General features: G+C 40.6%; 2 pseudogenes; both read right to left on the minus strand.

The window, feature by feature from the left end:
* Positions 1-30,519: 30,519 nt before the first annotated feature.
* LOC126960051 (transcription factor Dp-1-like) lies at positions 30,520-32,554 on the minus strand (annotated as a pseudogene).
* Positions 32,555-38,521: 5,967 nt separating this feature from the next.
* Positions 38,522-38,653, minus strand: LOC126960349 (uncharacterized; annotated as a pseudogene).
* Between the last annotated feature and the right edge of the window lie 33,436 nt (positions 38,654-72,089).

Consider the following 72,089-nt stretch of genomic DNA (forward strand, 5'->3'; position numbering starts at 1 on the left):
CTGGGAACTATATGGAACCAGTGAGACCATCCTAAGTTCTTTTATCCTTTATCCTTTACCTACATGCAGCCAAGCTAGAAGCTGTATATATGTTCTCACTGACTTTTCAAACAATCTCTGAGCAAAGGCTGCATTTTTAGAGATTTCTCATTATGGTTAATATTGACATGTATTTTTTTGTTTTTTTTTTAGTAGAGAGCTTATTGTTTGTTCCTTGAGCAAAAATAAGAGGACTCACAGCAGGTTCAATGGTTCTGGATGTCAGACCTCAACCCTAGTCTTGCAGGGACCATTCCCATCTTCCACGAATTAACCTATTCCACCCCTCCATGGCACAGATGTATGATGTCAGATCCTCTGAAATTTTAGCTCAAGAAAATTGGATGGGACCTAATCAGCTGAACAAACAAGGCTGCAAATTGATCCTGACATGGGAAGTCATCAGGAATCTGCAACAAAATTTCCAAGCTGTCAAAACAGTTCAATATGCATTCACTTAGAGCATGGGGGATTAAAAATTCCAATTCTCCACCAGACACCAGTGATGAGTGGAGAAAATGAATGGGCCGTTATAAACCTAATCTTCTGACGCTAATTGTCACTGGAGCAGCACAGGACCCAAACATCATTCTCTCCTGCAGCAGACTTGGGAGTGCAATTGGATTTTGATCTGGCTCTTTGTCGCCAGTCGGGGCATTTCAGGACAGGACCCCTCTGGAAGATGAGTCACTGTGCCTTCTAAACAGAGCAAGGACCCAGTCCTGGGGCACGGTCATGTCTTTCTGGCCTCCCTTGGCACCGCACAGCAATGCTGGGTCCCTTCAAGTCAGGCAGTGGCACCAGGGGCTACTGGGGTCTCTCAGTCAGATCCAGCTGAAGGGCTGAGAGGAAGGCACACATCCCAGGACTCTGTTAGTTTCCTGGGGCTACCATAACAAAGTGCTCCAATCTGGGTGGTCTAAACCACAGATATTTATTGCCTCACCATTCGAAAGGCTAGAAATCTGAAACCAAGGTGTTGACAGATTGGTTTCCTCTGAGACTGAGATCAAGGCTCTGTTCCACCCCTCACTCCTAACTTCTAGTAGCTTACCAGCAATCTTCAGCATTCCTTGGCTTATGGTTGCATCAGCATGATCTCAGCCTCCATCTTCCCATGGCGCTCTCCCTGTGTGTGGGTGTCTCCCTATATGCATCTAACCCTGTGTCTAAATTTCTCCTTTTTATAAAAGGACACGGCCATATTGGATTTGGGCCCACTCTAATGACCTCATCTTAACTTGATCATCTTCAAAGACACTACTTCCAAGAAGGTGACCTTCACAGGTAGGGGAGTTGAGGGTCGCAGTATCTTTTGGGAGGGGGACACAGTTCAGTCTGTAACACCTGGGATGGCTGGTGTTCCCTCGAAGAACAATTATATCCCTAAACAAGGGTCTGCCAATGGGCAAGAGTCATTCATTGGCCTAATGCTTCCCTGCCATAGACCTGGCTTTCTCCTGGGCCCCCAGGGACTTGTTGTGGGGTAGTAGACAGCGGACTTGGGAAGGCAGTGCCCTTTTCTCTCCTAAGACCCTCACCCTGGATCCTGTGGGGGAAGTTCTAAGGCCATGGATGCTGTCTTGCTCTGTCAGGGCTCAGGCACCAGGGTGAGGCAGAGCATGTGCTGATCTCTGTCCATCTTCTTCATCTGTACCTGTAACAGGTGGTGCCTCACCCAGAGGCATTGAAGTCTAGACTTTGTCACTGATCGGCCATGTGACCTTAGACATGCTCCTTGACCTCTTCCAGCCTCACTTTTCTCATCTACAAATGGGGGCTAGGATGCTCACTTCTTTTCACATGTTGTGGTGAGAATGCAGGAGGTGAGCCTGTGTCTGGTACAGTATTGGTACATAATAAGTGGCGGCCTTTGTCACTGAGGCCTCGCTTAGTCAGAGCCTGACTTGGAGAAACCAGTCCCCCCTCTGAGAAGTCACACAGCAGGTGGCATTCTGAGACCAGCATTGCCAGGGACCACTTCTTCTGGCCAATGACATTCACACCTGGCTTCAAACCTTCTGGAGGAGCTCTCCTTGCATATCCCTGTGTGCATTTGCCTTTCAGAGGCAACTGTGGATGTGGCAGCCCTAGAGTTGGGACCAGATAAGCAGGGAGGGAGAGGAAATGCATATTAATGCAGATATTTGAACCCTCATAAAGAACCCAGTTCGTAAGAATCTACCAGAAAAACAAACGGCTGTTTGACCAACTTCCCAGGATCCCTTGTAGGGGGAAGCCAGCTGCCCTGTTGTGAAGACACTCAAGCAATCCTATAGAGAGGTTCACCTGGTAAAGAAAAAAGATCTCTAGCAATTGGCAACAAACTTCAGTAACTTGCCAGGTATGTGAGTGAGCTACTTGGGAAGTAGATCCTTTAGCCTGAGTTAAGACTTCACTTGAATGTAGCCTCAGATGACATCTTGACTGCAACCTTATGAGACCCTGAGCCAGAACCACCTAGCTAATCCATTTCTAGAATCTATTCCCTCACACAAAAGCCGTACAAGTTATTGTTTTAAGCCACTGAGTTTTAGGGTAGTTTTTTTATGCTGCAAGAGATTACTAATATACTCTCCACCCGCAAAGAAAAGCTGATTAAGGAAAAAAGAGAGAAGGCACAAGACCAGAATCAGGAATTAAAAGGGAGCCATCACAGAAGATCCCACAAACATTAACAAAATTATAAAAGGTTAGTTGAAGAATTTATGGCAATAGATTTAAAAATTAGAAATGGACAAATTTCTAGAAAAACACAACTCACCAAACCTGACCCAAAGAAAATGAAAGACTTGCAGAAAGAAAATTCCAAGCCCAGGTGTAAAGAATTCCAAATTATTTTATAAGGCCGGGAAAAATATAAGAAACCAAGAAGGACATTGCAAGAGAGACCAAATATCAGCCAATATCTTTATGAATATAAATGCAAAAATCTTAAATGAAAATAGGGTAGTTCAAATCCAGTGACGTATAAAAATAATACTTTTTATTTCAGCAATGCATGGTTAATTTGACATTCAAAAATCAATTATTATAATTGACGAATTTAATAGATTAAAGATAATATTTCAGTATATGCAGAAAAGGCATTTGATGAAATTTATTATGTTTATGTTTTAAAATAGTTAGAAAACTAAGAATAGAAGAGAACTTTCTTAATCTGATAAAAGGAATCTACAAAAAGCCTACAGGAGGCTTAATGGATCTCTCCCCTGAGACTGGGAATGCATTAGAGTTGCCTGCTACCATCATTGTTATTCGACACTGCCCTGGAGCTTCTAAATCACTTCTAAATAGTCACTAAAGCAAGAAGATAAAGGAATTAGAATGGAAGGAAAAAAATCACATAAGAAAATCCAAAAGAACACCAGACATCCTACTAGAATTAATCAGTGCACTCAGCACATAAGCTCCCCGCTATCTGCACCCTGGACCTAGATTCCCAGAGCTGCTTCTCTCTGGAACCCTGACAGTCACCAGGGTGGGGAGGAAGAGTTGATGACCCGTGCCTTGGCTGTGCAATCTTTTGCCCAGATGTGACCCACATCACCTGCAGCCACGTGTCATGGGCCAAACCATGTCACACAGCTACTCCTGCGTTCAACAGAATGGGGATATTCCAACCTCCTGTAGGAAGAGGCACCTCCCTACAGAGAGGGAAACAGATTACTTGACAAACAATAATCTAACCTATTCCAAGAGTAAGGAGACAAACATCCAGTGAACTAAGAAAGAGCAGAACATCATGGCAGGAGACGGGAAACTGGGATTGTGGGAGAAAAGTGGCCAATGAAAACTCCCCAGTGTGGAGTCACCAGAAGAAAAGGCATCTTCATTTTTTCTTCCTGCAAACACTCTAGTGACTTATCCTCATTTTTAACTTGTTTACTTTGCTGTAACATGAACCCCTTCTGTTTCCCAACATCTGATAAAGTCCACCACATACAAAAATGGCCTTATGTGTATTTTTGTAACCCCAGCTACTCAGGAGGCTGAGGGAGGAGAATCGCTTGAACCTGGGAGTCGGAGGTTGCAGTGAGCCAAGATCATGCCATTGCACTCCAGCCTGGGTGACAGAGTGAGACTGCATCTCAAAAAAAAAAAAAAAAAAAATCAAATGAGATATTATCATCTCACACTTGTTAGGATGACTCTTATCAGAGACAAGAGATAACATGTGTTGGGAAAGGTGTGGAGAAAAGGAAACAATTGTCCACTGCTGGTGCCAATGTAAATTGGTACAGCCATTATGGAAAGCAGTATGGAGGTTCCTCAAAAAATTAAAAATAGAACAATCATATGATTCAGCAATCTCTCTATCTTGGTATATACCCAAAGGAAAGGAAATTAGAAATACCACATGGAGATCTCTGCACTTCTATATCCATTGCAGGATGATTCACAATAGCCAAGATAGGCAAATAATCTGTGTCCATCGAGGGATAAATGAACAAAGAAACTGTGGAACACATAATGGAATATTGTGGAGCCTTAAAAAAGGTGATTCTGCCATTTGTGACAACATGGATGAAGGTGAAAGATGTTATGCTAAGTGAAATAAGCCAGATACAGAAAGAAAAAATACTGCATATCTCACTTATATGTGGAATCTAAAAAAGTCAAATACATGGAAACAAAGAACAGAAAGGTGGTTACCAGGGGTGAGGAGAAGTAAGGAATTGGGGAGATGTTGGTCAAAAGGTACAAAGCTACAGTTATGTACTATGAATAAGTAGAGATCTAGTGTACAGTGTGGTGACTAGAGCTAATAACATGGTACTGTATACTGGAAAATTTCCAAAAGAGTAGATTTCAGGTATTCTTAACCACACACATACACAAAGTAACTAGGTAAAAGCATAAATATGTTAATTTTATTGACTACAGTAATTATTTCATTACGTACATTTAAACATCATGTTATGTAGCTTAAATATATATAACAAATAAAATAAAAAATTTTTAAAAATTGAATCTTTAAAAAACCTTAACCCTTGAGCATTGCAGCGGATGCAATATAGGAGTTTTTTGACTAATAAAGAGAAATAGAGTTAGTAAGTGTTACTCAAAGCTTTTAATAATCTCAGTTTTCTAAGATATAAATATAAGGGTTATGATGATGATAAATCCAAACACTTATCAAAAAAGCAGGGATTTAGATAAAGATTTAGCCCACAGTCAACCCTTCTGTTTGTGTCACCCCTAAAACAAGAGATTGTATTAGCTCCATTATGTCAATCTTCACTGCAGCAGCAATAATTGTATGCCAGTATAAATTGAAATGAACACATTTAAAATTTGTTTTAAAATATAAGGCCAATCCAAATGAGAATGCACAGATCTACAGAAATTCCTTACAATCTAGAGCCTATATTTACATTAGCTGTAAGAAATCAGGCCAACCAATCTCAAAATCAAACTCAAGGAAATCAAATTTTGCATGAGACCAGTAAGATGGCCATCCAATGACTGTGATAGTTCAACATGTGTTGTGTGCCAGTGATGTACTTGACATTGCATTGTGCACCCCTCTATGTGCATGACACATCCATGGAATAAGTAAGCACCAGGGTGTCATGTAATAGCATTCTGTCCATGTGTTTGTTTGGTTTTCCTCAAAAGCAGATCTTAAATTGAGGGTTTGAGTACAGACAGTTAATTCAGGAGGTGATTCCAGGAAATGCCACTAAGAGAGCAAGGAACTGAAACAAGGGGAAGAAAAGGCAGCCAATAAAGAGTGTGTTCTCAAGCAAAACACTACTGTGGGTAATTGGAGCGTAATGCTAACGAAGAACCATAGAAGTCAGTGTAGACTACTCCTGTTAGAGTTATGCCACCAAAGGAGAAAGAGAGCTGAGATATTTATACCCCAACTGACTTCAGTCATTAGGTAAGTGCTCCTGGAGGCAAATGCTAATTCCCCAGGACTTTTGGCTTGCCATGGGCCCTGCCACCCTCAGGCAGAGCAATGCAGATGCTGCCAGTGGGAAGCCAGCTGTGGTGAACCACAGTGGCAAAAGCTGAGGAGACACGGGTGGGGCTCTACGAGCCTCTGCTCCCATCTTATTCCCTATCTTCCCAACAGGGCACATGCTTGATCCTTTATGCTCTAGTGTATCTTGCGGACTTTAGCATAGATTTTGATGAGGGGTAAGAAATCCTCTCTATGGGGGTCTTTGGCTCCCCTTGTTTCTCCCTTCTGTCCTCTGTTCTGCATTATCTAGCATTTGCCCACCAAGATAATCTGAAGAAGATGCAACAAAACAATCAGGACAAAGGCCCACAATGATCAAAGTGTTCTCCATCTTGAGCCATAAGGAATAAGAGGCTTGCATTCATTAACCCTGTGGTAGAATGCAACTGCGAGCCAGCCAGCTGCTCTATTCCACCCGTGTGGTCTCCACTCTTATTCTGAGACACTTGCTACCTCCAGGAGAACAGCCCACTAGCAAAGCCCGCTAGCAAATCTGCTCTCTAGCAAAGCCTCACCAGGGACCTGAAGATGTAAGTAGAGCCTTGGCTGAACCAAGCCCTTCTCAGAATAGCAAGCATCTAAGCAGATCTGCATGGCACCATTTCCCAACAGGGAAACGCTGAAGCTTTGCTCACCAGGCCATTCCCTAATTACCTCAGTGCAGCATAGAAGCCAGAAAGCCCCAATCATTAACTTTTATGAAAGACATTTTCCAAGAGGCTGCCCATGTCCCGCCCTGCTCCTCAGAGCTGGAAAGTGATATACTCAGAGCTCACAAAGAGTTTGAGAAGGTAAGGGTGGCCACCATCAATGAAAGACACTGATCCTCAGCTGGGGGTGATTTTGCTCCCAGGGAGAGAGTTGCTATGTCTGGGGAAGTTTTCAATCATCACAACTGGTATGAGGATGTTCCATTGGCACCTAGTGGGAAGATGCCATGGATGCTGCTAATACACAGGACAGCTCCCCCAAACAGAGAATTATCTGACCCCAAATGCCAGTAGTGCTGAGGTTGAGCGATCCTGGTCTAAGGAGATATTTCTGCTGGCAATAGAGTAAGCTAGACCCTCAGACAGCTTCCCTTGGAATTCTGACTTCGCTTTTTCAACCCTGACTCTGTTCTTCACGGACTACCAGTTTTTCTAGTTAAGCTCTAGACAATACCTCTTTCCACTCTCCAACCCTGTTACAGTCTCAGAATTCTCTCCTCCACTCCCCAGTTCCTTTGACTGCTCTTTTCTCAGAATTTACCTCTCAACATCCCTTCCCCAAATCCAAGTTACATTTCAAAATCCCTCTTCCAACTTCTGCCTACCTTTCTTCCTTTTGCACCCAGAATTTTCCCACTCTTTGAGATTTCCAAGCCTCTGCTGTGAGCTCATCAACCCCAGAACAGGTCTTTTCTTGTTGTCAAATCCCAGAGCAAAGTGGCGTCTCAGAAACCTTCCCAGCCTTGAACCAACAGCTCTGGAGCTGATCATCCCCATAGAGCTGATGTTCCAGCGAGCTGCCTTGAGCTGTACTCCAAGTACGACCAATGGAGTTCCAGGCTGCAGTCTCTCTGTCCCCAGCTCTGACAGCTGCAGCCCCTGTTTCTGATGCCCATGTCATCCTGTAGTGGTGAGACTGAGGCTTTCTGTGTCCTGGTTTGGCAGACAGACTGACTGCAAGAACAGTTGGACTCCCAGCCAGGTTGTCTTTGGACCTGGGGTTTGGGTGCACAACTTGTCCCAGTTGACACTGAAAGTTTTGGTACTGAATGTTCAGGGATGGTAAGCTTGGAACTGTCCAAGTTTTAAATGGAAAGTGCTGCATCACAGAAATGCCCCCGGGATGGGGGCCCACCCTACCTGAAATGATCTAAGTGGGAGTACCTCGCTGAATGGAGCAGAGCTGAGCTGCTGATTTCACTGGCCTTATTTCAGTTCAACGTGGTTTTCCCTGAGGCGGCATAATTGTTTCTTGGGTTTAGGTTTAAAGTTTGTCTCAGGAACTCAGACTTGAGGGTTTCACGCATGTAGATCAGTTTCATAGACATCCTTGAAGCATTGCAATGTATGTCTTATTCCTTGTCAGGACAGAAGAGACTAGGCCATGCCCCCTGCCCTGGGAGAGCTCTAGGTCTAGTTAATGTGTGAAAAGGCAGACAAAACACGGTGTAGCAAGTGCTACGACTGTGGCCAGGGGTGGGGAGGCACATGGTAGAGGCAGTCAGAGAAGGCTTCCTGAAGGAGACAGTGCCTGAGAATGGAGGCTTAAAAAACTGAGAAGATTTGCCAGATAGAAAGGTAGATTTCGAGGAAATTTTTCCAAGTCAATGAAATAGCAAGAATATAGATACATTGAAAAGCCTTGGCAATACTTAAAAACGTAGATGGAGTGGAGAGAAATGTAATTCCCTTTGATTGTTAAATGAAAGTATATCTTTATGCTTATAATGTAGGCTTATAATTTTTCAAAATGCATCTATATCTATCTCCCCATTTTTTAATTTTCAGAACTTGCATGTAAGGGAGAGACCAGGATTCCAATTTACTTTTTGGGGAAGCTGGCCCCAACAAGTTAAGCAATTTATGCCAATCACATGATCAGTTAAGGTCTCTAGACTTTGAATTTGAGGCAAGCTGTTGAATACAGCGAGGATTGGGATCGTCCGGGCTTTGGAACTAGACAGACTGTAGTAGGATCCTAGATTTTTTTTACATACCAATTCCATGTCTTTAAGCAAATTCCTGAATCACGGTTTTATCTTGTGTGAAACGGGGAAAATAATGCCTCCCTGCAAGGGCTGTTGTGAGGATGAAATGAGACAGCTAATTTAAAGGATGTGGAAAGAGCTAGCACTCCGTGGGCCATCCAGAAACGGTCTTCATTTAGAATACCAAAGAGTAAGTTCTATCCAAGAGTAAGTTTTATCCAAGAGTAAGTTTGCTGTTGCACTGAAGGAGTTCCTACCAGGTAGATCTTCCATTTGTGGCGTTGCTTTCCTGTACTTCCAACAACTTGATTTTCAGTGTGTTCAAATTAATTAAACAACCTTTCTTCAAGGATGAGAAAGCTGATGTGCTTTTGAGGGGATGCTAATTACACTCGATATCTCCTTTAATAATATGAAATTAAACAGACTTGGAAGTTTTTTGTTTGTTTGTTTGTTTGTTTTTTTGAGATAGTCTCGCTGTGACCCAGGCTGGAGTGCAGCAGGGCGATCTCAGCTCACTGCAACCTCCGCCCCGCAAGGTTCAAGCGGCTCTCCTGCCTCAGCCTCCCGAGTAGCTGGGATTACAGGAGCGCTGTAATTTTTGTACTTTCAGTAGAAATAGGATTTCACCATATTGGCCAGGCTGATCTTGAACTCCTTGCTTCATGATCAAAGTGCTGGGATTAGAGGCGTGAGCCACCACATCCAGCCGGAGTAAGGTTTTTGAACGCACAAGAAGTCCACGGGACGGCAAGCTGACCTAGGTTGGAGCCGTACCCTTGTTTACTTACATTCTTTTCCTGGCATTGTTTTTATGTATATTTAAACCAAGGAACAGCTAAGCCACTTTAAACGACGAAGAATTCCAGCTCTCTATCTTTTATTACAAGTAGCCGAGGAGAGTGGATCTATGCAGCTTGATTGTACCTGCTTTCCTCCAGCTCACTCATAGGGTTCACCTTCTTCCACATCTTGCTGGCGTGGGCCTTGCCCACCAGTGTGGCATCAATTTCAGTTTTGTTTGTTTTGTAGCATTCTCTCCTTCTTCATTACCTACATAGAGGGAACAGCTACAGTTTACTTGGATATGGTGGACCATAGGCAGCAGACACCTCCTCCTCACTGGATGTGAGAGGGGAACATTCTGATCATGGGCCCCATGTCTGCCCCCAGTGGTTCCCTCTGCTGAGTCATGGAATCAGCAGTATAGATGGAAAAGCACACAGGCTGCTCAGATGGTGCTGGGTTCAAATCTCAACTCTGCCTCTTAGACTGTTACAATGACTGTGTTTCTGACTTTTGCTGAGTCTCCTTTGTCTCATCTCTAAGATGCAGGTGAGAATACTTGCTTGTAGGATTGCTATGAGGATTGAACCCAGCAGAGTATGAAAAGCACCTCAAATACAGCCTACATACAGTAAGTGTTCGATAAATGATATTTTCCCTACTACGTCATCACTGTCTCAAAATTCAGCCAAATTGGTTTGCATCTTGCAGATTCTATTATAAGAGCCTAGAAGCAGGGCCTAAAACCCAAAGTGATTCTATCCAGTATTATTCGTTAAGGCATTATTCTAGATAAGACCTCCAAGGATTCACCATATTAGTAAATTTACTCATCAGAGTCTACCTGCTGTGTGCCAGGCACCAAAGTCGTGTCTACAGCAGGACATACATAGTCTCTGCTTTCCTGGAACTTATAAAGAATGAATAGGTGTCCACTTTTCAAGTCGCATAGATAGTTCCTGGGTGGCTGGGAGTGGGTGGGGCCTGAGACTGTTACCACTGAAGAAGACAGACATTGTTTCCCCGAGGTGATGCCACCCAAAACTCAGAAGAGCAGGCCCAAGGGATCATGAGCAAGAGGAAGCTCCACCAGGGAGATGTGTGTGATTCCATTCAGGACAGTAGTAATCCCAGGGTGGGGACAACAAGCCATGACAAGGAGATTCTTGTAAGTGGCTTCTTTCTGGGAGGACCAGAAGGAAGAAGGACCGCTTTCTGGTCCTCCTGGAAAAGCACCATTTACAAGTATTTCCTAAAGATAAAAAAGCAATAAAGGGGCAGTCCCCATTTGAGGAAGTGTAACCCCTTTGATCCAGCTCCATCATTGCTATGAGAATGCTCACAGGAAAGACCATAAAATATCTTAAATAAAAAGGCATGTGGTGCAGGGAAAGAGCTTTTCTGTTAGGCCTTTCACCAGGAACCCAAAAGCTCCTAAGATAAAACAGCCTAGTAAATAGCTCAGTTCAGGCAATCCTGGGTTCAGCAATCTGATCTGGGAGGGGCTTTGGCACCCCATGGTTTTGTGCAATTCTTAGAGAAAGAGAAGCAAGGTCACTCTGGTCTATGATTGAGAAGAGAAAAATCATTGAGGTTCAAGTCAAGTTAGGATAGAAATGCAGCAGGAGACTGAAGGGTCCTATATGTTGTGGCGGGTACAACAGGACCAGAATGGAACCCGAGAAGGAGCAACCAGGCACAACACAACACAGTGGTTCACAGGGGTCCAAACAGACAGATGATGTCCTGAACCAAGGCCAGATGGAATAATTGGTCACTGCTCCTAGTACCCACAGCACTGACAGCAATTCCTAACCAATGCACATGATTGCCACTACTATATCTTGCTTACATATGCCAAAGGAAATATTTAATAAGTTGTGTACACATTAAAAATTTTTTTTGATTCTTTTTTTTTTCTTTAATCCACTTGTTTTTTCAAGTCCTAAAGGTCTTTTGAACTAGAAATTTTAGGTCAAACCGGCTATACCCAACTAATCATTCTAGGGCAGTGGTTCTCAACTGGTAGTTATTTTGCCTCCTCTGGCTCCCCAGTCCAGAGGACATTTGAAAATATCTGGAAACATTTTAAATTGTTGTGATTGGGGTGGGCAGCGTTACTGGCATCTGGTGGGTAGAGGCCAGGGATGATGCTAATCATTCTACAATGCCAGGACAGGCTCTTACAATAAGGGATTATTCAGCCCCAAATGTCAATATTGCCAAAGAGGAGAAGCCCTGCCCTAGGGCATGCCTATCCTTAACATTTGCAAGGTCCAGAACAAGCACACTAATGGAGGTCCTGGGCTCATGCTCACCCTCCTCGACCCCTGTCCTGGGCTTCTTTCCACACTGAGATAAGCCTTGCACACACATGTGTGCACGCCCCTGTCTGCACATGTAACCTGTTCATGCCCTCCAAAACTTAGGGGTACACAGATCAGGAGGACAGAACCAGGGAAGAACTGCATGGTCCCCAGATGCAGACTCTGAGGCTCTGAATATTTAGACCATGATCTAGGAAGGGGACTCAGTTTCATTGCCCTTTGGAAAGAGGTACAGACAGATGAGAGCCAGAGTGGGGTCCTCTAAAGCCTGGGGCCCAAACCAAGGGGCTTTTGTTCAGAATCCTAAACCCTGGAGCAACATCTAAGTAGGTATGAACCATGGGTCTATGTCATGTCATATTGCTAGAGTAGGGTGGTGTGGGACAGCTGAGAATAAGTCACCTGGAGTTAGGACTGAGCATGACCATCAGAAGACCTGGGGTTTGTATTTGACCCCTGCCCCCTCTGTCAGCTGTGTGGACCCCAGAATGTAGGAGAAACCCAAGCTTCAGAGAGGGGGCACATAAGAGAGCAGGGGCCTAGTGGACAGGAAATCCCAGGATGAGAAGAGCAGATGGGAAGAAGAATTGTTAGTCACAGTTGACATGAAAACAGCCTAGGAAAATTCCAACAGTTTGCCAATCGTCCTTGCTTTGATTCCTATTACTTTGAAATAGAAACATTTCAAATCCTCTCTCTAATTTGACTGCACTGTTATGCTTTGGGAAATGACCCTGTTAAAATAATGTGCCCAGATGCAGAAACTGGAGAATTCATGACTCACCTCTCCCTGTCATGTGACATTCCATATAGGCATGTCCTGGCACTCTATCACCTGGATGTTTTTCAAATCATTCCCTCTTTTCCACCCGCCCCATCACTGTCTTAGTCCATGTGCTCATCTCTCACATGAACCATGGCAACAGTGTCCTAATTGGTCCCGATACCTATCTCCTCGATTCCATCCTCCACACAAGCTGCCAAAAAACCCTTCTCATAACACATCTCCAGACATGTTGCTCCAGATTTCCAAACCCTTCAGTGACTCCATCGTGCCCACAGATCACTGCCCGAACTCCTGACCCTTACTATGTCCTTACGCTATGGTTTCTGCTCCAATCCCAAGGCTTGAGTTTTCATGCCAGACCAGAGAAAGGGAGAGTTTTCCAGGTTTATCTCCAAGAACACAAAGTCCTGTTATGTCTGCAATTTCTCCAACCGTGACTCTGAAACCCAAAGCCTTTGAGGCCCTGTACATTCCGTACATTTCTAGCACAATGATGATTCTAGGGGAATGGCTAGCATAGGCATTATTAGCACATCCCAGGGGGCTTGGGAAACATCATCAAGGACAAAGACTAGGAGACACAGAGATGCACTGCTCAGCTCCCCCTTCCAAGAAGGATCCACTCACCTGCAGGGAGAGTGGTCAGCACACAGCCTGCATGATCAGCACCTTCAGGGTCTGCCTCTGCTGCAGAGTTCCCCCCGACCCAAGACATGCTTTCCTGTGAAGCTTTCACCTGGTAACTAAGTGAGTGGGGGTACAAAGGCCTGGCCTTTCTGGTCCGAAAGGATGCAACTGTAATAGCCACTACTTGCTCCAGAGCACCCCATAAGATTGGCAACATTTTTTTGAAGCTGCATTACAATTTTATCTCTCCTTCTGCCCCCATTTGACTGGAACACCAAGCAGAGGATTAGATTGCATAGGAAGACCCACTGAACACAGCATTTACCAAATCCAGAAGGATTATGCCCCACTTTACCAAGTCCATTTGCAGGCCGGAGGTGATAGCAGAAGAGGCTGCTACAGAACTTGGCTTGCTGACTGTAATGGGGATGATTAGATCTTGAAACAATAGAGGAAGTGGGGCAAGACTGCCCAAAGCCAAGGAATTGCAATTATTGTTATGACCAGCAGGGACAGAGTGGCAGCTAAGGGACTGTGAGCCATAATAGACTGTGGAGTTCTGCATCACAGGGATGAAGCCCACTTGATCACGGTGGATAAGCTTTTTGACACGCTGCTGGATTTGGTTTGCCAGTATTTTATTGAGGATTTCTGCATCGATGTTCATCAGGGATATTGGTCTAAAATTCTCTTTTTTGTTGTTGTTGTGTCTCTGCCAGGCTTTGGTATCAGGATGATGTTGGCCTCAAGGGCAAAGGATATGAACAGACACTTCTCAAAAGAAGACATCTATGCAGCCAACAGACACATGAAAAAATGCTCATCATCACTGGCCATCAGAGAAATGCAAATCAAAACCACAATGAGATATCATCTCACACCAGTTAGAATGACAATCATTAAAAAGTCAGGAAACAACAGGTGCTGGAGAGGATGTGGACAAATAAGAACACTTTTACACTGTTGGTGGGACTGTAAACTAGTTCAACCATTGTGGAAGACAGTGTGGCAATTCCTCAAGGATATAGAACTAGAAATACCATTTTGACCCAGCCATCCCATTACTGGGTATATACCCAAAGGATTATAAATCATGCTGCTATAAAGACACATGCACATGTATGTTTATTGCGGCACTATTCACAATAGCAAAGACTTGGAACCAACCCAAATGTCCATCAATGTCAGACTGGATTAAGAAAATGTGGCACATATACACCATGGAATACTATGCAGCTAAAAAAGGATGAGTTCATGTCCTTTGTAGGGACATGGTTGCAGCTGGAAACCATCATTCTCAGTGAACTATCTCAAGAACAGAAAACCAAACACTGCATGTTCTCACTCATAGATGGGAATTGAACAATGAGAATACTTGGACACAGGAAGGGGAACATCACACACCGGGGCCTGTCATGGGGTGGCGGGAGGGGGGAGGGATAGCATTAGGAGATACACCTAATATAAATGAGTTAATAGGTGCAGCACACCAACATGGCAGATGTATACATATGTAACAAACCTGCATGTTGTGCACATGTACCCTAGAACTTAAAGTATAATAATTTTAAAAAATAGACTGTGGAGTTCTAAGGGATCTAATAGATGGGCAGTTGATAAGGGCACTGCCCAGCTTATAGCAGATGAGGAAATTGAGACTAGGTGATCAGTAGGCTGACAGAAGTTACCCCAATAAAATGTCATAGACCTTTGCTTAGCTTCTGGACTTGAGTCAAATTTCAGACTGAAAATTCATTGACTGAACAGGTAGCTAGGTCCCCAAAAGGAAGGACCTTACAACATTCTGGCAAGTGTACACACCCAAGAATCATCTAGTCCTTTCACAAAAGGATTTATAGACATTTACTCTGGTAGCTGTATAAAGGAAGGGGAAGGACGAGAGAGTTCAAGGATTGTTAGTCACAGTTGACATTGATACCCAGAGACCCAAAACATTATCAAGGCCCTGCTGTTAGAATGGGGAGAAAGGGGGTTATGAAATAAGAGGTTCCCTGCCCCAGGTCCAGCTTACAGCAGGTCCACAGGATCCATGGACCCACACTGTGATCATTTCCCCAGTGCCCAAGTGTATGATTGGGATCGACATGCTTGGCAGTACATGTAACAGCCCCATTGGGTCCGTGGCTTGTGGAGTGACAGCCAAATGGAAAGGTCATTTGTGGAAAGGCCAAATGGAATCCTCTGCAATTACCTCACTCCAGCTTAGATAGTAAATCGAAAATAGTAATGCATCCCTGGAAAGATAGCAAAGATAACTGCTGCCCTTAGGGTTGTGAAGGAGGCAGAGGTGGCCCCTTTCATGTCTCCATGTAACTCAAGGGGATAGCCCCTGCAGAAAGCACTTGGCTCCTAGAGCAGACTAGAGACTACTGCAGGCTCCTCCCAGTTATAACCCTGACTGTAGCTGTCATTTCTTTGTTAGAACATATGAAGGCAGCTTCACGTATATGGTATGTGGTCATTTATTTGGCAAATGTGTTCTTTCTATCCCTCTTAAAAAAGAGGATCATAAATAGTTTGCATTCACATGGAATAGACAACAATATCCATTTACAATTTTGTCCCAGAAATATGTTAACTCTCCCAACCTGTCATGACATAACTGGAAGAGACCTGGACCATCTGGACATCCTATATAATATCACCCTGGTTCTCATTACGGCAGTGGTGTTATATTGATTGGGACAGATAAGAAGAGGAGGCCAACCACATACACACTCCAGAGGACTAGAGATGAACAATACAAGGACTCAGGGGCTGCCATGCTCTTACTATTTTTAAGGCCCAGTAGACAGAGGTATGCTGGGACATTTCCTCCAAAGTGAATGAATTATTGTAACTTGCACCTCCCATTGTGGAAACAGAAGCATGACACCTGATGAGTTTCTTTAGGTTCTGTTCTGCAAGTAAGTCAGGGGAGTAGGCCCATGACTATGAGACACCCTGGTTGTATGTACCTTGTGACCACAAAGCTGCCAGCTGATAGAGAGCTGGAATGGCCTGCTGAGCCCCGCTGAGTGCAATACTATGCAAGGATAGTGTACCGTCCTCCAGGGTGTAACATATGTACAAATCAAATGTTGTTATATAGAGCTGTGTCCCCAGAAGGAAGAATACAGGGGTCCAGGAACCAAGGTGTAAAATCAGGGGTGGCCCCACTTACCACTGACTCTTAATGACACACTAGTGGACTCTGTACATCCCACCCCTACAACTCTGGACTCTGAAGGGTTAGAGGTCCTGGTCCCCAGAGGGTGCACGCTTTCTCAGGGATACACCGTAGGAGTCCCATTGAATTATATGATGTGGTTCCTACCTGGGCACTTTCACTTCTTTGTGTTGAGAGACCAGTAGGCAAGAAGAAAAGTCACCTTGTTGGTGGGTTAGATGACCCTGATCATCAGGAGGAGGTGGCTGGTATTAAAAATGAGGGCATGAGGAGTGAGTGTGGAATCCAGGTGATCCACTGGGTCCCTCTTGATCATTATGTTTGTACACACACAAGTGCAACAACTGCAGCTGGAGAGCATGTGACTAGGGATGCAGATTCTTTGCGGATGAGGGTCCAGTTCCACCACCAGGAAAGCCACCAAGACCAGTAGCGAGCGTAAGTGAAGGAGAGGGCATTCTAGATTGTACAGTGGAGAAGGGAAGCTGCGTATCACTTGTGGCCTGGAGCCCAAATGCAGAAGCTGGGGCTGTATCTTATCTTGCTAACCTGCCTCTTCTAGGTTTCTGAGCAAGAGAGGCCACCAGAATCCTGGACAAGCCGCTTCCTGAGTGAGTATGGAGCAGGGGTCCTGAGAAGCACAAGGAGTAGGCTGGTGGACATGGGGGTGCACTGCCCAGACCCCCTTCAGAAAAGGGCTGCCTGCCAATCATCGGGAGAATGGCGGGCAGACAGCCTCCTGTCCCCAGCATCTTCAGGGTTTTCCCCACCTGTGGAAAGTGTCTTGTCTTTCCCAGAACAGTCCACATCTGGGGACCAGGTGTGGTGACAGTCAACAGGCCTGGTCATTTCTGCCCAGTGGGGCACAACTCTGATGGACCCCCCTTCACCCACAGCTCCCCACTGGGTTGGCCAGGCATTGCTGAGCCTGCAGTGGGATTCAGTTTCTCCCCCTTCCCATCCAGGCTTCATCTCCTTCCTTCCATAGGTGTTCTCCCTAATATGAGTTTGTACTTCAAATTCTGTTTCAGAGTTTGCCCCTACAGAACCCAACTCATAACCAGATTTATACTGAAAATCGAGTGGGAGGTTTAGCCTTAGGCCCTGCCTTAGTCTGCTTGGGCTGCTATAACAAATATACCGTGGACTGGATGGCTTAAACAGCACATGCTGATGTCTCACAGTTGCGGGGTGGGAAGTCTAAGACTAAGGCACCAACAGATTAGGTGTCTGATGAGAGTGCGCCTTCCTGGTCCATGGATGGTGCCTTCTAGCCGTGTCCTCACATGGCGAAAGGGGTGAGCTCTCTGAGGCCTCTTTTATAGGGGCACTAATCCCACTCGTGAGGGTTCCCCCTCATAATGTAATCACTTACGGAAGACCCCGCCTTCCAATACCATCACCTTGTAGGTTAGGATTTCAACAAATGAATTTTGCGGGGACACCAAGAGTCAGTGCATAACAGGCACTGTGTGGCTGTACTGATAAGGGAAGCAGGCCTGAGGAAAGCCAATAAGAGACTTTTCCCCCATCCTCCCACACCAAAACCAATCCATGCTGAGACCGAGAAATGTCAAAAGAGGAAATTAAAGTTTGGGAGTAGGGGGTATTCACATTGGAGTATTAAGGAGGAGGCCACTCCCTCAGGAGGGCATGGTGTCACTTCTTTTGCTTCCCATCAAAGTTCTGGAAATAATGTGTGGTAGTGGGGAATGGCTAAGGACGAGGTGCCTGTGAACTTTCTGGAGCTGGGCAGAGGAGCGATCACAAACGTAAGATTGCCTCTGCCTCCTACATCACCCTGGAGCTGGCTTTTCCATTGACCCTATGTGGGCTCTGCACAGGCCACAGGAAAAAGCAGCAGCAGCCCCAACCACTGCTCACTTTGGCCACCACCCACTTTTTGAAGCAAATATTTGTGAAAAAAAATTGTTGTCTATTCTGGCCTTGAAGGGTGACTCAATCAATTCAATGGATCAAGAAATCAACTAATTTCACTCTTTTTAGTTAGTTTTTTAAAACCCATTTAATAGCTATTTCTTGACTCTGATGGAGAAGCAGTCTAAGAGCTTCCTGTGTCTCTAGTGAAAATTGCCATAACTTTCTGAAAACAATTTATGAAAAATTGACTATATCAGCTATACATAAGCTTTCATATGATTCTACATTTACCCAACCTTTCACAAACATTCTTTCTTTATCTTCACAACTCTCTTACAGAAGGGGAGAAAATTATCCTTTAAAGATCTAGAAGCTCACAGGGCTTACGTGACTTTTTTAAGATCACGAAGCCAAAAATAACAGAGCACAGCTAATTTCACCATGGCCAGAGATGAGAAATGGAGAATGCCATAATCCCAGCTACCAGTCAGGCTCCCTAAGGATCTTCTTGTAAAGTTTCATTTTTATCTTGCCCACAAATGAAGAATTATCCCCCACAGCATAGTAATCTGAAAAGAGACACTGAAATAATAGAATATTTTAGTTGTAGGCACGCTGACATTTGGTGTTAATTAGCTAACGCTATAAATAAATGAGATGTTATCAAGGTGTCAGAATGTGAGAAGGATCATTCTTACACGTGTACTCTTTAGCGTTAAAAAAATTATTGGCACCTCAGTCCATCACTACCTTTTAGCAGCTAAAATGAAGGTTGCCTGTGGCCCTGCATAACCTGGCAGCTGAGACAGCCAGGATCCAGCTTGACATGCAGCTCACGGGAACAGAGAGGAGAGGGAGAGGCTATTTGCTGAGCAGCTACTGTATGCCAGGTGCTGGGCACCTTACAGTGTGCATTATACACATTTTTTACAATCTTGACAATGATCCTGCCACCAAATTCCTGTGTTTCTGAAATTATAGAGCTGAACCTCAGAGAGGAAGGAGGTAGCTAAAGATCACTGTTGCCAGTTTCTCCTCCATAAACTCACCTTGAACTCCACTGATGAGCATATGTTTCAAGACAGAGTTCTGTTCATCAAATCACTCATTTCATAGCACCATACTCATCAATGAACACCTTCTGATTTTCCATGGCACTGGCCTGGCATTAATCTGCTATTCTGGGCCTTAGTGCGGATTTCCTATAAACCACTATTTCGTGCCTACTCCAACTTTTGCATGCTTTTCCTCCCTACTGGGATGTCCTTTTCTCCTCATTTTTGCTTGGTCAAAGGGTTTACACCCTTCAAGGCCAAATTCAAAGACTACCCCCCTCCTTCACCTGTCCCAGTAGGATTTATCTATCCCACAGATTTTTTCTCCTTCAAGTGTTGGCCCCAGGGTTCCTTCCTGGGTGAGACCCACCCTGACTCTCCCAGGAAAATTCAGCTATTCTTTCCTCTGGGCTCTCACACACTTCACCCATAGTTCCATTGTGGCACACCATGTAACCTGCCCAGATACAAATGGAAGCAAATGGCAACATGATAGGATCTTGCAATGGCAAGCCTTAACTGTTGTTTTCTTTTTCCACCAGGTACCACAGTCTTAATTCTAAGTGTATGTTCACACAAGCCATCTATTTACAACACCATTTGGGTCATACTTTACAGTCAGCACTTAATGAAGAAGACAACAAAATGTGTGAACATCTTACAAAAAAATAGGCATAGCATAGATATTAAAACCAAGGAACAAAGCTGCTAAGGATGGTCTGTTAAGGGTGCGAGCTGTAGCATTATGCTGCTATTCCCATGGCTTACAGAGATCAAATGCTCAGTCTGACTTGGATTACGGTGGGAGCCCAGAGTTAGCTTAGCCAGAGACGTCCCTAGGCCGGGCCAGTCTGATTCTCTTGTGAGCCCCGCAGTGTTCTGCTCCCATACGATCTCACCTGCACTCGTGCTTCTGATTCTTGCCCTAGAACACTGATTTTTTTTTCCAGTATTAAGACTTCTTCATCCAAATCCAGTTAGGTTTACTACTATTATAAATAAGCTTCACAATAAGGCATCTGTCATTACCTATGAAAAAGACTGGGATTCAAACAAAGGAATACACACTGTACAACTTTTTTTCTTTCATTCTGATGTCATTACAGATATTATCAGTTTTAAATGTTAAGTTTTGTAGGGCAATATATAAATATCTTTAAACATATTTCCTGAATATAGTTCAAATGTTTCTCTATGATATTTTGATACTTTAACGTATATATTTAAAGTATATACTTCAATAATGAGGAAATAGACAAAAGCAAATCAACATAGATGGCAAAGGACTAAATATGAGACATTACAACCTCTGAAAAAAAAAATACTTGTGACTATGAGCAGATCTTGGTCAAGTCATTTAACTTCCCTGAGGCTCATTTTTCCCATGTGTAATATTTCGATAGCAGTTGCTCTGTCAAGCTGTTTAGGATCAAATGAGATGATGTAAAAACACGTGGCAAACTGTGAAGCAATGCAAAAATAAATGGTATTATCATAGGCCAAAAGATCTCAAGTTTCTGACAGTCTCTCTAATAAATAAAGCTATGGCCTGCTCCTTTTGCATTCACTTGAGAACTCCCAGTTTTGATCAATTAGATTGTTCCAGAAAGAATGGAGCCAAAATTTATGTAAAGAGAAAATCCCTAAGTTTTAGCATCCAGAATTGTATAAAGTATAGTTTGTTGTGAGCGGGAAAAAAGTGCTTGAAGGGGTATATAGAATACCAAATAGTGAACTAGTGTATTAAAAATCCAGTATTTCAGTAATAAGACTTCTTTATCCAAAGGTGGGTTTAACTCTAACTAGGCTCAGGCTACCTCTTGACACTTACTAAACATAAATAGGGGCAGACTTCTCAAAAACCTTGGTTCCCAGCCTTTCCTCAGTCTCTTCTAGAGAGACTTCCATTCCCTCACCATTGGCTATCACCTACCATAGTAACATTAACAAAATTATCTCTTATAACAGCTCAAAGAGTTTTAAAAGCATAAAGAAGCATGATACTTAAGCCTTAGTCTGTATTCACGCTTTGCTCCAAATGCAAACAGTATCTCGCATTCTTTCTTAAAAAAGTCCTAAAACAGCTACATAATGCTGCAGCACGCATTCTCTATGACCAGGCAAACTTTTGCAGCTGTTTTTTTTTTTTTTTTTTTTTTTTTTTTTCTAGCCTGCTAAACCAATGAGAAGGCTCTTTCAGCCCCTTAGTAGGAAAAGCCATTTCTTGCTTACAGTCGGCACTAACATTGATTCCCAATTGCTTAGCCCAAGGCCTACCTATGGAACACCATTAACCATTCTTCAGACTAGAGTAGTCAGGACACTAAGGTTTAACATTTCATATCCATGTTCTCTGGGTAACTATAGCAATCACTTTGTATTTCAGTCCATCTGTGTACATGTCTGTCTCCCCCTAGAGATGGTAAGCTCTTAAGAACACTCAATGAGGACTTTCCATCTTCATATTCTCAGCACCAGCACACAGCCCGGCACAGAATAGATGCTTACAGATTGTTGCGTAAATGAGGAGACTATTTGTATCCAACATACTTCATCAGATTTCATCTTTAGATCTCACTTCCAGCTCAGTACCTGCACAGGTGGACTAGAGAACTCAAATCCAAATGCCTGCTGGGACCAAGAAGGTGGCCTAAATGAAAGAAGACAACCTAGAGCCTGGGATGCAGAGATCAGGAGAACACCTGCCCATCTAAAGAGAGCAGCTCCTTAGGCCCGCATGATTACTGGCATGTAAGAACACAGGTCCATTGTGGTTAGACCCTCTGATTGTTCAAAAGAATCTAGAAAATGTGATTCTCTGCTGGGCGCAGTAGCTCACGCCTGTAATCCCAGCACTTTGGGAAGCCAAGGCAGGCAGATCACCTGAGGTCATGCGCCAGACATCAGCCTGGCCAACATGGTGAAACCCCGTCTCTACTAAAAATACAAAAGTAGCTGGGCGTGGTGGCATGCGCCTGTAATCCCAGTTGATCAGGACACTGAGGCCAGAGAATCATTTGAACCGGGGACGCGGAGGTTACAGTGAGCTGAGATCATGCCATTGCACTCCAGCCTGGGGGAAGAAAGAAAGAAAGAAAAGAAAAGAAAGAAAGAAAAAAGAAAGAAAAGAAAGAAAGAAAGAAAAGAAAGAAAGAAAGAAAAGAAGGAAGGAAGGAAGGAAGGAAGGAAGGAAGGAAGGAAGGAAGGAAGGAAGGAAGGAAGGAAGGAAGGAAGGAAGGAAGGAAGGAAGGAAGGAAGGAAGGAAGGAAGGAAGGAAGGAAGGAGAAAAGAAAGAAAAGAAAGAAAAGAAAGAAAAGAAAGAAAAGAAAGAAAAGAAAGGAAGGAAGGAAGGAAGGAAGGAAGGAAGGAAGGAAGGAAGGAAGGAAGGAAGAAGGAGGGAGGGAGGGAGGGAGGGAGGGAGGGAGGAAGGAAGGAAGGAGAGAGAGAGAGAGAGAAAGAAAACGGGATTCTCACTTAAAGTTTCCCTGCACAGGTCAAACAACACAGACCTCTAGCTTAAATCCTCTTACCGGTCTGCTCTGTGCATTGCTTCTACTAGATATTCAGTGACTGGTTAAGTAGCTTAGAAGTAAGTCAGGACCCACTCAGGTAAGTTCCATTCTGGTGGAAAGTGTGACTTGGCCTTGGGACCCCCATAACACATTGTCGTCACATTTCCAAAGAGTTAGTCCTGATTTTAGAAACGGGGCCCCAGGGGCCTCACATTCCTCTTTTTGTCTCTTATGGTCTGTAAAGGGTTTCAAATTACTGCTCTATAGGCTTTAAGACCTGGGCTCCTGTTCCCTTTAAGATTAACTTTGGCTTTACAAACTAGCAAGCTGTATCTTAAAGCTGGTCTCCGAAGTTAAGTGTATACTGCATTAGAACATATGTCTTTTTGATTTGTGGAGCCTTCGTTCCAGTGAATTATCTCTTGCTCATTATCAACCAATGGCCTTGTTTGTGCATTTGGCAAAAGCAAGGGGAAGAGGAGGATGTGAACTCACTCTTGGCAAGTAGATGCCTTAAAGGACCCCACCCTGCGCTCCCTTGCTCTGAGACATAAAATACCTTTTGTATTAAAGCACGGAGCAGACCTCTTTTGCTCTGAGACATAAAATACCTTTTGTATTAAAGCACGGAGCAGACCTCTTTATCTCGGAAGCATTAAATTGCAATTATCTGCATTAAATTCATTAGCCATTGTACGACCTAATTATCCCATGTTTGCAGAGATTTCAGAATTTACGGAGCTTCCCTTCCTGAGTAACATAATTTTGTAGAAGCCACACCTCTGTCTCCATGCTCTTGCCAATGCTTCAAGGTGGTAGGCGTGCTGAGTCACAGCAGGATAGTCTTTGAAGCCCAGGGACACACTTGGCCTGGACAGGGGAGGTGATGATGAAGAAAAGAAAGCCTATGGCACAATAAGCATCAAAGGGTGGGTTGCACCATCCTGCTCTCGCCTACAGATTTGACCCAGACTTCAGGCTCCTCCTTCCCTGGACTTCTGACTCACTGAAGCCCAGCTACTGCTCCAGTGGCCCCATGTGCTCTGAGGAACCCATAGGTCCCAGTCTACCATCTGTGTTCTGTAACTATCTGAAGATGGGATGAGTCCTCTTAGAATTCCCAATCCCCCATTGTAACAGGAGGGGCTGTGCCCAGTGATGGCACAGAATCACAGAATGTGTGGACCTCTAGAACAATAAGGAACACCTGGTCTACAGATGTCTATGCATGCCTGCTGCAGGTCAGGCTGTGTGTTCCCAGTGATGAGGAAAATCGAGTGCATACTCCCATGGAGTTTAACAAAATATCACTTACTGGGTGGCTTAAGCAATAGAAATTTATTTTCTCCTGGTTCACAGGTTGGAAGGCCAAGATCAAGGTGACAGCAGGGTGGTTTCTGGTGAGTCTCTCTTCCTGGCTTAATAGATGGTGCCCTTCTTGCTGTGGGTCTTTCTCAGTCCACACACACTCCTGGTGTCTCTTCCTCTTCTTATACGGACAGCAGTCATGCTGGATTAGGGCCCACTCTTAGGACCTCACTGCACCTCTGTTACATCTTTAAGGCCCTATCCCAAATACAGTTACATTGGGGGTTAGGGATTCAGCCTGTGAATTTTAAGAAGACATGATCCAGTCTGTAACAGTGCTGAATAGAGGTCATCATTTCTTTCTTCATTTTTTCTCTACCAAATGTAAAAGCAATCATAGAAGAAAATGGACTGATGCTTTTACAATACTTTAAGAATTAGGATGTTCTCTGAGAGTGCTGTGGGTGCACAGTTACTTCTTAGTGAGGTCTACAGTATTTCACTTTACAACCATCTACCCTCAGGTGATAAACCTCATAGGAACCCACTCTGTGGTGAACACTCTCAAAAATAAAGAGGAAAAGGGGAAATTGGAAATGGAAAAACACCTGGGGATGCCTATATGACCATCTGCTCACTTTAAAAAGTCATCAATGCCAAGAAGAATGTCAAGGATAAGGTAATAATAGAACAGTAGAAAATAGAATTAACTGTTGAGAATTGATTTTATTAACTAAAGTTGTGGCTCCAAAACAAGCTACAAATAATTAGAACTAAAAAATGATGAGAAAAGGTAAAGTGGGATCAAAAATCAAATTGTATCAATGAAGAATGGGAGGGGAAAGAAGGAAGAAGGAAAAGTAGCAAAACCTCTAATATCTCTCAGCAGTTAAGAAGGAGGGTTAAAAGTTGCCTTTGTCTGGAAAGTTTAAAAATGAGGATTATAGCTTTACGAATGTTAGTGGAGTGTCTTGTAAATTGGTCATAAATATTTTTATTTTAAAATTAGAGTGACCTCTTAAAAACACATCTTTAGGCCGGGCGCAGTGGCTTACACCTGTAATCCCAGCACTTTGGGAGGCCGAGGCAGGCAGATTACAAGGTCAGGAGATCAAGACCATCCTTGCCAACATGGTGAAACCCTGTCTCTAATAAAAATACAAAAATTAGCTGGGCGTGGTGGCGCATGCCTGTAGTCCCAGCTACTCAGGAGGTTGAGGCAGGAGAATCACTTGAACCCGGGAGGTAGAGGTTGAAGTGAGCCAAGATAGTGCTCTGCACTCCAGCCGGGGCAACAGAACAAAACTCAGTCTCGAAAAAAAAAAAAAAATCTTTAGACAGAAAACAAAGTATAACATAGTCATTTATTGAACTATACATCAAAAATCAAAAAAGACGACAGAGGACAAGAAGACATAAAATGAAGTGGCAGCATGGTGGTAATGAAAATGGATATAAGTGGCCTGTCTCAAGCTATGTAAAGATTAGAATTTTTAAAAGTCAGTGTTAAGTTGTCCATAAGATCTGCTTCTGCTTCAGTGGCAGAAAGGTAATAAAAGTTTAAAAATGAATTATTGGGCCCAAATATGCCTGCTGAATTTAAATCAAAGAACAGCAGGATTAATTCTGGACACCATGGTGCTTAAAATTAAAAACTTTACGTAAGACTTGCAAGTGTATAAGGCAAAAACTGTAAAAATACATAAGAAGTCAAACAAAAACATGCTTGGGTGTAAGAATATAATTTACTGTTATCAGCCTATTACAGACCCAAGTATTTAGAAAGTAAATGAGGAACTAGAAAAAAATGGATGACACAATAAAAACAGTACATCTAATAGACTTATTTCAAATCTTGTAATGCAAAAATATGGATTACTTTTTCTTTTAAAGTATATGTACTCGGTGTATAAGCAAAAAAAAGTGATCATATGCTAAATCGTGAAGAAAACATTGATGAATACCTTATGGCAGAATTTTTATGGCTAATATTTTCAGATCAAAATACAATGAGTTAAACATTCATATTATATGTTAAAAAGAGAAAAAACTCAAATATATAGAAACTAAAAATAACATCCTACACACTACTGTGTGTAAAACACGACAGCAAGAGAGTGAGGCAATGAAAGCAAGAAGTGAGAATGAACGGAAAACAAATCCCATCAGGAGAAAATAGAAGAAATGAAATAATACTGGCAAAAAATGGAAACGAGAAATAATGGAATGAGAAGGGGAAAAAAAAGAAGGTAGTGGAATGTAGGGACTACAAGCCCTTTATCTTAGGTCAGGTGAAGCTGGGTTTGCAGCTCGATTTCAATACACACAGCTCTGCAACTTTGGAACATTTAGTTCATTTCTCTGTGCCCTACTTTCTCATGTTTCCCATCTGTAAAATATAACAACTTTATATATAAGATTGTTGTAAAAATTAAATGAAAGTAAATGCCTGGTAAAGCTCACAGCACAGTGTCTGGTGAATAATGGATAAGGGCTCACTAAATCTTGAGAGGCAGAAGTGGTCATGGCTGTTGCTGTAAGAGTAGTGGTAATAGTAGTGTTACTAAAAACTAGAACTTTGAGAGGAAAACAAAACAGACAAGCTCCTGGTCAACCTTTTAACAATATCTGAATCACAGAACAGATCATTAGAAAGGAGGATATGTCATTGTAATTTCTCAGTGATCCTTATGTATTTGTTGATAAACCTATCTAAATATTTAGAACACTCATAATCTCTATCCAATACCACTACTTCTTAAGCAATAAAGAAAAATTTAATTCATCCTATTAATTTCAAATTTCCACACTTGCAGAAGAGATCATAAGGTCTCCAAATTTCACATTGATTAAAATCTACCTTAGAAAAAAAATTTGAAATCAATTCGAAGAATATATCTGATAATATTTTTATGGGCCAAGGGTAGGGGATAATTTCTTAAAGATAAGCATAGATCATAATGAAAAATATTTTTAAATCTGACTACATCAAAATTAAAATCTTTGGTATGATAAAAAACAAAGTTAAATGAAAAGACTAGAAAATATATTTGTGATATCTGCAGGGACAAATAATTAATTTCCAAAATATCTAATAAATTTCAAATCAATAAAGAAAAAAAACCACTTTGGGAGGCCGAGGTGGGCAGATCATCTGAGGTCAGGAGTTTGAGACCAGTCAGGCCAACAAGGCAAAACCCCATCTTTACTAAAAATGCAAAAATTAGCTGGGTGTGGTCGTGCACGCCTGTAATCCCAGTTACTCGGGAGGCTAAGGCAGGAGAATCTCTTGAACCAGAGAGGCAGAGGTTGCAGTGAGCCAAGATCGTGCCACTGCACTCCAGCCAGGGTGACAGAGTGAGACTTCATGTCAAAAAAAAGCAAAGACAAAGACCAGGTGATTCTGAGATGAGAAAACCAGTGGTTCATAAACATGTGAAAAGGTTTTCAAGCTCACCAGTACTCAAGGAAAGGTGAATTAAACAAGGAGATAACGTTTCACACCTAGCAGGTTGGCAAAAACTAAATTTTAAATGTCAATACTGATCTTGCTGAAGCTAGGGGGAAACGGGTACTCTCATCCTCTGCTGGCTGGTATTTAAATTTGAATAATAACTTTCAGAGCAAATGGACATTATCTAGGATCACTGAAAACATTCATGCTGTGACCCAGTCATTCAGTTCCAGGTCTACACTTTGGATAATCTCAGGCACATATTCTGTAAACAGACACACTCACTATGGGATTGTTTGAAACAGCAAAAAGAATTGAACTGCATTTAAATAACAATAAAGAAATACATAAATAAAATGTAGTGATAAATGTCCAATTGTTGAATGTTCCATGCAGCATATTACTTTCAATGGAAATTTTAGGAAACACAAAAGAATGCTGTAAACCTTTCATAGATTCATATGTATGTTTGCAAAACCATAAAAGATAGACTGGAAGATATTATAATCAATTCATGACAATGATTCCCTCTGGACACCTGAGACAAGAATGACACTGGGAATGTAAAATAAGGGGGACTTCTTTTTTACTTAACTGTGATAAAATACACATAAATGCTGCCATCTTAACCACTTCTACACACACAGTTCAGTGGCATTTAGTACCTGTATGTTGTTGTGCAACCACCATCCATCTCCAGAATGCTTTCATCTAGCAAAACTGAAACTCTGTGCATATTAAGTGCTAACTTCCCATTTCACTCTCCCTCACTCCCTGGCAACCTTCATTCTTTACGTCTCTGTGAATTTGACCAGTCTGGGTAGCTTATATGAGTGAAATTATAAATATTTATTTTTTCCTGATTGGCTTACTTCACATAGCATAATGTTTTCATTGTTCATCCATGTTGTAGCATGTGTCAGAATTTTAATCCCAGCACTTTGGGAGGCCGAGGCGGGCGGATCACGAGGTCAGGAGATGGAGACCATCTTGGCTAACACGGTGAAACCCCATCTCTACTAAAAATACAAAAAATTAGCTGGGTGTGGTGGCAGGTGCCTGTAGTCCCAGCTACTCGGGAGGCTGAGGCAGGAGAATGGCGTGAACCCGGGAGGCAGAGCTTGCAGTGAGCAGAGATCGCACCACTGCACTCCAGCCTGGATGACAGAGTGAGACTCTTGTCTTAAAAAAAAAAAAAAAAAAAAAAAAATTTGCTTCCTTTTTAAGGCTAAATAATATTCCATGGTATCGCTATGCCACATTTCATGTATCCATTCAACCATCAGTGGACACCTGAGTTGCTTCCACCTTTTGGTTCCTGTGAGTAATGCTGCCATAAGCATGTTGTGCAAGTATTTGTTTGAGCCCCTGCTTTTAATTCTTCTGGGTATATATCTAGAAGTAGAATTAAGGGGAACTTATTTTTTTATCTTGAAATTTTCATATGTTTCAGGAAAAACGAAACAAGCCTTGAAGCAAATATACCAAGATGTTGACAACTTTCCAATTCTAGAGGTTGTACTACTTTTTTGCAGTTTTCTCCACTTTGTAGATTTCTCAAAATAAACAAATTATAATAAAGAAGAAACTCTTTTAAAAGAAATCACATAACCAGAAAGACTAGAAACTAAACCAGTCACTCTTATGTATACCAAAAAAAAAAAAATCTTCAATTACAAACTAAAGAAAATCAATAACAAATAAAAGAACGTTCTATGGACCCAATGAAGCTTATCCTGTGAATGAGAGAATGAAGCCTCAGTAGGGAGCAATCTATTAGAAGTCACTATTAGACTAAGGAAGAAAAGTCTCATGGTCATTTTAATAGATGTGAAAATCTTATTTGCTCCAGTTAGTTTGATCAATTCTAATAAAATACGCTTTGTAACATGGATAAACTCATGTTCTTTAGAAGCAGCTAAATCTGGTCTTTGGAGCCAGATGCCTAGATTCATGTCCTCGTTCTGTTAGTGACTTGGTCAGTTACCAACCTCCTTGTGCCCCATGACCCCCCTGTAGCATGGAAATAATGGTTTAATGTGAGGATTGTATGAAGTTACATATATAGAAAGAGCCTAGAACAGTGCCTGGCACACAATACTACACAGTAGACACCAATATCAGTGTTTGTGTTACTGGCATTGTTACAATAAAAATAATATTTTTAGCTCAATATCCTCAAGATTATGCTCAAAGGTGACACTGTACCAAAAACTTTCCATTTACCTCAGGAACAAAGACTGTTGTCTACCACCATTTTTATTATAGAGTCTTGAAACAACATAAGAAAGAAAAGACAGTTAACAGTGATATAGATTAATTAGAGACAAAGTGCCATTATATGCTGATGGTATGACTGAATATCTACAAAAGCAGGGGGGTTTTTTGTTTGTTTTTTGTTTGTTTTTTAAATGCCCATGCACGTTTTATTAATAAAAACTAACCAGTGCCAAGTTAAACTAGTCAAACAATTAAAGTCTCTTTATATTCCATAAAATATTACAGAAAAGTTTGTGTTTCAATAAAAAGACTATCATTTTAGAACAGGCAGCTAATAGCAACTGTGCAGTTAATGAGTTTTATGAATAAATTTTAAAAGAGACTACTGCCTCTCCTTAAATTCCTTTTTCTTTTTATAAAAAAAAGAACCATTAAAAATGATTGACAAATTTTGAGCTAAAAAATTGCTAAAACATTCTCTATATTTAATTTCAATTTTATAATAGATTACAGGAAGATACTTATGAAATAAATACATTTGTTTCAGTACATGTCTTTAAATGATAGAATTACAAGTATATAAACAACTATATAATAAAATGTTTCCAAACGCTGCCTGCAAGAAATCAGGCAAATTGAAATAAACCATTCCAAGCTTCCAGATAGCCTCCATAGCCGCACCAGCGTGGCAATAAGCTTTAACCAAACAAAAACAAAGAAACAAAAGCACTTTGCAATTTGTTGCTGCAAAATAGGGAGAGAAAAGAGTGTATAAACTTGATGGAATCACAACAGTCAATATAATTTAAGGGACAATAAAGTCAATAAAGTTGATGGTGTTTATTGTTTAGAAAGCTGAATTCTGCTGTTTTGCTTGGGGCTGTTTAGAAAGTCGAATTCTGCTGTTTGCTTGGACATGGTACCACTGAACAAACTCCACAGAGTCTCACCATCTGCCAGCGGGGGCGCCGCCCAAACTCACGCAAATAAACGGCATCAGGTGATCACCATCCACAACAGGAGGGCGTTTCATTTTCATGAATGTGGATGAAATACAATTGCTTCAGAAACTCAACAAAAAATGTTCAGCGGCAAAAATGAACTCTGCACTTGAAGAAAAATAGAAAATGAAAACACAAAATCCTAAACAGTAAATAAACACTCTGCATCTGTACACTGGTATCAAAACACACATCCACAGCACGTCCTAATCCTACGGGAAACAATCCTTGCTTATCAGAGGTGCATATCTAAATTCAATAGCTTACCAATATCTCCTTGGGAGTGGGCCAAAAGGAAACAGAAAACCCACAATAAAAAAAAAAAAAAAAAAAAAAGTCTTTCCCGTAAACGTTTTCCTGAAGCTGAAATTGAAGTGGGGAGAACGTCAGTCGTCCTCCTCATTCTCGTTGAAGACATTATCCTCCTCGTCGTCCTCCCCGACTTAAGACACCAGGGTCTCCACCCTGGAGCCGCTGTACTGAGACGCATCGGGGCTTGTGGCCAGCGTCCTAGCTGCACCGTTGGTCAGGTCACTGGCAGAGAACCTCGTGCCGTTAGACGTGGAACCTGCCGTCGTGATGAACACGCCTCCAACGTTCCCTGAGCCATTTCTGTCACGTACGGCTCCAGAGCCTTTCGGACCAGACTTCTGGCCATTTTAAGGTCTTCAGCAGAGCAGCTCCCAGACTCCAGCCCGCAGGCCATGCCCATCTGCTTCAGCGCTTCTGTGTCATCGTGAATTTCAAATGTGTTGTCAAAATTAAACAGACACTCGAAATTGTCATTGTAGATGCTGCAGTCGATGATGGTCTTCTTGCTGGTGTTGATGATGATGAAGGGCAGGTGGATGACCAAGTTGGGTGGCAGCGGCTGGCTGGCCTGCTGCTCTGAGTGCCGGTTTCTCTGCACCAGGTTCTTGAAGGCAATTTGCTGTAGAATAAGTTTTGAAGTTGAGACTGTTTCTGTTTTATTCTTTCAAGTCTCCTCCGTCTTTCCACCTCTAAGTTCTGACATTCCTGAGCTGAGTTGGTGGGCAGACCAATCCACTTGATCTCCTTTTTCTCGTTGGAGATGATGTTCATGGCCATCAGCACGTTTACGGCATCGTAGACGCGCCGTCTTATGCTGTTCTGGTCATAACCTGACTCGTTTGGTAAGATGTGGTTGTCGGCAGCACTGAACTCCGAGACCAGCTGGTCCCCCACTTCGTTGTAGGAAGTGGTTCCGTTCCTCTGAACCTTCTCGCAGACCATGGAGAAGTGTCGCAGGCCCTTGGCCATTCTTCTCTCCTTTTCTGTTGCGCTTCCCGGCAGCCCAAGGTGAGGAGTCAGAAGGCTGGCTCTGAGAGGCAAAGTGAGTGCTGGCGATGTGTGGGCTTCCTACCACCAGGGCGTTTGACGCTGCTGGTCTCTGAGGCGTACCAATTACCACTTGCTGGGCAATGTTGACATTGGACTGTCCAAAGGTTTTTGCCAAGAGCTGCTTCCCGAGCGGGTTGACGGTGGAGGGGTGAACGGCCACGAGGGACACCACGACTTTTCCGGGACTAAGGTTTTGGTCTGTGAAGACCTTGAGTTCTCCGTTGGCTTCAATAAGACCGGCATCTTTTGCCATGTTACCAGATCCGGGAAATCAATGCTACAAATGTTCACCTTCCCAGCGAAGAAAAATGATTTTTCTGGCTACCCGGTCTGGCCGCGCCGGCGGGTGCGTGGAGAGCGCACAGTGAGGGGCGCTGGGTGGCGCTGGGAGGGGCGGGGTGGCGCGGGGAGGCGCGGGCGGGGGCCAGGCCGGGCAGTCCCAGCCCTGGTGGGGTCCCAGCCCTGGGCTGAGCGGCGCCAAAAGCAGGTTTTAACTGAAAACCTCCAGAATTAATTTTTTAAGTGTAGAAAATTAACCAGATACAAGATGTACACATAAATAAAATAATAATTTCCTTGTACATTACTAAAATACAAAGAAATCTAATCTAAATTATAGCAAAGTGTACAAATTATTATACTAAACATATATCTTTATGTGAGTGGCTTTATAAACAAAGCATCAAACTTTGGGACAAATTACAAGAAATCTGAATAAAAGTAAAATATAATTCATTCCTGGATGGTGCTATTCATGTTACTGTGGGATATGATGAGGTTTCTCTTCAAATAATCTGATCTATATTTTATTCTTTAATTCATAGTGCCCCCTCCCTTTTTCTCCTTTTTCCCTTTTTGCCTTTGTTAGATGCCCAGGCACGCCACAGTACCAGGCATTATCAGTACCAGCTGACATCCTTTCCTTATTTGAGAAGAGGACTAACTTTCTACCTCATTACAGACACCCCTTCCCCTTCCTCTCCATTTTCTTTTATGTGCCCACCTTACCTAAAAAAAATCAAATGTTTAGCCAACCGAGATTAGTTTAGATTGTACGACCCGACCCCGACCAATGGGGAATGTACACAGGAGCAGGACTTGTGTCAGGAATAAAGGCTCTCGTACCCCTTTGTTCAGGTGTGCTCTCATGGCGACTGGCCAAGGAGGCACCCCTCTGCACAGAAGTAAAATTGCTTTGCTAAGAATCCTTTGTCCGAGATCAATTTCCTTAGGATTTTGAGTGTTACTCCTAACATTATATTATAAACATATTGGTTTACCTAAATAAATATATAGATTGAATACAAGGTCAAAAATAATTTCTCTGGATATTTTCTTGGAACTGGAAAAAAAATCCCTAATAGTCAAAAGAAAGAATAAATAAGATAGACTACAAAAAAATTCTGGGATGTGCTAGTTCTGCCAGATATTTAAATGTATTGAAAATCAACAATAATAAAGAGCAACGTATCGGCACAAAGGAAAATAAATATTATAATCCCTGTGTGTGTATATGTGGGAATTTTATGTATAACAAACAAAAGAGCTATCAAAAAAAAAAACACTCAGAAAAGGGAAGAATTAGTCAATATAATGTTTGCAAAATCAAAGTAATTTAGAAAAAGAAGGAAGACCTATAACTCATACAAATCTAACATGTAAATAAATTTCAGCCGGATTTGGGATTTAAAAAAAATTGACCACAGAAAGTTAAAATGAAACAAAAATGAATATTTAAAAAGTGATAGAAGTAATCACAAAAGATAGGTAATTGATAATATTAAAAGAACAGAAACATCTCTATGTTCTCCAAAATTTTTGTTTAAAAAGCAAAAAAAAAAAAAAAAAACAGGGAAAACATTCTGGAAGTATCCTTATCAGCCACATTGCAGCAAAGTGACATTCTGTTTCCCTTTATCCCTCCTACTCTCTCTCCTTCCCCCTGTACTGTGTTAGGAAGTGGGACATACATAACTCACCTCCATGCCTTCCTCACCTCTGAATGTGCTAGACCCACAGTACATGCGGAACTGCTGAACTGAATCATTAATTACATTAGTGGCAGAAGGAAAATGGCTATTTACAAAAGATGGAATCCAACTAGAAAACTGACATATGGAAAAAGGTTTCAGCTCCCCAGTGATCAAAGAACCCCAAATTAAAACAACCAGGCATTTCTATTTTTCACCTATGTCATTAACAAAAAGCCAAACAAGATCACAGCCCCATGGCCTTAAGCAACAGGACAGCCAGGTTGTGGCCGCTCCTGCCCCTCACTGGAGTGGGAAGCTGCTTAAGATTTACCGCGATGTTTCAGCATTTCTATTTCTTTGATTTGCTTATAAAAAACGCAGTAAAACCCAAGTGTAAGCAGCTTGGCGGCCAGAGACCGTGAATGCCCGGTCTTTCTCTAGCAGCAGTTACTGAAAAACCTCCAAGGGCGGTTTTAATTTCCTCTCCTTGTTCATCTGGGGTCTGGTTTCCCAGGCAGCCAAGGTACTGGGTGAACACAGAGAAACCCATCTATCAATTTTGTGGCTGCCATAGCATGGCGATTTTGAATCTTGCAATAAAACAAGATTAATGGGCTTGACTTCAGTGGGTCTGACATTTCAGCGACAAGGGCTGTATTCGCCAGGTTTCTGCACCTCTCTCCTCTTTGTTTCTCAGCCATTTTGTAATCTCAAGCCAGGTCCCTTATGTTCCCTGGGGCTCCTGAGAGAATCATGTAAAAGGGACATGTAGCATGAGCTAGGAAAAGACAAATCACCCTGATCTCCTCTCTTCAAAGACCAGTGGGAATTTCAGTGGGAAATGAAATTCCCACTGAATTTCATGGCTCTCACAGCCATGGTGTTGGGATAAAGCATTAGTCATTTAATGGTGTTGGTAATCACTTTATCCATCAACATGCACTTACCGTGCGCCCAGCACTGTACAGCCACCTGGGAGCAGGGAGAAGCAAGACACAGGCATGGTCACAGCACAAGGGAAGCCAGGTGAGTCAGAGCGAGTCAGATGCTGGGGACAGGACTCTCGGAGAAAGTAGGACTTGAGCAGGACTTCAGAAGAAGGGACATTTCTTCAGGGAGGTGAACAACATGGGGAGATGTTCCCAACTGGAGGACGAGAGGTGGCATGCAGAGATGGGTGTGGGAATGCCATGTTATTTCAGGTCACCATGCCTTCCTGCCTGCTGGTTCCTCACCTAAGACTCCAGCTCAGACCCAGCTCAAGATCCATTCCTGGGCTCCCTTCTTCCTCAGAGCCTTCCCTCCCCCTGCCCCAGAGAGAAGCAACTGCCCCTTCTCTATGCCTCCTCTGCCCCCGACTTATGTTCCCACTGTTACACTCTACACTGACTTATTACTATTATTTCATTGTTTGGAGTTTTTATTAAATTACTATTTACACTGCCTTATCATTATTATATTTATATGTCTGTCTCCTGTGATAGATATTGCGCTTCCTACAAGTAGCAGCACAGTGTCTGAAACACAGTAGGTACTCTGAAAATATTTCTTGTACTTAATCAAATTAATGAAAACTAATTGGTATACAAGTGAAGAGGAGCTTGGACAGTGCTGACGGAGAAGGGGAGGAGAGCAGAGCATGAGTAATAGCAGCTAACAGCTCACCTGTGTATGTAGCATTCACGACTGGCCAGGTATTTAAGCACTTTGCATGTATTCATTAATTTCATCTTCACAACACAGCTATGAGAAAGGTGCTGTTAATATCCCCATTTCACAGATGAGAGTGTGTAGGTGGGGAAGTAAAGGAACTCATCTGAGCTCTCTTAGCCAGCTAGGGAGCAGGCGGGGGTGGAGCTGGGCCCTGGAGGCAGTGGGCTGGCTGCGGAGGAGCTCGCTTTAACCATGATACCTGATGCCTTGCTGCCCCTTGTCACTACAGGTCACGTGGGCTTAGAATCCTAAAGTCTGAGAGGGAAATCTTGCCCTATTCCCTGTTCAGTATAAGAATGGCCATAACTAAATTTAACAAATGGCTGTATATTTTCTGTTTGTTTAAATTCAAGGTTTATTAGTTAACAAGGCAACCTATGGTTTAAAGTATAACAGAAGAAAACTTAGTTTACAAAAACAAACAAACAAAACAATGGGCTGGGAGCAGTGGCTCATACCTGTAATCCCAGCACTTTGAGAGGCCAAGGCGGGTGGGTCACCTGAGGTCAGGAGTTCGAGACCAGCCTGGCCAACATGATGAAACCCCCATCTCTACTAAAAATACAAAAATTAGCTGGGCATGGTGGTGGCCACCTGTAACCCCAGCTACTCAGGAGGCTGAGGCAGGAGAATCGCTTGAACCCAGGAGGTGGAAGTTGCAGTGAGCTGAGATGGCATTATTGCACTCTAGCCTGGGTGACAAGGGCAAAACGTGAGAGAGAGAGAGAGGAAATGCGTGATTTTTATCACTTTGGGATTAATAATAATAATAAGACTATGCTCAGCACTTGCCGTACATGATCTTATTTAGTCCTTCCAGCAACCCTTTGAGACAGGTACTACTATTATCATCTCCATTAAGAAATAAGAAGACTGAGGGTTTGTTACACTAGCAACAACAACAACATAAACTTCCAAGAGCTAGGGAATCATGAAAATTTTTAAAAGAGATGCTGAGATGCTAAAGTTAAGGTTGTACAAAGATATATCTGAAAAACATGAAGAAAAACAGGCGTTGCAATATCAATATCAGCAAAAGTAGACTTCATGGGTAAAACAAAGAGGAAATTGTCATTTTTTGTTGTGAAGTCTAATTTATAAAGGCATGAATATTTAATAAATTGCATTGTTAACAAATAAGATTGCATCAAAATATGTTTTTAAATAGAAAGAAATGAAAGGCATAGCAATGAGAGAGGTCAATACACTTCTTTAAAGCTTCAAAAATGAGGAAGGTATACAATAATAATATAAAAGCCTTAAATAATAAAGTTAGTAAGACAGACTTAACACATTGACATTACAATCTGGGCTCTATAAACCTTACACTTTGTTCTAGTGCCAATTTATGGCCTATATTGGATGACAAAGAAAACTTTAATTAAAAAATCTCTCCAAAATAGAAACTACATGGACTCATTTTCTAAGTCAAATGAAATTTGTATTTTAAAAATCCAATCACTTGAAAATATGAAAAACAAACAGTATCCTAAATAATTCTAGGGTAAAAGAAAAATTGAAAGAGTAATTATTAAATGGTTACAAAAATGAAAATGAGGAGGCTACATATCAATACCTCTGCAGTAATCAAAAACTGATTTATTGCATTAAGTGTATTTATTACCAAATAAAAAAATAAATATAAATTAAGTAAATGACATATATTACAGACAAAAAATGAAGGAAAAGAGGAGGAAAAATAATGATATAAACAAAAATTAATGATTAGTAAAAAAAAATGTAAAACTGATAAGTTCATCCAGAGGCTGCTTTTTTCATTAAACCCATAAACTATGCAAAACTTCAGGAAAAGCAAATGACTATTCAAACTTAGGAGTAAGAATAGATCTCTAGCTATAGATGAAGAAAATAAAGAATAACACTTTAAACTCTATCCTAATAGATTTGAAAATCTGTATTAAAAATCCTTTAAGATTGTATATGCCATGGACACCCAACTCCTGCTACTGCAGGAGAAGAGATAAGCTCTGCCAGATATTAAAAGATATTATCATGCTATAGTAAATAAAAATGTATGGTACTGAGGCATGAATCCACAGACAGGTCAAAGGAAATGAATGTAGAGTACATAAATTGACACAAATTTATTCAAAAATTTAGCATATAATAAAAGCAGTGTTTAGAAGAAGTGGAGAAAAGAGATTATTTGCCAAGCAGATCAAATATAAATATATATATGTATAATTATTAAACACCACAAAAATGAGAGTTTAAAAATAATTTCACAAAGCAGACATCTTTCTAACTGTAACACAAAACCTAAAACTTATCAAAGGAAAATATGGGATCAATGTAATAACTTAGATATAAAAAGTTTTCTGCATGACAAGAACATTAAAAAAGACAAGCAATAAACTATGAAGAAATATTTTAAATTTATATCACAACTGGGTAAATTCACCAATATAGGTAAAGAACTATACAAATCAGTAAGAAGTGGAATGCTTTAATAGGAAAATGGACAAAGTATATGAAGACGTATTTCCCCAAAACAGAAAAAGAAATGGATTTTCTTCATACGAAAAAAAAGTCAACCTTTTTTATAACAAGAACAGTGTAATTAGAACTTATGCTGAGTTTTAAAAATGTACATATCAGGTTCATAAGCATCAAAAAGTTTGATGAAATTCAACTTTGGAAAAACTGTAGAGAAAGAGATACTCTTAAACACTTCTGATAAGAACAGATACTACACTTGATCTTAGCCAAAAGGCCAAGAAGTGATACTCTTAAACACTTCTGTAGAGAGTGTAACTTGATATCACCTCTATAAAAGGTAATCTGATCATATCTATCAAACTTTAACTTAATTATTTCACTTCTAGATTATATATTCTACAGATAAACCCATGTATTATAAATATATTCATTGCAGCAGTGTTGTGATAGAAAATATTAGAAACAGTTTAAATGTTCGATATTTGATGGTTAAATATAGTACAAACATAGGATGGAAAAGTATACAGTCATTATAAATAATGAAGCAGCTCTATAAAAATTTATATAAAGTGATCTGCCAGATATTTATTAAGTGAAAAAGCTAGATGTAAACAAATTTATATAAATTACCATATGTATAAATATACAGACTCTTACATATACATGTATATTCTTACAATCTGTATATGCATGCAATATCTCAGGCAGGATACACAAGATTCTGATATTAAGTACAAGCATACCTCATTTTGTTGCATTTTATTGTGCTTCTCAAATACCACATCTTTACAAATTGAAGGTTTGTGTCAACCCTGTGTGAAGCAAGTCTGTCAGCGTTATTTTTCCAACAGCATGTGCTCACTCGTGTCTCTGTGTCATATTTTGGTAATTCTCATAATATTTCAAACTTTTTTATTATTATTATATCTTTTATGGTGACCTGTAATCTTTTAAATGTTACTATTATAATTGTTTTGGAGCACCACAAGCCATGCCCATGTAATAAAACAAACTTAATCAATAAATGTTGTGTGTGTTCTGACAGCTCCACCAACAACCTGTTTGTTCTCTGTCCTTTTCCCTTTCCCGGGACCTCACTGTTCTCTAAGACATGACAAACGTGAAATTAGTCCACTTAATAGCCCTAAAGTGGCCTCTAAGTGTTCAAGTAAAAAGGAAGAGTTGCACATCTCCCACACTAAATCAAAAGCTAGAAATGATTAAGCTTAGTGAAGAAGGCATGTTAAAAGCCAAGACAGACCATAAACTACACCTCTTGTGTCTAATAGTTAATCAAATTGTGAATGCAAATGAAAAGGTTTTAAAGGAAATTAAAAGTGCTACTCCAGTGAACACTCACAATAAGAAAGTGAAACAGCCTTATTGCTGCTACGGAGAAACTTCTAATAGTTTAGATAGATAAAACTAGCCACAATATTCCCTCAAGTCAAAGCCTAATCCAGAGTAAAGCACTAACTCTCTTCAATTCTGTGGAGGCTGAGATAGGTAAGGAAACTGCAGAAGAAAAGTTGGAAGTTACCAGAGGTTAACCTGTGAGGTTTAAGGAAAGAAGCTGTCTTCATAAAAGTACAAGGTGAAACAGCAAGTGCTGATGTAGAAGCTACAGAAAGTTATCTAGAAAATCTAGCCAATATCATTGATGAAGGTGGCTACACTAAACAGCAAATTTTCAATGTAGCTTAAATAGCCTTATATTGGAAGAAGATGCCATCTAGGATGACATTCATAGCTAGAAGGAGAACTCAATGCCTAGTTTTAAAGCTTCAAAGGACAGGCTGCCTTTCTTGTTAGGAGTATGCAGCTGGTGACTGTAAGTTGAAGCCAATGCTCATTTACCATCCTGAAAATCCCAGGGCCCTTTAGAATCAGGCTGAACCTGCTCTGTCTGTGCTCTGTAAATGGAAGAACAAAGCCTGGCTGACAGCACAGCTGTTTACAGCATGGTTGACTGAATATTTTTAGCCCACTGTTGAGACCTACTGCCTACAAAAAAAGATTTCTTTCAAAATATTACTGCTCATTGACAAAGCACCTGGTCACCCAAGAGCTCTGATGGAGATGTGCAAGGAGAGCAATGTTGTTTTCATGTCTGCTAACATGATATCCATTCTATAATCCATGGGTCAAGGAGTAATTTCTACTTTCAAGTCTTATTATTTAAGAAACATATTTTGTAAGGCTATATAGCTGCCATAGATAGATTAATTAATGCTATAAATGTCATTAAGAACATTCGTAATTCAAGGGAGGAGACCAAAATATCAACATTAACAGAAGTTTTGAAAAAGTTTATTCCAGCCCTCATGAATGACTTTGAAGGGTTCAAGACTTCAGTGGTGGTAATAACTGCACATGTGGTAGAAATAGCAAGAAAACTAGAATTAAAAGTGGAGCCCAAAGATGTGACTGAATTGCTACAATCTCATGATACAACTTAAACGAATGAGGAGTTTCTTCTTATGAATAAATGAATGAGCAAAGAAAGTGGTTTGTTGAGATGGAACCTATTCTTGGTGAAGATGCTGTAAACATTGCTGAAATCACAGCAAAGGATTTAGTTGATAAAGCTGCAGCAGGGGTTGAGAGGAATGAGTCTAATTTTGAAAGTTCTACTTTGGGTAAAATGCTGTCAAACAGCATTGCGTGCTACAGAGAGCTTTTTCATAAAGGAAGAGCCAATTGATGTAGCAAACATTCATGTTATCTCTTTTTTTTTTTTTTTTTTTTTTTTTTTAAGACGGAGTCTCACTCTTGTTGCCCAGGCTGGAGTGAAATGGTGCAATCTTGGCTCACTGCAACCTCTGCCTCCATGGTTCAAACTTCCCAAGTAGCTCAGATTACAGGCGCCAACCACCGTGCCTGGCTAATTTTTGTGTTTTTAGTAGAGACAGGGTTTCACCATGCTGGCCAGTTGGTCTCGAACTCTCAACCTCAGGCAATCCACCTGCCTCGGCCTCCCAAAGTGCTGGGATTACGGCGTAAGCCACCGCGCCTGGCCAGTGTTATCTTATTTTAAGAAATTGTCACAGACACCCCAAACTTCAGCAACCACCAACCTGATCAGTCAGTAGCCATCAATGTCAAGGCAAAACCCTCTGCCAACAAAAGAGATTATGACTTGCCAAAGGCTCAGATGATCATTAGCATATTTTAGTAATAAAGTATTTCTTAATTAATGTGTGTACATTTTTTAGATATAATGTTATTGCACACTTGATAGACTACAGTATAGTGTAAACATAACTTTTACATGCACTAGGAAACTACAAAATTCATGTGACTTGCTTTATGATGACATTCACTTTATTGCGGTGTTGGGAAGCAAATCTATAATATCTCTGAGGTGTGCCTGTAGCAGCCTCTGGAGAGGGACAATGGGTGATGGGGCCAGGGGATGGAGACAGCCTTTTGTTTCACTATGAAGCCTTTTGAACGTTTTGCATTTTGTACATGTTTATATTGCCCATTTAAAAGCAAATGGAAAATTTTTGAAAAATATGCCAGAAAATATTCTTACTAAAACAGCTACAAAACGATTACCAAGAAAAAACTAACATCCTAAATAGCAAGTAAATTGGGCAAAAGACAAGACCAAAGAATTCACCAAAGAAGTATGGTCAATCAGTTCAGTCTCAAAAAGAAACAGTTAAAAAAAATGCAATGTTTCTCAACTGAACATGCACAATGGGCCAGTGATTTGCCTACATTCTCTATAACAGACACGTGAAAGGGAGAGGGTATAGGAGAAAGGGAAAAGAGGAAGGAGGGATGGAAGGAGGGAGAGGGAGAAGTGGGGAGAAGGGAGGATGCCTAATCTCTAGGTCCCTGGGTGGGGCAGAGGGGAAGGTGCAGCCTACAGGAAACTGTGACACTTCTTCCAGAGCAGGAAACCGGAGCCCAGGCTGCATGTTCACTTTAAAAACCTGTCCAAGGCTTATTATCCCTATAGTATTTATAATCACAGCCCCACGCAAATGTATGTGGATTTCCCTCCCTCCTCCCTATTGCAAAGTAAAAGCCTTAATAAGTCACAGAACAGGGCACCTCAGGAAGACACTGGGAACGAGATCAACTGCCTCCTTCAAAAGTTAACCATTCCTAGAACAGTAATGATGACAATACCAGCAATTGCAAGCTATTGTTGCCCTACTTTTAATATCTCACCTCATTTAATCCCCCCAGTAGCCCTATGATTTAGGATTTATCTCCACTTCATAGATGAAGACATGGTGGTTTAGAGCAGTTACATAACTTGCCAAACATACCATGTGCCAAAGGTGGGATGGCAAGGATTTAAAACCAAACTGCACTGCCCTCTTAGATGATGTCTAGATAGAGACTGTTTCCTCTCTACCCTGAAAAACCACACATAGTATAGAAGAGATGGCCAACTTCACAATCAGGGATGGCCAGGTCCCCCAATACCCACATCCTAATCCATATGGATCAGAGCCAGAGTGAGGAGACGGGGTGAGAACTGGTCACTTGCTGACGTTAGCACAGAGAGAAATGATTAACAAATCAAAGAGATTAGTTTCCATGGAAACCATCCACCTAAAGGGATATCAGTGTGTTCCTGGACGGATGGAGGAGCTTCTGAAATCTTAATAACGGGCCTGAAGGAAGATAAGCTGTCAGGCTGGAAATAGTAAGATCTCACTGTTCAATCTTTGTTGAAACACCTATTGGGCCAAGCAAAGGAGCTATATTGTAGTCAACGAAACTTCTGTTGACTAATAAGGAATTTTAGAAAAGTAAAGTTGGATGAGTCACTAGTACTTGTTCATATCTATCCAGGAAGAGGGCTTGTCTGAAAGCACCCCAGACACCAAATGTCGACTCTTTTTAGTTCTTATTCTACTTGCCCCTTTGTGCTCCTGGGTACAGGCGATCACACTTGTCCTCTTGTCCCCCTTCCCTCCCTCTCTGCATCAATCCTTCCTTAGACTCCTAGCCAAGATTCTCTTCTTCTTGAACAACCCAATTGTTTGTCTGCCATCCACCTTCTCTGTACATTTCCTTAAGTGACCAGGACTTCCAGTAGCCCGTACTGACAAGCCCCCAGGTAGTGTCTCCAATCCTCACCCCATCTCCACCTGGATGTCCCACAAGCACCTGTACCCTTGTCCCAACTGAAACCACCCTCTCCTCCTATGCTTCTTCCTCCTCTCTCACTGCCTAGCTTGGGCTAGTGAGACCATCATGCATCCAAATACCCTAAGAATATACTCAACCATTCCTTTTTTCTTCCCCTCCAGAATTCAATCAGTAATCACTTTCCTCCAATTCTACTTCTTCAGTATCTCACCAATCTACTCTCTCTTTTCCATCTTCATAATGCAACCTTGGAGTAGGTCCTCTTCTTCTCCCATATTGCCGTATCAAAAGGGCCCTGAATGAGACTTTTCACAATTTATCTAATCCATGTTCTGTGCTATCATCACTGCTAGCTTTCCAAAAATCCAGTCATGCTTTCACGGTTTAAAAGCCTCCATTGTTTCCTCAGCATCCAGGCTATCACTTTACAATCTGACCCTGTATTATCTTATTCCTGTCCTGTACCCCTTTCCCTCCTCTACCTCAACGTCCCTTGTCATTCGCTGAAGACAGTATCAAGCATCTGGCCTCCTGGCTGGGACCCTCATGCCCCTTCTCCACTCAGGGAAGGCCCACTAATCCTCCCATGCTCCTGGATGGGAAGCCTTCACTGGCTTCCCAGAGCATTCACCTCTCCTCTGCTGTGTGTTCACCAGCACTAAGGAGATGAGGAATAAAAATAACAGTAGCCAACATTTATTGAGTGCTATGAGCCATGCACTGTGCTGTCACTAACCTGATGGACATTGTCTCAGTGAGCCCTCACTGTAGCCCTCTCAGCCCACCTGCTTTACAACTGAAGGCACAACTGCTAACACCTGTGCTCTGTATTCTCTGCTGACTTATCTGGCTCCCCATTAGATTGTATGCAAGCTTCCAGGGATCTGCATATTTGCAGAGCCGGCAAGGACCAGGCACATGATAAAAAGGCTCATTAATTTCTGAACGGAGAGAGGAGGGAAGGAAGAAAGAAAGGAAGAAGGGATGGAGGGATGAAAGAAGGAAGGACAAACAATTTCATAAGAAGATCCTGCTCTTTTTGCTCTTTGACCTAACTTTGCACTCACTAAGCATCCTTCTGATTTGTAATTTACCTTCTGAACACACCTACCCCCATCACTGGTCCTGGACCTCCAATAACAAATTAATAAAGCATAGTTGGTCTATACTTGACTTCCCACGGGTTAACATGACTTGTTTTCTCAGGATCTGACTCCTCTGGGTGACCAAAGGCAAAGTTAAAATCCAAGCTGGCTTCAAATCCACACCTGTGCAGCCTCCAGGAAGGTGTAAAATTACCTTGCCCCACTCCAGCATCCCTCAAGCTACACCTGAACACTTTGTCTGCCTCTCAAGCCACCTTAAGTACTATAGGAGAGTAATGCATGAAGATTTGACTTTCCCGTTGTTTCCGTCAACAGACAGCTCTTGGGGCCCAAAGTTGATCTCCTGCTGGGATCTGTATACATCTTGTTGTCAGCTGCATGCAAGGCCAGCTGGCTCACCAAGCTTAGTCTTTCTTGCATCAAAGCAACAAAGAAGCTGGCTTCTGATGAACAAATAAGTGACTGGTTGGGAAAATTTTTCTAGACTCCCATCCAACAATATGTGGACAGGAGACAGTCCTGTTTAGACGGCAATACCCACAGTATTGACTTTCTGAGATAAAATATCAGAGTGAGGTAAAGGGTTCAAGGAAATCAATCTCAGCGAGCTTGGCTGCACAGAACTGGTTTTTGTAGTGTGATGTGGCTGAGAAAGCTCAGCTACTTCCTAATGCATGTGAGTCTGCGCCTCGTTTTTCATTAAAGCTGTCACTTGACAAATGCAGGCTTCACCACTACCAGCCCTGGGGGCAGCTGGCTGGGAGGAGGCCTGTCTGAAAACAGCCATTTGGGAATCCACGGAAAATCAAAGGGCTCCAAGGCTCCAGAGGATGCCTGGGCATTGTGCAGCTGTGGGTAGGGGGTATGGGGTCAGGCCCAGCTGCTGACCTACATCAGGGGAGCCTGAAATCTGGGGCCCATGCCCGACCAAGAACATAGGGTGTAAGTTCTATTCCAGTCCTGCCTTTAGCGGATGTGATTGTTTTTCTCCAACTAAGTGAAAGGAACAGAAAGGGAATCAGCACTTATTAAGCACTTACTGTGTGCCAGCCCCTGGACTGCATATTCTACATACATCATCTCATTTGATCCTTACCTCAGCACTGTGATCAGGACATCCCCACTTTTTGGATGAGGAAACTGAGGCTCAGATAAGGCAAAAGCTTTGCCCAAAGCCACACAGCTAGGAAAAGATGTTGCTGGGATTTGAAGTCAGGTTCCTTTGGCTCCAAAGTTTGTTTGCTGTGCTTCTGGATAACTTTGGCCAGAAAAATGGCAAACAGTCTTAGAAGAGGGTATCTCAGATCTCTAGATTCTTCAAGCTCAGAGTAGACCCTGTCATAGAATGTAACTCTTCAGTGGAAGGCGATTCTGGAGATGCCCTTTATTCCAGTTTGGCAAAGAGGAAAAACCTAGATTCTCTCTGGACACCTGTTATTCTTTTGCCACAGAATTGTTCTTCATGCAGACCTGGGCCATCCACCCTGTGGAGACACATGGGGAAACAGGAGAAGCGTGCACACTCCACAGCAGCCTTCAGCTTAACCCCAGGACCGCAGCCCCCTCTGAAGACCTCCTGCCCCACACAGGGTGTTTGTGGGTGCCTGGCGGGGTAGGGTGGAGGGGCCTCCTTGTGTTCAAGATCAGCCTCTTCCTGCTCAGTGCTCCCACCTTCTCCCACCGGTCTTCTGCCCTAGCTACCATCTTTACTCTTCCAGAAAAATGCTGTGCCACCTGGAACACAAAACCTCTAAGATGCCAAAGTGGCACACCCTGTGCCTCAACTTCCAGAACATTTCTGAGGAGAATGCCTCCCATAGTCACCACTAGGAGTGCCCATTACAAAGTGGCCAGATGGGAAGCCAAGTATTATCCCTCCTTCTCCCATGTCCTTATCTGTTGAAACCCAGGCCTTATTTATGGCCTGCTCCCCTTCTTCAGTCAAAGAAAAAATGCTTATAAAGAAATTCACATAGGTAAACCACTTTTAGGCTCCAAATCTTGGCAGACACAGGCAGGAATCCCAAGGAACAAGCTCCTGCAAGACTGCCTCAACACCCTCTTCCCCACCTTGAGTCAATATTTATACATAGGTTTCCACACTCACCCAAGAGTGCTTTCTTGCAGGACAGACAAATCAGAGAATGATTTTCCTGCTTTCTCTCTCTCAACTGGTAATAGTTTGTAACTTCTTGAGACTCAGCTAGAGCCACCCCTATCACAGAATCTTAGAACTAGAAGGCACTGAGCTGGCTAGCTAGATTGTGGCAGCTCCACTAGATAGTGAGATTTTTGCCTGAAAGGATCCAAGTGTTGCTCATATATGAGCATGGGGCCTGCAATTGGTAGGTGCTGTATAATGCTGACTGCCACCTTGAAAGTCATCTGTCCAACAGCCTCCCCACTGTGGGAAATTTCTCCATGGACATTTCCTGACTAAATGCCACAAAATGGCAGCCACAGTGCCATCATGGCATGGTCTAAAAAGTGGCAAAGAGGCTGCTGCTCCTAGTTCTCTTCCCCTTAATCTGTTAGACCTTTGCCTCCACCTGTGACCTCTCCGGCAGCAGTCACCATATATCAGGTGAAAATAGTGAGGCCAATTCTCCATAACCACCAGGCTTAAGCCCTTTAGCATATCAAGCATAGCTATTTGTAAGGCATCACCTACTTCCCTCTTCTGGCTTTCACCCTTCCCCAACCATTCTTGCCCCCTAGGAACTGAGAAATTTAGAGAATCAATACAAAAGTACACATAGTAAAGGCTCAATAAATAGTTATCAAGTGAACTGTCAGACAGGTCTTCATCCGCAGACGTTGTCTAGGGCAGAATTACTCTGTTCAGATCTCAGTCTAACTTCCAGGGGCAATATTTGACCCTTAGCATGCATCGCTACCTCACAGACTCCCCTGACCATACACAGAAGCAAGACATCCCACCTCATCAGCTGGAGCTGCAAAATAAGGTCACCTAAAAAAAAATGATTTAAAGGGCTCAGCTTAGCTAATGTGAAAATGTCCTTCTCGCTTCACTGGGGTCCCTACTTCCTATAATAAGCCTTAAACCCTATGGGCTTAGCCTAAAGGCCATCCATGCAGAGAGTGCCCCAGAGAATGCAGCCTCGTCACCAGCAAGCCTTCCCAGCTGCTGCCCTGGCCTCACAGTGCCCTTGTAGAAAATGGCAGTGTCCATGGCTGTGAGGAGTGGTGGGGAACTACCATGGCTGGTCCAGAAGCAGTTCCTCCAGGGGTATTGGGAGAAGGAAGAAAGGACCTTTCTCTCCAAGGTGATGGCCACAGCTGTGGCCACGAAAATGGTCCTCTTGCATCTCTCTTGATAGGTACACCAAGTTTGGGGCATTGGTTCTGACTCTTCCACCCCATTCTTCCCACATTTCTTACATATTCTCCAGGAAGGAGGTTGGAGACATAAAGAGAAGGGTCTTACTAGTGTCCTTCAAGTTGCCCTTAATATGAACACCCGCAATCCACCAGAGAAATCTTTAATTTAGAAGGAGACAGGAGTCAGGTCTGCTGTTTTTTGTTTCCCCCAGGAGGCTTCTGTGGCCAAGATACATAATTTCACACCTCCTCTGTAAAGATTTTTTCAATTCAGAAATTTCAATGTAAAATAATTTAAGCATAACAGAAAGAATAGAAAATCAAGTTATACTTAAGAATTCACCACCCAGATTTAACCAATATTAATCCATTGGCAGATTTGCTCTGTGATTTTGTTTCTGAAAGGAATAAAAATTACAGCTACCTCTATCCCTAGGCTGCCCTCACCCTATATCCAGAAGTAATCCCCTAATTTAGTCCTAAAGTGGGTAGGTAACATTCTAATATATGGGTTTAATAGAGCCTGATAACAGGACTCTGGGGCCAGAAATAAATGTTTGAATCCCAGCTCCTCTACTTACTGGCTCTGTGCCTCAGTTTCAGCATCTGTAAAATAAAGTTGGGAGGATTACATGAGATAATGCATTTAAGTCCCTTAAATAACACTTGGCACATAGAGACACTATCTTAGTTCATTTTCTGTTGCTTATAAAATAATACCTGAAACTAGATAATTTATAAGAAACAAAATTTATTTCTTACAGTCTGGAGGCTGGAAATTCCAAAATTGAGGAGGTGCATCAGGTGAGCACCTTCTTGCTGATGGGGACTCTCTGCAGAGTACCAAGGTAGTGCAGTGCATCACATGGTGAGGGGCTGGGCATGCTAGCTTGGATTACTCTCCCCCTTCTTATAAAGCTACCAGTCTCACTCCCATGATAATCCATTATTACATTAACCCATTAATTCATGGTAATCCACTCATTAGGGTAGAGCCCTCATGACCCAATTGCCTCTTAAATGCCCCTCTCTCAGCACTACCACATTTCAAATTAGCGTTCAACAGGCACTTATACATTTTAGCTGTTATAAGTAACGCATATGTTTATGTATTTTCTAACATACGTGTGTATCCATAAACAATTTGTGTGATTGTTTTAAAGTATTTTATAAATATACATAAATAGTATCATCTGCACATATCCTTTTAACTTGTTTTTTTTTTTAACTCAACAGTATGTTCTGAGATATGAGTATGTTGACTTATATAGATTCAGTTCATTGTTAATGAGGTATAATATCTCATCGTATGAATACACTTCAATTTAATTATGCATCCCTCTATTGATAGACCGTTGAGTTCCTTCTGATTTTTCACAATTACTGCAGTAAATCAGTGCGCAGTTCCATGTGTGCATGCAAGAATTAGATGCCTGCCAGTGGAGCTGCTGGCTGTTCACAACTGTGACTTCAGTAGATATTTTTACTTCCCATAAATATTCTTGAGCTCTGTCCTGGGATGCAATTAAGGTACTTGGAAACATTTTATCCTTTTGAGACTCACTTTTAAGCTTTATTAGATGGAACCAGAGCAGTCTTTAGTCCAGGGCTAATGTTTTCCCACCATTGATTACTTCTGATTACTCTCCCTGATACCCTGTGAATTACGAGATTTTCCCACTCGGCTGGTGACACAAACCATTCTCTGTCTTGTGTGAGTTCCAGAGATTGCACCCACTAATTATTTCCATTGTTTTCTCCAATGGAAGTACTTGAGTAGTTTCCTTAAGTAAATGCACTGAGCACCTTCAGCTGAAGACTCAAGGGGAAACCTCTCCACATCCCTCAAGCTCTCTTGCTCTTTGTAGCTTTCCCCTCCTATGCTATTTCCTGTCAACTGTAGCCCTCTTGCTCTCCGTAGACTCCCAACTCCATCTCTTTGACACAACTCAGGAGTGCCCTGGACTGTGCATGAGTGGGATATGTAAGTTCTCAAGGTAGTAAGCTGGAGTGATTGTAGGACTTGCCTTCTTTGTTTTCTGTCTCTCAGAGATCATGGTCTTGGTCTTGTGCTGCCTAATGTCTGTGTGCCTTATGGTTTCCTACATTTTGTTTCTTGTTTTCAGTCATTTCAGGCCAGAGGTAAATCCAGTCCCTGTGACTTCATCAAGGCCAGAATGATATTGTTAATCTGTTCTTTGAAGTGATCAAAACATTTTACAATCATACCAATGGTATGGGAAAGTTCTACATTCTACACAACTTTCCTCATTATTGGTCTTCTAAAATTTTAAACAGTCTAATCACTAAAAATGGTACAGACGAGTATCTCATAGGTTAATTTTGCATTTCCCTAATTACTAGTAAGATTGTGCATCTTTTTACGTATTGGCCATTTGGGTATCTTCTATGAATTTCCTATCTACTGCTTTGCTCATTTCTATATCGGCTTGTTTACCTTTTTATATATTGATTTGTACAGGTTAATTCCTTACATATTCTGGATATTGATCTTTTGTTAGTAAAGGTATAAGGTACTACTTGGGAGAATATTTTCCCAGTCTATGGTTTGTGTTTTCACTTTGTTTATAGTTTCTTTTATCATATAAAACTTTCTATTTTTATGTATTCAAATTCATCAATCTTTTCCTTTATGGTTTGTGCTTCTGCATATTATTTAAGAAATCTTTCCCTACCCTAACACAATGAAGATGTTTCTTAAATTTTCTTGTAAAACTTTTAAAATTTAGCTCTTCACATTGTACCATTAGTTCATCTGGAGTTTACAGCATGAGTTAGGAATTGTTTTTCCCTATGGGGATGACCAATTGTTTGAGAACTACTAATTAAATAAATCCATCCCTTCCCTTCAGATTTGAATGACAATTCTATCATACACCAAGTGGGGTCTTTATTTTGTGCATTCCTGGAAATAATACCAAATTGTGGTATCTGTAGAACAGGTTTGATACCTGGTAGGACAAGATACTCCTCCTATACCTCTTCAAAATTTTCTTAGCTATTCTTGACCTCTAAGTCTACTTTTTGAATCTGATTCTTAAGTTTAATTAAAAAGCCCATAATAATTTCATTGAAACTTCAATACATTTATAAGTTAGTTGAAGGACAATTTAAAATATTCACCCTTCTCATTTATCTTCTCATTTATCTTTCTATTTGAATTTTCCTTGACATCCTTCAATAAAACTTTATAATTTCCTTTATTAATGTCTTGCAAATATTTTATATTTATTACTAAAAATAAATTATAAATATATAAGTCTTATGGCTATTCAGCATGAGTTTTTAGATTACATTTTCATAGATTATTTATTATTATCAGGTTTTCTCAATCTCCTGACACTTCTGAACAGCCTTCCGTTATCTGGAGGAATTATCAACCTTCTGAGCTCTCTCTAACCCAGTAGCATCCTGGGTTCTCCCAAGTAGCACCTTCTAAGTAGCATCCTGGGTTCTTCCCTCCACTCCTGCCCAGCCTCCTTTATGGCCCATGCTCTGATAATCAAATGTGCCCACTAGACTTCACTTAGAAAGTGAGGGATGTAAAACAATAGTGGAGCCAAATATCTATTTTTCTAGAAATTATGCAGTAGAACAGTGGAAGACTTTCTCCTATCTGGTCCAGAATTTCAATGGCTTGAATTGTACAGGGTTGTCATGGCTTCCAAATACAATTGAGTGCTATTCCTGACTGCTAGGTGTACAAGCTTAACTCTCTGGCCTACTGTAGATTCCATGAGCTGCTAATATCCTCTAATGAATATGCTTTTGCCTAAATAACTAGAAAGTCTTCTATTGCTCACAGCCAAGAACCGTAATATAAGGATATTGCTATACTGGCTTTTGTTTGACTAATATTTGTCTAGAAAATTATATTGAACTTCTCTCTGTCCTTACACTTTATAGGTGTGTCTCTTGTAAACAGCACATTGCTGCATTTAAAAATTTATTTTTAGTCTAGTCTGAGAATCTGTTTCGTCTAACAGATAAATGTAACTGTTCTGTATTTGTTACAATCAATGATATATTTGGAATTACGCTTTCCTATTTTGTATTTTCTATCAGACTTTTCCTCAGTTTTTTGTATTTTCCTTTTCTCTCTTCCATTGGGCTGTTTGTGCTTTATTTTTCTTTCTTTTTTGTATCTTGAATTGAGCTTATTGAGTTTTCATTATTCTACTAGTGTCCTCTCTGGACACAATGTCACGAAAAGAATACATAATGTCTTTATTCTACTTATTCTACTTGTGTTCTCACAGAGGGGACAGAAGTAGAATAAAGACATTATATAGTCTTTCTGAAATTATATATTCAACTTTTAATTTTGAAATTATATATTCAACTTTTAGGATGGATATAAAGCTAAGAGAAATTTAAAGTTAATTAATACCTCTTCTCCCATCTCAAACACTGCAAAACTCTTACAATACTTTAATTTCTATCACTTTTCTCTCATCTTCCAGTCAATTGTTCTTTGAAATTATCTGACAAATGAGGGGATAAAGACCTCATTCTCCCTGATGTGCTTATTTCACACTGCATGCTGGTATCAAAACATCTCACGTACCCCGTAAATATACACACCTACTATGTACCCACAAAAATTCAGAAAGAAGAAAGAAAAACAATAGTCTGACAGAAATATGCTGTAAGCCACATATATACTTTTATATTTTTTGATAGCCATATATATAAAAATAAAAATAAACAGTTGAAAGTATTTTTAATAGTGTATTTTAACTAACCAATATATCCAAAAGATCATTACTTCAACATGTAACAAATATAAAAATAATTAATGTGATATTATACATACTTTTTAATACTTTTTGAAATCTCATGTGGATGTTATAGCACACCTCATTTCAGACAATAAATACTTTATCAGAGCCAGGTGCTATGGCTCATGCCTGTAATTCCAGCACTTTGGAAGGCTGATGCAGGAGGCGCGCTTGAGCTCAGGAGTTCAATACCAGCCTGGGCAACATGCTGAAACTCTGTCTCTACAAATAATAATTTTAAAAAATTAGCCAAGCATGATGGTGTACACCTGTAATCCCAGCTATTCAAGAGGCTAAGATGGGTGGGTGGGTGGCTAGAGCCTGAAGGATGGAGGTTGCAGTGAGCTAAGATCGTGTCACTGCACTCCAACCTGGGCAAAAGTCAGACCCGGTATCAAAAAAAAAAAAAAAATTATGAGAAATACTTCATCTGTATTTAGATTTTATAAAATTTACAATTGAAACAAAACAAAATTCATCATCTTAACTATTTTAAGTGTATAGTTCAGTAGTGCTAAATATATTCACGTTGTTGTGCAACCAATCTCAAAAACTTTTTCATCTTGCAAAACGGAAACTCTATACCCATTAAACAACTGCCTATTCCCCTCCCCTCAGCCCTTAGCAACTACCATTCTACTTTCTATTTCTATGCATTTGACTATTCTAGATACCTTATATAAGTGAAAACTACAGTATTTGTCTTTTTGTGACTGTTATTTCATTTAGCATGTCTTCAAGTTTCACCTATGTTGTAACATGTACCAGAATGTTCTTTTTAAGGCTACATAATATTCCATTGTCACAATTTGCATATATATCACCATTTGTCCATTTTTCTGTTGATGGACATCATTGAGTTGCTTCCACCTATTAGCTATTGTGAATAATGCTGCTATGAACATGGGTGTACAAATATTTCTTTACCTGCTTTTAATTCTTTTGGATGCATACCCAGAAGTGGGATTACTGGATTATACAGAAGTTCTATTTTAAATTTTGTGAGGACCTGTTTTTTATAGCCACTGCATCATTTTACAATCTCATCAACAGAGTAAAAGGGCTCCAATTTCTCCACATCCTTACCAACACTTGTTATTTTCTGGTTTTTATCATTCTAATGGGTATGAGGTGATATCTTATTGTGGTTTTGATTCGCATTTCCCTAATTATTAGTGATGTTGAGTATCTTTTCATATTCATATTTCATCTTTTCACTTTTTGGCCATCTGTATATCATCTTTGGAGAAATATTCATTCAAATTCTTTACCCATTTTAAAATTGGGTTGTTTTCTATCATTGAGTTGTAAAACTTCTTTACATATCCTGGATGTTAGCCCCCAATCAGATTTATGATTTGCAAATACTTTCTCCCATTCCATAGGTTGCCTTTTCACTCTGTTGATTATATCCTTTGATGCACAGAATTTTTAAATTTTGATATAGCACAATTTATGTTCTTACCTTTGTTGCCTGTGCTTCTAGTGTTGTATCAAGAAATCATTGCCAAATCCAATGTCATTAAGCTCTTCCCCTGCGTTTTCTTCTGAGAACTATACAGTTTTATCTCTTACAGTTAGGCCATTGCTCAATTTTTGTTAATAGTCAATTTTTATATATAGCATAAGGTAAGGATCCAACTTCATTTCTTTTTTTTTTTTTTTTGCATGTGGATATCCAGTTTTCCCAACACCATTTGTTGCAGAGATTGCTTTTTCTCTATTACATAAAAAAAATTTGGCAACATATACAAGAGTTTATTTCTGAGCTCTCTGTTCTGTTTCATTGGTCTATACATCTGTCTCTATGCCAGTACCGCATTGTCTCAATTACTGTTGCTTTGTGGTATGTTTTGAAATTAGGAATTGTGAGGCCTCCAACTTTGTTCTTTTTTTTTCAAAATTGTTTTGAGGTCCCTTGAGATTCTGTATGAATTTCAGCACTTTTTCCCCTTTCTGAAAAAAAAATGCCATTAGGATTTTGATAGAGATTGCATTAAATCTGTAGATGGCTTTGGGTAATACGGACATTTTAAGGACATTGAGTCTTCCAATCCATTAGAAAAGACTTTAGAGATGTCTTTTGATTTATTTGTATCTTCCTTGATTTGTTTCTTAGCGGTGTTTTGTAGTTTTTAGTATAAAGGTCTTTCATCACCTTGATTAGGTTATTCCTGGTGCTATACTGAATACGATCGTTTTCATATTTTCCTTTCTGGATTGATAACTGTTAGTGTATGGAATTACAACTAATTTTTGTGAGTTGATATTGTATCCTGAAACTTTGCTAAAATTGTTTATTAGTTGTTAACAATTTTTATAGATTCTTTATAGAGTTCTTTGCATATATAATTATGTCATCTGCAAACATAGATAATTTTTCTTCTTTTCAAATTTGGATGGCTTTATCTCTGTTTCTTGTTTGTATACTCTGTTTAGGATTTCCAGTACTCTATTGAATAGTAGTGGTGACAGCGGGCATCCTTGCCTTGTCCCTGATCTTGTAAGAAACACTTTAAATTCTTCACCTTGAGTATAATGTTAACTGTGGGCTTTTCAGAAATGACTTTATCATGCTGAGCTAGTTTCCTTTTGTTGTTGGTTTGTTGAGTGTTTTTATGATGAAAGGGTGTTTTGTCCATTTTTTTTTTTTTTTTGATCTTGTGGTTTTTTCCCCTTCATTCTGTTAATTAGGTGCATTACTTGATTGATTTTTCTATGTTGAATCACTCTTTCATTCCATGATCAAATCCCACTTGGTCATGGTGTATAATCATTTTAATGTGTCAAATTCTGTCTGATAGTATTTTGTTGAGGGTTTTTACATCACTATTTATCAGGGATATTGGTCTGTGGTTTTCTTTTCTTGTAGTCTCTGTCTGGCTTTGGTATCAAAATAATGCTAGCCTTATAGGATGAGTTTGAAAATGCTCTCTTCAATTTTTGGAAGAGTTTGTGGATAATTGGTTTTAATTCTTTACATGTTTGGTAAACATCTCCAGTGATGCCATCTGGTCCTGAACTATTCTTTTTTGGAAGGTTTTTTTTTTTATTACTGACTCAATCTCTTTACTAGTTATAGTTCTGTTCAGATTTTCCATTTCTTCATGATTCAGTCTTGATAGGTGTGTGTTTCCAGAAATTTATTCATTTCATTTAGGTTATCCAATTTTTTGGCAAACAGTTGTTCATAGTATTCTCTATATTCCTTTTGTTTCTATGAAGCTGGTTGCAGTGTCCCCTCTTTTATTTCTGATTTTAGTTATTAGAATCTTCCATCTTTTTTCCTTAATCTAGCTAATGATTTGTCAATTTTGTTGATATTTTTAAAAAATCAACTCTTGGTTTTGAGAATTTTCTCTACTGTTTGTGTAGTGTCTAATTTGTTATCTTTGCTTTATTTTAAATTATTTCCTTCTCTTTTCCAGCTTTGGGTTTAGTTTGTTTTCCTTTTCCTAGTTTTTTAGGGTGTAAAGTTAGGTTATTGATTTTAGTTTTTTTTTTTCTTTTTTAATGTACGTTTTTGATGAATTTCCCCTTGGCCACTTTTTACTGCATTCTATAAGTTTTAGTATGTTGTGTTTTTGTTCTCATCTGTATCAAGATATTTTTAGATTTTCCATGCCACTTTCTCTTTGACATACCAGTTGTTTCAAAAGACAACTTTTGTAACATTTGTATCCACATTGACATCCACATTGACAAAAGTTGTTCAATGTTTTCTAGAATAATTTGTATTTGAAGTAAAAGCCTATCTGTTCCCAAACTACATCTGTTCAGGTTAAATAAACTCACTAACTCTTGTTTTAACACGCTATTGTTAGCACGTAATTCAAAAAGGGTACTGATAAATTAAAAGCCAATTATAAATTTATTAATATTAATAAAATATTCTTACAATTTATCTTGTAGTTTGCAGCCAATTTATGTAATGCTGGCATATGTATTGATACATGTTAGAAAAATGTGTAAAATCATTATTATTGGTTTGTATTATAAAAAGTTTCTATTTCAACATGATCCCCATACCTCTCTAATTTTTATAGATTTTCCTTTCTTTGGCACTTCAAATTTATCTCATTTATATATAGTGTGATATCAGTGAAAAAGTATAAATTACTGCCATTTTTGTCTTTGATTCTTAAATATTTAGAAAGCACTCCTTCTGCTTTAAGAAAATCTTGAATTGGAGTTAAATATTTGTAAATTCTGCCATGTTTTAACAAGTGAAAATTGGCAAAAAATAAACTGTCATTAAATTCATTTCCATTTCTTACAGCAGTTTTTAAAAACAGTGATAATTCATAACATTCACATATGTATACCAAACGCTTTTGGCAACTGTATGCATGACACTTTTTATAGAGTCTGCTTCAGGAAACCAAGCACAAATATTTGCAATAATATATCATACATGATTATGAAGCAGTACAGAAAACATGGTCTCATTTTGAAATTTCAATGGATTTTTATTTTATTTTACATAGCTAGAGCAATTTATTTCTATGTAAAATTCTTTGACAAATTAAAATTCTCAAGAATATCTATGCCACAAGTTTGATATTTTAGGCCATGTATTGACCTTTCTTTATAAATTTGGAAGTTCTTTGAGATCAAACTCACATAAAGTAGTAATTGAATAACATCTCCTATTGCACAATTTACCTAAAGCTAAAAAAACTTGCAATTTTCAAGCTTTGATTCAGTTTATTTTTGCTATTATTATAAAAGCCTTGTGTCCTGTGGAAAATTGGTGGCTTAATTGAAAATCTTTCACTTTTTGTAAAAAAATAATTTTCAATCTTTTTTCATAATTTTCTACCAAAATTACCATAACAATAAACAATAATTTATTTCACCATCTCTCCATCCAAAAGTGGCTTTAGTTTTTGTTCAAGAATCCAAGACATTTTATAGGTGGCCAAAGTTATAAACTCAAATGTTATAACTCGTGCAATTTGTACAATACAATCAAGCATGTTACAAGATTGTATCCATGCAGAGAAAACAGCTTATTCAAACTGAATCAGTTCATTGGTACTGACTAGATAGATGATAGGTTTAAGTGATTGATACTGACTAGGTCAATTTGTGTGCTTTGTGTTTATACTGGAAACAAGGCCTGTACCCAATATGCCTACTATAATAAAAAATAGTATCTTACATAATATAGTCATTAATATGAAGTGTAGTCCTATGAAAACAATAAAATTGTGTGTAATAAAAAAGTTTTATACTGGTTTAAAGTTAAAATTAATCAAAATAAAATAAAATAAAATAAAAAATTTGGTTCCTCAGATGTACTAGCTATGTTTCAGGTACTCAGTAATCACATATAGCTAGTGGCTACCACACTATATATACCACAATTTTATATTATTTTAGTTCCAGCTTGTTTTTGGCCTTCCAAAAATTTGTCTTTATTGTTATGATTGTTTTGACAATAAATGGTTGTGCAGATTTACTATTACTTATTTGCTCACTATAGCTTCTTGTATTCCAAACATTCTTTTATATCCAGGATGTTTCTTACTGAAATATATTACATTATTTAGCAGTTGTTGCAGTAATTATCTCTAAGTAATGAACTCTTATTCTGTGCCTGGAAGTTTTTTCTTATCTTCTCTCTCTAAAATAATAATTCACCTCGGTATGAAATTGTAAGTTGTTAGTTACTTTTCCTTAGTACTTTGAAGCTAATCTTTAATCTTTTGGTCTCTAATATTGCTGAAAAAACCAGTCATTCTAATTACATCAGTGTAATTAGAATTACATTCTAATTTGCTTTGCTTTGTTTCATTTTATGATTTTTAAAAAAGATGTTGTCTTTGTTGTTATTACTCTATCATCTCATTATGCTATATCTACTTATGAAATTAGTCTTGCTCTATACTCAATGTACTTCCTCAATTAACAGAATTATGTCCTTAACAATGTTGGAAACTTCTCACCTACTATTTTTCAAATATGCCCTCTACTCTGTCCTCCCTTCCTATTAGATATACGTAAATCTTCTCCTTCTTTCACATCTCATATTTTCCATCTCTAAATCCTGTGTTATACTGTGGGTGGGTTACTCAGCTCTACCTTCCAGTTTACTAATGCTCTTTAAATGTGTTTAAACTATTTAACCCATCCATTGTGTTTTTCATTTTAAATACTATATTTTTTTAATCTAACTAGTTTCTATTTTTATATGTACTTTTCTTTTATGTATTGCCCAGTTTTTCCATTACTTTAATCATTTTAAACAAATTCTTTTTGTGGTCCCAAATGGTTTTAATATTTCTAACTGTTTGAGTGTAAATTCTCTTATTTATCATATCTGCTTTACCTCATGGTAGTTCAATTCCTTGTGTGGTTTGTAATTTATTATTGTGAATACATATTAATTAGATTTTTTTTCTGAGAAGTCCCACATGCCATAGTTTTTTAAAGTATCTTACAGAGATACTTTGCTGAAGTCCCAAGAATTCTATTGATCCTTTATGTCTGCAATTTACACACTTGGTGGCTAGTAAAAACTCGTGCTCTACATCACGTAAGGCATAGGCTTGGAGCTTCAGCTTCTACCCAGAGCCTTCAGATATGGAGCAAGCTGCCTTCCACTTATCTGGATTATGGGGAAACTTCTGTAGCCTGTTTTCATAGGTGTATGCTTCAAAGGGCATATCATGTTCAAATTCGTCATACAATTCACTGCCTCACATAAGTTCAAACCACAGGTTTTTTCCCCAGTGTGAGTACTGGAACTCCTATTCACTAGCATCTATATCTTGTTTCCATACCCCTTTGGGCTTCCGTTTCATCTGTTTAAAAAACCTTTGTGTTATTTCTAAAACCTAGGGATTTCAGTCTTTCTTAAAAAAATGTTTGGCGATGTGTTTCAGAAAAGTGTTATCTTACAAATCAAACTTGTGTGTGTGTGTGTGTTGTAGAAGGATAGTACACATCCAGGTAGCCAGCCTTTCCCTTGGATTTTTCTCCAGCAACATTTGAATTACACATGAAAGGACCATAAAGAGAAACAGCATTCATCAAGCCAAGAAAAAAGAAAGTTCATTTAAAATGGAAAAATACTACTCAAGTTATTTCTTCCCAAAGCAAAAGTGACCTTTCAGATCTCCTATTCTCTCTACACCCAGATGTGGATGGAACCTGTTAACTGCCAGTTGTTCTCATGAGCAAAACCACGAAGGCACTCCTTACCCGTTCTGCCTGCTCCAAAAGACCTGAGGAAACTTGCCTGCGTTCTTAGACAGCAGAAGAAACCAAGAAGAGTGATTTCTTTCTGAAACTCAGAAGCCCTCCTAATATATAACTGTAAACCCCTGCTTCTCTTATTCCTAGGGCCAAACTCCTGAGGGAAATGATAGCCTGGAGAAAGAGAGAGTGATGTGAGAGTCAGTTTCAAGAAGGAGTTGATTCATGAGGACTCTCAGGGATGCTTCTGTTTGTTCTTTTAAGACTGCAGTGAGGTGGATGGATGGTCTGGCCTGTTGGCAAGGGCAGAAATCGATTACACCTCTTGTATAAGCAGAGTCCAAACACACAGCAGCTGCTTCCTCGTCTGGTTCTGGGACATACTTTTGCCCTAAGATCTCAGCTGCCTCCTTTTGTGCTATCCACAGTGCATTAAGATAAAGGAAACATAGCATAATCCATTTGTTTTTTAGGAAATAGAGCTTGGTAAAACCTATACCACCAGTTTGTGTACTTATTCAAACTTATCTGTCAGGGTTCTTTAGCTTCAAGTAACAGAAACACATTCAAACTTTAAAAAGTGAAGCCATTTTTTTACAGGGATGCTAGGAGTCTAACTTTCCTGTATCAATCTTCAATTCCCAGGTGAGAATCTAATTGACATCACTTGGGTCACATGACTAGCTCTTGGTGATGGTTGGGGCATCATAAGGGACAAAATCAACTGTTTCACAAAGAAAGCAGAATTGACATGGGAGTACAACAATAAACAAATGTCCAAGGCCTCATGGGAACCAGGTACAGCTGCTGGGGCTGGAGCTTCAACACTTCCGCTGAGACAAGAAAAGGTACTTAGGTAACTTAGCTCAAGTCCTGGAAAATAGTAGGTACTCAAAATTTTTTAGTTCCCTTCTTATCTTTCTTAATCTGATACCTTCCCAACATTTCTCCTCTTTTCGAATATAATGACTTGTAGCCTATATTCATAATGAAATAGAATGCTAAATTTAATATGGAGTTTAGTGAAAATAGAGATATAATTGTTCCCCAACTAAGTTTACAGATCCCTTGAGTTCTGTCCACAGATTTTCAGGTTATATTATCATGTGCTCATTCATTCATCAGTTATTCATTGAGCAACTGAGCTTCAGGTGTTGTGCATAGTGCAATGACCAGCTGCACACTGAGTAAGTCATGGCCCTGCCCCTGAGGAGCAGAGAATCTGGAATGGGAGAGTGTCAGAGGTGGAAAAGACCTCAGAAACCATCAAATCAGACCTCAGACTTCCTCTTTTTCTTCTTTCTTTTTTTTTTTTAGACAGAGTCTTGCTCTGTTGCCCAGGCTGGAGTGCAGTGGCGTGATCTTGACTCACTGCAACCTCCCCCTCTGGGGTTCAAGCGATTCTCCTGCCTCAGTCTCCCAAGTAGCTGGGATTACAGGTGTGCACCACCATATGCAACTAATTTTTATATTTTTAGCAGAGATGGGGTTTCAACATGTTGCCCAGGTTGTTCTCAAATTCCTGACCACAAGTGATCTGCCTCGGCCTCCCAAAGTGCTGCGATTACAGGTGTGAGCCACTGCACCCAGTCAGACTTTCTCTTTTTCAAATGGGAAAAAAACTAAGACCCAGAAGTGACTTGCCCATGGTCAAGAAGACAATGAGTGATGTATCCAAGAGTTGGACCCAGGTTTTGTAACTCAAAGAGATACCACACGTAAAGCACCCAGTGCTGCACTTGATATGGAAGATATTTCAGGACACGGAGGCTTCTTCCCCTCTTCCCAACTGGGAAATAAGAGATCACAAACTAACGTGCCCCTAGAAACCAGACAAATAAATGAGTAAATGGAGGCAAGTATTAAAAAATGATCACAGTGAAAGAAGGATGGTTAACGACACCTGATCTTTGGTTCAGTGCTATGGACATAAAGGGAAGTTGTAGGGATTGTGGCGCATTGGCCTTCCCACCCCTGATCTGCATACATGATTGGCCTTTACTCAGCTCCAGCTGTTGTTGCCATGCTGTGATGGATGCCCAGTGACACAGGAGCTCGAGTTTTTCAAAAGAAGTTGAAATTTGAATAATTACATGAAACCCTCACATTTTAAAAAAGTTGACTCTAATTATTTTTAATTGTAGCTTTCAAAAGTATTTTGAATTCATTCCAAGATAGGGGCTACCTAATTTATAAACTTCCAGGAGTTCCAGGATTATAACCTGGAACTCGGCGGACAGAATTCAAGGGATCTGTAAACTTTGTTGGAAAACAAATATATCTTTATTTTCACTAGCCTTCAACTTAAATTTAGCATTTCATTTCATTATGAATATAGACTACAAATCACATTATCAATATCTGTAACTTTTGTCCCACAGGATAAATCACAGATATTTCTTAAGGCAGTTCAGTTGTTGCAGATATTTGGAAATATAATTTACACTTGCTGAAATTAGGGTGGTTATTAAATCCTCCACTGGATCTCAATCTTCCTGCCTAGAGAAGGCTGTGGAATATGGCTGAGCAATTATTAAGCAACTCCACACCTGGCAGAAGTTCAGCCACCAAACTGTGAGGTCAGGTAACTTGGTCACTCTCACAGGGTGACCCAGACACCTCTGTTGCCTTCCAGTATGCCCTATCTCCCACTGCTCATTGATTAATATAGAAAAGAAATGAGTCAAAAACCACTCCAAGTCTATGGCTCAGCTCAAGTTAAGCCACAACCAATTTTACATTGTCTTTAAAAAATAAAACGTAACTTACACTCCCCTCTATTTTACATGTATTTTCTTGTTTTTTATGTATTAAGAGACATATAAATGACTATTCACATATTTTTCATATTATTTTTAGTATTTCTGTAATTATCTTTTAATTTGGTTCACTTTGTGGTTTCTTGTATTTGGTTTTCTGCATTCAAAAACTTTGTTCCACTAAATGCAATATGGAATCCTGGATTGGATCCACACTGGAACATTCAGAAATGGAAAAGGATTGGTGGAAAACTGACAAGATCTGGGTAAAGTCTGGAGTCTAGTTCTTAGTTATGTAACAGTGTTGTTTCTTAGTTTCGATAAATATGCTATGGTTATGTAAGGCGTTAACACAGTAAGGGAAGCTGGTGAAGAGTACACATGAACTTTTTAACTATTTTTACAACTCTTGTAAATCAAAAATTACTTCAAAGTAAGAAGTTTTAAAAACAGACACCGCTTTCCAAGAAAGGGTCTATAGAATTCATGAGACTCCCAAAGGAGCCCATGGCATAGAAAAAATTAAAAATCTGTGCAAGTTAAGATAGGTTTTTGGAGAGACAGGGCTGTGTTGATTGAAATCTGGTCCACGCTAGAGAGGAAGGCACCTGTTCAAGCCCAGCCAGATCTCAGCAGGGAGAAATGGACCCTACTCCTTTCAGTGTAACATCCGGGACCTTAATCAGGCTCACTAATTACCTTTCAATCAGGACCTGGACTCAATTCTATCAGTCTCCAGAACACACACCAAATTTCAGCTGTGAACTACTAAGTCCCTCTCACATTTGTGTCTGCTTCTCTGACTTCTTTTCTGGGTTAACTCATACTTATATTTTTCCCAGATTCAGTTCAGTCACCTACCTGGGGAATGTTCCACGTTCTTACCTGCTTCCAAATTGGGACACATACCTTCCTTGAGGATCCCACAGAACCCTGAGCTTACTCATCATACCTATTGTATTATTCTTTCCTCACTATTTCTCTCACTGGGCTGTGGGATCCTGTAGGGCAAGCACTGTATCCTGCTTGTCTCTGTATTCCAGGAATAGATACAGGCCCTGAGATGAAGTAGGCACTCGGTAATTGCTTATTGAATGAGCGGGATGGGCAATGGCTCCGTGTGGAGGGAGAAATAAAGAAATGACAACTTTAAGCACAATAACAGTCCTATAGGGGCTTCCTGAGACCCAGAACTCTTCTGTGATTTCAGTCCAGGCCCGGGAGCTTCTAAATGTCTCCTCAGGACCCCAACAACATCAGAGGTCGTGTTATCAACCTTAGCAAGACCCCTGAGCCCTGGAGCCAGCCACTGAGATCCAGGTGTGTTCCCTGTACTAGCAGTCTTCCTGGTCACAAAACTGCTGGAGCTTAGGAAGTAGAAGGAAGATCTTCCTCCCTAGCCTAACCAAGAAGAATGAGAGGGCCTACTTCATCTCAACTTCACAGATTCTATAGCTCCAGCTCTTCTGTACATACCACCCCACCATCACCTCACAAGGTTTCCAGTCCTGGCCCATTACTTGTGTACCTATTAGTTCCTAAATATTTTCCCTCTGTGGCTTCTGAGGGCCTCTAGAAGGGGTATAGCTTCTTGGCAAAGAAAACCGTTTTCGCGGTCCAAAGAACACAGATTTGAAACTTGGCTCCATCCCTTGCCAGCACTATGCACACAAGCAAGGGGCTTATTCTCTCTATGCCTCAGCTTCTCTATCTGTAGGGCAAGAGTGGGTATGGGATTGGGTTGAGCCTAAGTGAGACACTATGCATAAAGGGCTTAGCATACCCAAAGAGTGCCCAATAAATGGTGGTTGCAACAACAAAAAAAGTCATTCTTTGCTAGTAGTAAGAACAGGGTCTAACAGGAAGATGGAAAAATTAAAAAACAAAACAATTATCTTGCACTATGGTAAGTGGTAGAATAGAAATAGAAAGAAGCTCCAGGAGTCATGGTAACCCAAATAGAATTGGTGATATCTACCTGTAATGTAAAAGCTGTGCCAGGCAAGTGTCAGGAGTCGGGTTGGGGCTGCATGTTGATAATCTAGAGACAGAAGCAAAGCCTTTATGGAAAATTACAATAGTTCAATAGAGTCAAGAGAGGGCAAGAGCAGTGGGTACTGCCTGAAACATGAAGCAAGAGGCCAGAATGCTTAGTTTTGGCCTTCCCTAACCTGCTGGGATTTGCTCCAGCTGCAGGCCTGGGCTTTTGCCTCAGTGCCCTGACTGCACTGCAGCTCCACCTTGTGTTGAATTTGCCAGAGACCATCTTGCAATTTCTTCTCTAGAGCCTACAGTAGATAATTTTCAGAGGAGTCTTCTTTCCTCTTTGTCTATCTAGTGCTGTTCTCCATCTTTTATTTTGCAAGATTTTTGTTAGAACACCTTTTCCACCCCTGCTCTTCTTCACTCTTCCTTAACTAGGCAAGATACGTTTAAAGACGGGGATTGTCAAAAGTCAAGGTGAGCAGATTGCTCTTGACCTGACTTCCTGTCTCCTTGTGAAATAACCAAATGCCTTTCTCTGATTACACCAGAAGGTAAATTGACAGGCACACATTCCAGTGTAGTTCCCGATCCCAGACGACTTCCACCTACTGGAAGCACTTTGAAGTTACTGTTCCCAGCATACATTACTTTCAGAGGTTTCTAGGTCTTTCGGGAATTACACCTTCTGGAATTTAAGGGTCACTTCCTTTTCTACTTACTTTGGAGCTATTTTGGGGGAGTTTGCGATCAATAAGGAAAAATAGTGGGTAGCCCATGAGAAAACAACAGCCAGGCGATTTCATATATCAGGCTAACAGATAAGCAATTTTCTAGGTGGCACATCCTTGGTCTCTGAATCAAGGGACACATAAGGACACAGCTATGAACAATTTTGCCAGCAGTATTCAGGTGGCCTTTGTACCCACCTCCTTTCCCACCTGCAGAGCAGAAGGAGTAGAAATGTTTCCAATCCCCCAGATATGACAATCCCCCCAGGCAGCATAGAAAGGGGCCATGTGGACAAGAGTAAAAGATGTCTTTGCTCTGACCTGTGTGGATTCATCATTAAGAACCTTGTCCACCTCCCAACAGCTACATACATGCAAGAGCCTTGACACCGCAATTGACTGAAGTTAAGTTACCTCTGCTCTCACACCACATGAGCTAAAATAGAACTAAGTTGGATCATGAACACAAAGGTGCATTTCTTATACACCTGAGTTTTCAGTGTGAGATTTATTGACTCTATGCTGCTTGCCAGCTAGACTGGGACACAGAACACAGGTGTCTACATCTCATTCTCCTTTATATCTCTGGTGTTTCTCATAATATTAGGCACATATAAGTGCTCAATGGATGTGTACTAAATAATCATTTTAAATTTTAACATATTCTCAAGTATCTTAGCATATGTAATTGACATTCTCAATTCCCCATCTGACTGGGCACTCCTCAAGGATAAACCCTGTGCTTTTGCCTCTGTGTTTCTGATGTTTTGCTCAAGTCTGAGAACATAGGAAACAGACACTCAGATGTTTGCTGATCAAAGTAATGGACAAATAAGTGAATGAGATAGTGTACTGGTCTAAGAGAGGGAAAGGTCTGCCAGAGAGTTGACTTTGAAACCCATTTCTGAAACTTACTGGTTGTGTGATGTAGGTGAGTTACATAAGCCTGATTTCCTCATCCATAAAGTGGAGATAATAATATCTATTACACAAAAATGTTTTGAAAATAAAGTTTAAAAAGACAGCATTTGTGAAAGGACTTTGCAAGTCAAGGCATGCAGAAGGCATTTTAAAAATGTGAAAAACAAACCATCAAACTCTTACTCATTGATTACTTACAAATATGCCTTTTGAAATATTCATTTTTCCCAGATACAAAACAAGAATAATAGTCTCTGTCTCTGTAGAATGAGATCAGCTTGGGATTTCTTAGATGTGCATAGAGTAAAACTGTAATCTGTGTTTTAAAAAAAGAAGCAAAATAAATTATTATTATCCCCCAATATTAATACTAACATTAAGGTTACCCTAATAGTATTCCCTAATATTATCTTTTATACAGAAACCCAAAGTCAGTATCTAAAATGTTTATTTAAAAAATTGAAAATGTTAAGACCTGTGGCAAGCACATTATCATTAGATTTTCTGACATTTTGATTAATAAAACATCACCAGTCTGCTCAGATACATACTATAAATCATCTTCCAGACACCTGGAAAGGCAGCATCCCTGACAGCTGTTCCCACAGCCAGGAGTGGTGTCAGAGTTGGTGGGTGCCTCACCTCGGAAACTATGACGCATATAAACACATTGAGAAATGCAATAATTAGAAGCAGTGCAGTCAGGTTGCAAAATGGCAGGACGAGGGGTCTCCTTGAAGGCCCCTCTGTGCTTTCCAGGAGGAGTCAAGTGCATTCTGCGACATTTGAGGTGACACCGGTCAGGTCAAGAATTGCACAGATGGCCTCCCAGACTGTGTGCTTCCTTTTCTCCACTGTAGCCTCCAGGGGAGGATTGATTACTTTGTTCAAAAGGCAGAATCAGCAGATGTTATTGATATGGAACTCTATGGGACTGGAATTCTGTACTATGGATAGCATATGAGGCTTTTTTTTTTTTTTTTTTTTTTTTTTTTTTGCCAAAGCAGCATTAGTGGAGGCTTTAAAAATAAGCCACAGCTCCCGTTTTAATGGATTCAGTGTTTAGGTCATGTGCACAATCTGTTATTTAAAATGTGCATTTACAGGCCGCTGTTGAAAATACCTGCTTTTAAAATGCCTTGGGCTTCAGACTTGCCAGATAGAGCAAGAGTCTGTCACAAGAGTTATCTCTTTCATCAGCGTCTGTCTTTCCTGCTCAACTGGAGACACTGAACTCCCTACCACAGACATCTTTTTTAGGACAAGGATATTTGCCTCCTTTTTGTCTCTGATGATGAAGGAGAAAGAGTGTAAGAATATGAGACCTGGCGAATGACAGTAAAATGATCTAAAAAGAAATAAGCCAAGAAATTACAGCTTAAACCTCTTTCTTGTGCACACTCCACCCCCTAAGAGTGTGATCCAATCACATGACCTTTCTGCCCCATCAGCTTTACGCCCCCTGGTCCACCCTGTGAGGTTCTTGAGCTCCCCCTAGAGGCTGGAGTACCTTATGAAGGAACCATAGCTCCACCTGTAAGTAGAAGCCCATGGCCCACCCTGTGAGGTTTTTGAGCTCCCCCTAGAGGCTGGAGTACGTTATGAAGGAACCACAGCTCCACCTGTAAGTAGAAGCCTATGGCCCACCCTGTGGGGTTTTTGAGCTCCCCCTAGAGGCTGGAATATGTTATGATCAGGAACCACAGCTTCACCTGTGAGTAGGAGCCATGGTCCACCCTTTGAGGTTCTTGAGCTCCCCCTAGAGGCTGGAGTATGTTATGAAGGAATGACAGCTCCACCTGTGGGTAGGATCTAGACTTCTGTGGCCAAAGATTTAGTATCCAAGAAGAGCATCAGACACTCCTATGTCCATCAGGTCAGAGTCTTTCCTTGACCTTCTCCTTCTTTTCTGCATCCAACAGAGTTGATGCTTCAATTCTTTTTCCTGGCATTCTTGGCTCATATCTGTTAGGCTTGGTATGGGGGAAGGATGCTGGACCCTGAGTTCAGTAGTTCCACTACTAGGTCCTGCTCTGAGTAGCTCACTCACCCAGAAACAAAATTTTCATGATCAAACTGCACCTTCTGTCCTTATGCCCCACTCATCAGAGCAGCCCTCCAGTGCCAGCCAGGGCTAAGTCTAAATCAAGCCCTATTTATTATCTAATAAGCCTTGATCTCCCTCCCAGGGTCCCTTGCAGTAGGCACCATACTCCCAGGCCACAGTCCTGCCTGACCCCCACTCATCATCCCTTTCCACTGTTAGCTTTGGCTGCTAAGATATCCATCCACCTAGGTGTCAAGATGACCAAAGACACTCATTCATCAGATACTCAACCCCTACCACAAGCCAGGACCTGTGCCCAGCATCCAGTCCCCCAAAGGAACATGATTCCTAGCCCCCACAAGCTCACAGTCTGGTATAGGTGAGGCACTGATGAGTATTTTCTGTGAAGGGAGTTAAGTGCCAGCTCTGTTAGAGGATAGCAGGAGGTCCTATGGAAGCAGCACTGGTGAGTATTTTCTGTGAAGGGAGTTAAGTGCTAGCTCTGTTAGAGGATAGCAGGGGGTCATATGGGAGCATCACTGGAGCCTGACCAGCAGGACTGGGTTTTCCAAGAGGCAGACTGGGCAGACAGGCAAGGCAAAAACATAAAAGAATGGAGGAAAAAATAAAAGAATATCAATCTATCCAAAAAGAAGCCTTGAATTATCATTATGGGAAAATCAGAATTTTTTGGACATTCTTACATAGGTGTCATGGTTTGGTAGCATTTTAATTATATATGGGACAGGAGTATTAGCATAGCTCTTCTTGCTAGGCCTCTGAAGGTTGAATCTGTCTCTTCCAGGGTTCAAGAAAAACTTCCTTGACCACCACTTTCTGGAGTCATTTTGGAGGAGGGAGTTCCTCTTCTGCTTTATATCATGTTTTATTTCTATCTTGCTTAACAGGAAAAATAAGCTGGTTGGGTGAGTTTGGATGTCTCTAGGTGCAGTTAAGGATAATGAGTAATATATTGTCTTACCAAATAAATAACCACATTTCGCACCACTGTGGGGAGGGGCCATTTGCTGGTGCGGGTGGCTGGCTCTTTATCTACAGAAGAAATTGATGGCCCTCAGCGTCATTTTAATGCTAAAGACATGAGACTTCCATGGAAAATGAAGACGTGGGTATTGTATTTGCAACCTGAATTCGTATTCTAGGAAAAGAAGCTTGAGATAGTGAACAAACAACCAAAAAATAGTTTTATATAATTACTGTCCCTGAATGGATCTTCCAGTCTGTATTACACCTGAGATTCTAACAGGCACCATGCCTCTGGGATGGAATGTTAAAATGTCTCCTTTCTCTGGCCTGCAGCCTAACCACTAGCTGTGCCCTTGACATGGGGTTTAAAAGGACCTCTCCAGCCCTGACTGCCCTACATATCACTCTGTACCATATAGAACCTTCAGTTGGGTTGTTTCTATTCACAGAACTTTTCTATCTCTGCACTTCCCTTCTCTCCACTGCCTATAGTGATTTGTCATTTGCATTTGTGCATTTTAGATGGCAAGCTTGCAGACAGCAGGAATATCTGACACATTTTATATTACCCATCTCCTACCAAGGGTTGGGGTCAGCACGTGGTGCAGAGAGGGCACTCCATAAATGTTTGTTGAATTGAGTTGAGTGACATAAATTAAAAAATAGATTCATGAAGATTCAGTTCCTGGATTTAAATATTTCAGAAAGATATCCTCAGAATTAACACAATTTAGCTATTTTACCAGCCTAAATCTGCCACAGTGAACCCTCCCAGAAGAATTAGAGCAAGCTAAAAATGGTGCATGAGTTTGGGAGCTTTTTAAGGAAAATGGATGTGTCATATTTGTTAGCAATGCTCATGAATGGTGGGCATATATCTGAGTAAGTGGCAAACAGAGAGTCTTTCTGTTTAAAGGGGTTTAAAGGGGTCTCAGTTTGGGTCAATTTGTGGCAAATATCCAAATTCTCTAGGCTCAGTGAAAACAGCATCCCTTTCCCCATGTAAAGTGCGAAACATCAGTTTTATAAAATGAAAGTCAGGCATCTGAAAGACAAATGGAAGCCTACGAGGAAGTCATTGATGTAATAACACCATGCCATATTAGAGGAGCCAACAAGTGTCATTGGTTGAGCTCCTAATAAGTGTCAGCATGAAGTCTACAAAGGTAATTGAGCATGGTTCCTGATCTCCAGGGGCTCAAAGTCTAGCTGGGGACAAAAATGAGTAATGTGGAAGAATCACTTGAGGCCAGGAGTTTAAGGCTGCAGTGTGCTATGATCACACCTGTGAACAGTCACTGCACACCAGCCTGGGAAACATAGTGAGACACTATCTCTAAAATAAATAAAGCTATGTGGTCATTATTGTGTAGAGTTAGCAGCAAGGACAAACACAGAGGAAGGACAGCTAGACCTGACCGGGGTTGGATAGCCACCAACAAGGACTTGCTAGAGCCTCAAGCTGCATTTTGAGAGACAGGAAGGAATCATATGGATGAATAAAGAGTCCAAGGATGAATGAAGAGCCAGTGAGACCTTGTGTGGGAGGAAACCGCATGTAGTTCAGTGTAGCTCCAGCATCTATGTGAAGAGAGGAGAGGCTGGAGGAGTCCTCAGGCTGTGACATGGGACCCATAGACACCATGCTAAGGAGTGTGAGCATCAGTGTAGCCCAGAGGCAGCATGGAGTTGTGGAAGGTCCAAGCAATGGGGACTTCCTCTGTATGACACAGGTATAGCAAATAGATTTGAGAAGGGTGAGTCAGGATAATCACTTAGAAAGCCACCATATTTGTTCAGATGAGATTCCTGCCCCCCACCCCAAAAAAGAGCTGGGCTAATGCATTAACCCAGGAGAGAGGACAAAAAATTGAAAACTATTCATGTGATTAAATTAGTGAAGTTGGTGATTAGATTAGACACAGAGAGGAAGTGGAAGAAGGGGTCAAGGAAAATGGTTCCAGATTCCTGAAACCTAGAAGGATGACAAGCCTGTGTACTGAGATTGGAAGCACTAGGGGACAAGAAGGTTGGAGGGAAGAAGACAAGCTTGGTTTTCAATATGTGAACTTTGAAATTCCTGCAAAACCTTCTAGGGGAGAAATTAAAAAGAATCACAGAAGATACATCTGGGCTGACCTAAGAACTTCAGGAAAACATCTGTTTTTTTCCAAATATATTTAGAGAATTACACTTTTTCACAAACTACACTTTCTTGTGCCTTAAAAAAGGAAGCTGGCTGATCCAATGGGTTTAAGAAATACCATATTCTATCTCTGAAACTATTGCTCCATCTTGGAGAGCCTCAATGTACTGTAGCATATAGAAGACTCCAAGAAATTCTGCAAGCAAGACATCTGTTTAAGCTCATGCTACCCAAATTTATTCTACCAGGGAATCCTTTTTCTAATGGCCCTACAGACATTGACATTGGGAGCCACAGTTTGGGAAATGCGAGTCATAGATAGTGGGTGAAGCCACAGGGTAGATATGTAGATTGGTCTAGGTGTGTGTATTGACAAGAGTACAGTCAAGGAGAGAACCCTGGGGATACCTACTCTTCATATCTCTTTAAGCCAACTGAACCTATCCTTATACTATAGTGCTGATGGTCACCAAAGCAGAGTGTGACCTTTATGCCTCATTTTTGGTCATTACTAAGGACCTGCCTCACTTTCCTGTTGACCTTGTTTAACAAGCAAGATTCATTAATTGAACAATTA

This window comes from Macaca thibetana, chromosome 7, assembly GCF_024542745.1.
Source record: "Macaca thibetana thibetana isolate TM-01 chromosome 7, ASM2454274v1, whole genome shotgun sequence".
Lineage (NCBI taxonomy): Eukaryota > Metazoa > Chordata > Mammalia > Primates > Cercopithecidae > Macaca > Macaca thibetana.